This window comes from Nicotiana sylvestris, chromosome 1 (assembly GCF_000393655.2).
Source record: "Nicotiana sylvestris chromosome 1, ASM39365v2, whole genome shotgun sequence".
Classification (NCBI taxonomy): domain Eukaryota; kingdom Viridiplantae; phylum Streptophyta; class Magnoliopsida; order Solanales; family Solanaceae; genus Nicotiana; species Nicotiana sylvestris.
The window spans coordinates 2,994,849-3,066,937 of NC_091057.1; the positions used below are offsets into that span (position 1 = coordinate 2,994,849).

The 72,089-nt window shown below is 37.1% G+C and overlaps 4 protein-coding genes and 1 pseudogene across 4 annotated transcripts; 1 reads left to right on the plus strand and 4 right to left on the minus strand.

The window, feature by feature from the left end:
* Window positions 1-7,325: 7,325 nt before the first annotated feature.
* Window positions 7,326-11,650, minus strand: LOC104238862 (ras-related protein RABA5c-like). Its single transcript, XM_009793353.2, has 2 exons — window positions 11,162-11,650; window positions 7,326-7,846 (listed from the first exon to the last, which is right to left on the minus strand). The coding sequence occupies exons 1-2, from the start codon at window positions 11,496-11,498 to the stop codon at window positions 7,527-7,529; spliced, it is 657 nt and encodes a 218-aa protein (XP_009791655.1). The 5' UTR covers window positions 11,499-11,650; the 3' UTR covers window positions 7,326-7,526.
* A 3,021-nt stretch (window positions 11,651-14,671) lies between these two features.
* On the minus strand, window positions 14,672-17,497 carry LOC104238863 (pirin-like protein). The gene is made up of 6 exons (XM_009793354.2): window positions 17,263-17,497; window positions 16,574-16,623; window positions 16,408-16,475; window positions 16,262-16,324; window positions 15,964-16,067; window positions 14,672-15,470 (listed from the first exon to the last, which is right to left on the minus strand). Exons 1-6 carry the CDS (start codon window positions 17,367-17,369, stop codon window positions 14,987-14,989), a joined length of 876 nt encoding a protein of 291 aa, XP_009791656.1. The 5' UTR covers window positions 17,370-17,497; the 3' UTR covers window positions 14,672-14,986.
* An 8,026-nt stretch (window positions 17,498-25,523) lies between these two features.
* On the plus strand, window positions 25,524-28,561 carry LOC104238864 (metacaspase-4-like). Its single transcript, XM_009793355.2, has 2 exons — window positions 25,524-25,975; window positions 27,524-28,561. The coding sequence occupies exons 1-2, from the start codon at window positions 25,630-25,632 to the stop codon at window positions 28,429-28,431; spliced, it is 1,254 nt and encodes a 417-aa protein (XP_009791657.1). The 5' UTR covers window positions 25,524-25,629; the 3' UTR covers window positions 28,432-28,561.
* Window positions 28,562-29,298: 737 nt separating this feature from the next.
* On the minus strand, window positions 29,299-32,082 carry LOC104238865 (uncharacterized). The gene is made up of 2 exons (XM_009793357.2): window positions 31,774-32,082; window positions 29,299-29,728 (listed from the first exon to the last, which is right to left on the minus strand). The coding sequence occupies exons 1-2, from the start codon at window positions 31,972-31,974 to the stop codon at window positions 29,546-29,548; spliced, it is 384 nt and encodes a 127-aa protein (XP_009791659.1). The 5' UTR covers window positions 31,975-32,082; the 3' UTR covers window positions 29,299-29,545.
* An 8,402-nt stretch (window positions 32,083-40,484) lies between these two features.
* LOC104218230 (organic cation/carnitine transporter 3-like) lies at window positions 40,485-43,005 on the minus strand (annotated as a pseudogene).
* Between the last annotated feature and the right edge of the window lie 29,084 nt (window positions 43,006-72,089).

Consider the following 72,089-nt stretch of genomic DNA (forward strand, 5'->3'; position numbering starts at 1 on the left):
GAGAATATGGCTCTTAAATTTTGATTTTTGGCAAGTAATACGTCTTCCGATCTCGAGGTTTCCATATCAAGATACAAAATATTTGGTGAAGTCGCGCAAATCTGAAATTGTCGGTATATCAGAATTTAGTGTTGACTTCGAAATATTATCTAAATGTATCCGTAAGGCATTAAATCTTGAATTTTGGATATGTTATATATTTGGAAGTTAAGTTTCTAGTAGATAAAACGGTTCATGATTTCGATGTTCCTACTTCAAGATATAAAACTTTTTGCGAAGTCGCGCAAATCTGAAATTTTCAATGTGGTGGAACCTAAAGTTGATTTCAAAATATTATTTGGGATGATTCTGAAGTTATTTGATTGAGAATTTTGGATATGTTCTAGATTTTGAAGTCTAATTTTCAAGGAATCAAACGGTTCGTAATTTTAATGTTTCTACACGAAATATAATTTTTTTTGTGAGACTGCGCAAATCTGGAATTGATAGCGAAGTGCAATATAAAGTTGGTTTCAAAATATTATTTGGGATGATTATGAAGTTGTTTGATTTAGAATTTTGGATATGCTCTAGATCTTGAAGTCTAGTTTTCTTGAAATCAAACGGTTTGCAATTTCAATATTTTTACACCTAGATATGAATTTTTTTGGTAAGACTATGCAAATCTGAAATTTTCAACGTGATGGGATCTAAAGTTGGTAAGACTGCACATTGAGAGTAATCTCTCCAGTAATCGGGCCACTTTGAGAGTAATCTCTCCAAGAATTGGGCCACATTGAGAGTAATCTCTCCAAGAATCGGGCCATTTTGAGAGTCATCTCTCCAAGAATTGGGCCACATTGAGAGTAATCTCTCCAAGAATCGAGCCATTTTGAGAGTAATCTCTCCAAGAATTGGGCCACATTGAGAGTAAAAGAAAAGAGGGGTCATCAAAGTCCAAATCAAGAATATTAGAATGGGTACAAAGGTCTAAATGGATGAAATGCTCTCCAAGAATCGGGCCATTTTGAGAGTAATCTCTCCAAGAATTGGACCACATTGAGAGTAATCTCTCCGGTAGTCGGGCCACTTTGAGAGTAATCTCTCCAAGAATCGGGCCACATTGAGAGTAATCTCTCCAAGAATCGGGCCATTTTGAGAGTCATCTCTCCAAGAATTGGGCCACATTGAGAGTAATCTCTCCAAGAATCGGGTCATTTTGAGAGTAATCTCTCCAACAATTGGGCCACATTAAGAGTAATCTCTCCAAGAATTGGGCCATTTTGAGAGTAATCTCTCCGGTAGTCGGGCCATGAAAGTAATCCCTCCGATATTCGGGCAAGGATGAATACTCATCCCCTCACACCCCAAGATTGTTTTCTTCATGCGTGGATCATCTTATTGAAGAAGAACAAATCCTTCTCGTTTGACCTACAAAAGAAAAAGAACAACAAAACAAGAAAAACACAAAAAAGAAGAAGAAATTACCTTCGTATCAATACTTCCGAGTCCACAAAAATAGACTCAAGTGGCTTGCGAAAACTGCAAATTGATGCTCAACAAGTACGAGCACACGGGTTTATATAGATGGCAAAAGAGAACATTGGGAAGTCTGTTTCTCGATGTGGGAATGAGTACTAGGCAGACTTTGAAACGGATTCAAATAGGAATGATAAGCTTCAAAACAACAACAACAACAACAACCCAGTGTAATCCCACAAGTGGGGTCTGGGGAAGGTAATATGTACGCAGACCTTACCTCTACCCCGAGGGGCAGAGAGGCTGTTTTCAGGAGACCCTCGGCTCGAAAAGGCAACAAGGGACACTATATTAGTACTATCAATATACTCATAATAAAACAACATAAAATACCATAAAATCCATAACATAACATAAATACCATAAAAAATAAAGTAACAGCAATATAAGAGATATAGGAAATACGAGAAAGATGTAAGGTATTAATACACAGAAGATAAAGCCCATCATCAGTAGTTGATCAATGGCATTCTAAGACTAATTCCTAACTGGATAGTCTCACTCTAGTGCGCTGTAAAAAGACATCACAATTTCCCCTAACCTACAACCTTAATGCTCAATCTCCACAATTCCCTGTTTAGGGCCATGTCCCCAGTCGTTCACACCTTCTCACCGGTGCATCAGTGTTCCTCCTCTGAATGTGCCCGAACCATCTGAGTCTTGCTTCCCGCATCTTGTCCTCCATGGGGTCCACCCCCACCTTCTCTCGAATATCTTCATTTCTAATCTTATCCTTCCTTGTATGCCCGCACATCCACCTCAATATCCTCATCTCCGCAACTTTCATCCTCTGGATGTGTGAGATCTTCACTGGCCAACACTCAGTCCCATACAACATAGCAGGCCTAACCACTGCCCTATAAAATTTACCTTTCAGTAACAGTGGCACTTTCTTGTCACACAGGACTCCCATCGCTAACCTCCATTTCATCTACCCCACCCCTATACGGTGTGTGACATCCTTGTCGATCTCCCCGGACCCCTGAATAAATGACCCCAGGTACTTGAAACTACCCCTCTTAGGGATGACTTGAGAATCAAGCCTCACTTCCACTCCCGCTTCCGTCGGCTCTTCCCCAAATTTGCACTCAAGGTATTCCGTCTTCGTCCTGCTCAACCTGAAACCTTTGGACTCAAGGGTATGTCTCCAAACCTCTAACCTCTCGCCGACGTCGCGTCGTGTCTCGTCGATTAGGACTATGTCATCAGCAAATAGCATGCACCATGACACCTCCCCCTAAATATGATGCGTTATAGCATCCATCACCAGGGCAAATAGGAAAGGGCTGAATGCAGACCCTTGGTGCAACCCCATAATAACCGGAAAATAATCTGAATCGCCTCCTGCTATCCTAACCCGAGTCTTAGCTCCATCATACATGTCCTTAATCGCCCTAATGTAGGCAACCGGGACCCCTTTAGCCTCTAAGCATCTCCATAAGACCTCCCTAGGAACCCTGTCGTACGCTTTCTCTAGATCGATAAACACCATGTGGAGATCCTTCTTCTTATCCCTGTATTGTTCCACCATCCTCCTAATAAGGTGGATAGCTTCTGTGGTAGATCGCCCCGGCATGAACCCGAACTGGTTGTCTGAAATAGACACCGTCCTTCGCACTCTCATTTCTACCACTCTCTCCCAGACTTTCATGGTATGACTTAGTAATTTAATACCCCTATAGTTGTTACAGATCTGGATATCGCCTTTGTTCTTATACAACGGGACCATTGTACTCCACCTCCACTCTTCGGGCATCCTATTAATCTTGAATATAACATTAAGCAACTTAGTAAGCCATTCCAAGCCTGCTCTACCCACACACCTCCAAAGCTCTACCGGAATTTCATCTGGTCCGGTAGCTCTGCCCCTTCTCATCTTACGCATTGCCTCCATGACCTCATCGACCTCAATGATAAGCTTCAAATCTGTACAAAAAATATGGAATCTGTTTTTTTTTTTGAAAAGTGTCCAATTCCAGGGAATCTGTACGAGTTCAAGGGAAAGTGTCCAAGTCCTACATGTACTGTGATAAAGGAATTGAGTACTTTGATTTTTTGAAAAATACTAGGAAGTGCTATGAAGTCCAATTCCTACGTGTACTGCGATGAAGTGTCCAATAACAACTCTAAGACTATTTTGAATTCCAAGTGAAATATGTGTTACTGAATAGCCTTCTTCAACCTCTACAAATTATGCCTTCCTTGAAAGTGGCATATCGATTGCCATTGAAGTAATTTCTTACCATTACTTCAAATCTAGTCTTCAAAAGTTTAAAGACGTTGACAAGTCTTGAAGTAAGGGGCATTTGTAGGCATATAAAATTTATTAAAATTAAATCCGTAAAATAATCGGGATTATATTTTAAAATTCAAGATATATTAGTTCAAATAAATTTATTGGGCTAATATAATTGGATTAATTATAAGTCCAATATATATAGATTAAATAAATAAATCTTAATCCATTGGGCTATCCCATTTAATTGGACTAGAGCCCACTCCATTAAGCCCAAGATGTCATTTTCCTAGAGGCCCAGTTTGGTGCCACGTGTCAAATGTCGTGGCGCGCCAAGTCAAACGGAAGAGCCAATAGGATCATGCCACGTGTCAAAATGACAAGGCATACCAAGTCACACTACAAGGCCAATGAAATCGCACCACGTGTGCAAGTGACATGTTCTGGCCAATCAAATACGGCCATGTCACATTGCAATTTTATTGGTCGGAAAGAGTTTGTTCTTATCATAACTCCTCCCTTCCACAACTATAAATAGGGGTCTTCATAACTTAGAAAAGACACCAGAAGTTATAACAAGAAGTAAGAGAGAGCTCGTAGATCAAACGTCGCAAATTTCTCTACAAGTTTCAAGCTTCAAGCAATCAAGTTCAAGTTCAAGAAATCAAGTTCAAGCTCAAGAACGAAGAACAAATCAAGTTCAAGCTCAAGAACGAAGAACAATTCAAGTATTCAAGATCAAGAACGAAGTCAAATCAAATACAAGGCGTTCAAGATCAAGGCTACTTGTTTGTGATAAAATTTGTGGCAACAATCACAGTGTTCACGACGGATAAATCAAATTACAATTCAAGATCAAGCTCAAAGGCCCTTGAATTTATACTAGAAAAGTAGAATCAAATGAATCATACAGATTGTAACACTCAAATATTCGAAATAAAATACTACGATTGTTGCGATATTTTCAGTCTTGATTTTATTTTCTCGACCCAATTTATTGTCTATACTACGCATTACTCACTTTTTTTATACAAACAAAAGCTTCGCTCACTAAATAAAAAATTAAGCAAGAAAAAGAGATGAGAAAGGAAAAAGAAAAAGAGGAAAATAAGAAACTATTTAATATTCCTTTCTATTTCTTGTGAAATTAGACTTGTATGTGAAGCCTATTTTCTATGTCCTTACAAGAAAATTTAGCTCAACTGAAACTCCCCTCAAAATGCTAATTTTGAAACAGCTCTAACAATATCTTCAAAAATTAAACAATCCAAATCCAACAAAATTAACCTTCAAAGACAACCAAACCAAAAAGTCATAAACAATAAAATTACAATATATATATAACACCAGAGACTAATATGCTAAGCACAATAGATATTTTAATTTTCAACAATTCAAGGAGAAAAAGGCCTTAAACACAAAGCACAATACTTCCAAGTTCCAACTAACACCAATGAGAATAGGAAAACGAAAATGTAGAAAGCACAAAAAAAAAAAGAGTAGAAGGCAAAAAGCTGGTGGCAGCTATTAAAAAAATAATATTTGAGATGCGTCTTCACAGCCTTCGGCTTTTTCTCCGCTAAAGTTTTATTACCGGAAGGTTTCTCCGACATTGACTTTCTCATACTTTTGCTGCCTTAAGGGCTTTAGAATTTATAGAGAGATTGGAAAAAATAATTTTAAGAAAATGGAAACATAGAGGGATTTGTGGAAAGAAATAAATAGAGTAATAATGAAAAAAATGAAAACGGAAGAAAAGTAAGGAAGAAAGAGGTATTTGAGGAAAAGGAATAAATGTAGTAATATGAGGATGAAGAAAACGGAAGAAAGAGAGATTAAATGAGTTTTGATGAATAGAAATAAATGGAGTAATAATGAGGATAAAAATATATATTTTTGACAATTTGTTTGATAGAAAATAAGAAAAAAGTTCAAAATTATGAGAAAAAAGATAAATTGTCATACTGATTAAAGAGGCATGCCACATCATCTTTTCTATTTCCAACTTTATATAGATATATAGATTATATTCAGTATCCAATGGTGACTCAGGGGAGTATGTAAATTAATAAATGAGTTTAATTACAAATAGGATTTGTATTGCTCGATTGCTCTTTATAAATCACAATTACCTATTCCGCTTTATAAATCACAATTACCTATTCCGCTTTATAAATCGCAATTTTCCTTCGGGTAGGGGTAAGGTCTGCGTACACACTATCCTTCCTAGACCCCACTAGTGGAATTTTAACGGGTTGTTGTTGTTGTACCAATTGCGCTTTATAAGTCGCAACCAGTTGCACCTTATAAATCGCATTTGCGGTGCTTTATAAATCGCATTTCTAAGTTGCGCTTTATAAATGGCATTTAGTCGTTTCTGACAATCGCATGAAGCTCTATTTGGTTATCTCTATATACAAAGGTTTTTGGGGAACTTAATTTTCTACGCTGCTTGGAATATGTAACTTTTATGGTCATTTAACTAGTGATTAATTTAATTATATTCAAATTTATGAATACCTTTTGTCAGTAGGTTGTACAAGGGTGTTTAAAGTCTAATTTGTATCAATAACAAGTAATATTTTATCTAATACACAATATAATTTTTCGACGTGAACCACCTTTGACCTCATATAACTTCGCTCCCTATTGGCAAGCCAGGTTGTTGGTCCTAATTAATTTCATAATCAAGCAAGTAAAATAGATCCCATTGAAGTATGATCCTTTTACTAGTACAATTAGACTTGTTTGTGGAGAAGGAATACCTTAAAAAGTAACTTAGGGATTATAAGATTGACAAGATTAGAGGTTGTGGTAAACTCACTGCTAGAATTATGCATACATATGTTAAAAATTAACAAAATTATACATATAATAAGATCAAATTCGTCTTAAATCATTTGATTTTAAATTTTAAATTTTTGCGCGCCAGAACAAAGCAAGACGAGTGAAACCTTATTGCGTATATCACAATTAACTTGACGGAATACATATAACTTTTTATCAGTATAGGTAATGAATAATTCGATCCTCCAAAGCTTAGATGTATAAAAAGAAATATAAAATTGTTATTAGCGATCCATGATAATAGAGTTTTGTATCTTTCTTTATTTCCTGAATATATTCTTCTTCTATGAGATGCAGAATATTAGCCTTTAGATGTCGATATAAAGGAATGTCACTCGTGGGGCTTTATTTATTGGAAACAACCAAATAGATCTTATAAAAATGAAATAATTTCAAGCCTCTTGTCATGGAGTTTCAAATTCCACAAGTGAAACTCTATAACAATCTGCTGGAATTTTACTCGTGGGATTTGAAACTCCATAACAATGGCTATTTTACAATTATGGGGGGGGTGGGGGGTGGGGGGTGGGGTTGATATTTGTGAATTTTATGTCAATTAAAAATCAAAAAAGATGCCCAAAGTTCAAGAAATAATAATTTACTTAATAGCCTGAAAGAAAAAGGAAAAAAAATAAATAAAGCTGCTCAAGAAATGATTATACTACTGGCTAAAATAACAATCAAGAATGGTAAATGCATAAATCAAACACAAAATACAGATATATTGAGGAAAGAAACTTTTTTTCATTTTAGCTACTATTTAGAATAAAATATAAATATCAAGTTCCTGACCATTACAAAAGTATTCCATCAATAAGAAATCAATAAACAGTATAAAACCAACCAAATAATTTAATGAACAATTCTTATAAGCTTAATAGCCCTGATTTTCTGGTTTGATTACCATTCTTGTAACCATTATCAATCACCTAGAACAACAAGAATAGCCTTGATTTTGTTTTGATCCATCGGTACCATTATCGACGAGGCTAACTCTGTTGACAGATAATTCAGCTTTATAAGAATCAGAATTCAAAACCTTTCTGCTAACACTATTATAGATCTCTCGAATCACCATCTCGAAAGCCTTGTTTACGTTCGTTGCATCGAGGGCAGATGTCTCCATGAAGAACATCCCTTCTGATTCCGCCAAGCTTTTGCCTTCTTCTACGCTCACAGCTCTTATGTTATCCAAATCGCATTTATTTCCCACGAGCATCCTTGCAACCGTGGTATCAGAATGAGCTGCATGTAATTAGTCGTTTTAGTTAAACAAGGATTTGAGATAGGCATAGATTGAGAGTGATAAAGGGAAGTCCGGTGCACTAAGCTCCCACTATGCGCAGGGCCGCAGTCTATTGTACGCAGCCTACCCCGCATTTCTGCAAGAGGCTGTTTCCACCGCGCGAACAGGTGACCTCCTGGTCACATGGCAGCAACTTTATCAGTTACGCCAAGGCTCCCCTTCAGAGATTAAGCGTGATAAACATTGAAAATCTGAAAACTACATCGAACACTTCCGTTACATGTAATGTGCATATAAATAAACTGTCGGAACCAAAGAGAGGTAATCGTGGTAATCCCTACAGTAGAAAGTATCATTTCAAGCAAAAATGTGAAATAGACTCGTGAACGCAATATTTAAGCGTATATGCACATATAAATGGTCAGTGGAACTTAGTGTTACCACTACTTTCCATATTTCCTCAAAAGTATGTACCTGAAAATTCTTAAGTTGTTATTAGCTATGTCGTTGTCGCTTTCACATGAGGAAGAAAAATGTTACACCTCATTAACACAGAATCCCCTCTTTGCTTCATAGGCATTTTTTAGGCTAAAGATATGACTCTGACTGCTTGGAGAATGTTTAGTTGACCCGATTGTCACGGCTATTGTGACTACTGACTTTGATTTTTACGACATAATCCTCTGATCATTTCAGCCCATGATTAAATGAAGCTTGTAGAGCACAAACGCTATGCTGCAAACGCTAACATTCTATCTATCACATTGCCCTGGCACTGGATTCTATCTATCATTACTATACGACACATTCTCATAGTAATTCAGTATAATGGAAGTGAAATGATGCTTTGTGATGAGAGAGAGAGGGGGGAGGGGGGGGGGGTCATGTTTGGAAAAGGACTAAATTAGAAGAGTTGATGAAAGAAGGATCATACATAGTTTGTTGGATATCTGGTTATGCTTAGATGTTAACTGATCTCGAATATTTTAACTACATGCACACAAAAGAAAAGATGCAACTACATTCTGCACAATCCCACACCTTGCGCATTGTCATGCCAAGCTAAGCAATTTACTTAGTTTTCCCCTGAGTCAATACTCCTCTGCTTTATGGTCATTAAGTTCTAAACATTTCAATTTTGCGAACAGTGAGCACAAATTCATTCATTTTCAAGTTTCAAATGATATTTTGCAAGACAAGAACAGATTGCGCAAGTATCACATAGCAGCTTACGGCCCAAAATGACGTGTGTACACTCACGTCCAGCCAAAAGTTTATTAGCTAAGGGCTTAACGGATACCTAAGTCATAGATTTTTCATCATTTTACGTCAAAAGAATCTCTGAGGTTTCGATCAGTCCCGGAGATTCCTTAGTACCATGATGTCATACATCGATAAGCCAGACTGTTGTTCCTAATTAATTTCACAATCAAGCGAATGTTCCTAATTAATTTAACAATCAAGCGAATAAAATAGATTCCATAAAAGTATGATCTTTTTATTAGTTTACTTTAGATTTGTTTACGGAGAAAGCAAAGCATGACTTGAGTTCCCATTCCTAATATACATCCAATTGACAATCTGTCTATTTTGTTCTTATCCTAGGTTCCCAAACTGCATCTAGACAAAATTGATGATGACAGTTACATTGGCATATCTACCGCTTTCTTCGCCATTGCTTTACGTAACAATGACACATATTCAGGGCCTTACTAACTAACATCACCACTCATTTCTATGCCTGGTAAGTAATATTTCACTAAAAATTTTGAACTAGACTTACAAACTGTAAAATCTTTTTTTTCCCACTCAAAGAGAAAACAAATACGAAAAACACCAACAGAATAAGAAGAAAGGTAAAGGACAATTTACGATAAAAACATAGAGATTTAACACATCCATTATTCCATCATCCTAAACAGTGAAACAACAACAACAAAAAACCCAGTGGAATCCCACAAAGGGGGTCTGAAGGAAGGCTATTTCCAATAGACCCTCGGCATCCTAAACAGTGAAAGTAGCCAGGAATTTTCAGATCGACAAGAGATCTTACATATACTAATTATCAAGAAACAGGAAGGTAGAAGTCAAATCGAAGAATTACCAATCTATCATAACACACATCAAATCTCAAAGAACTAACTTTATAGCCAATCCACAAATAAACCTCAACATATCTCAAAAAGGTGCGAACTTTCTATGCACACAAAAATATAGGTATAACTTTGATGAAATTCAAACATATACCAAAATCAAGTTAAAAAAAGAAAAAAGAAATCTAACAACAGAGACATATGAAGTACACTAATCAGATCTCAATCCCACTTGTAAATTTATCCAATACCTAATTATCAAGAAACAGGAATGTAGAAGTCAAATCTAAAAATGACCATTCTATCAAAACAACCATTAATTCTCAAGAACTGAACTTTATAGCCAATCTACCAAAAAGATGAGAATTTTTTATGCTCAAACAAAAGATATGCACAAAACTTTGATGGGAATTCGATATAAAACAAAACAACAAGAACAACAAAAAGCCCAGTGAAATCCCACATGTGAGGTCTGGGGAGGGTAGTGTGTATGCAATCCTTACCCCTACCTTGAGAAAGGTGAGAGGCTATTTTCGGTAAGCCCTTTGCTCAGAAAGGATACAAAAGTACAAAAGTATAGCGGATAAAAAGGCTGAGGAAAGGTAAAAGCATGAAATAACAATACGCAGCAATACCAGCAAAGTAGTCAGAAAACCATAGCGCAAGAATCAACAGGTAATAACAGAAATATGAGAACAAGAAATGCAAGACTAGCACTAAACAACGCACTAAAACAAAACCAAGTTAAAAAAAATGGAAATTTCAGCAAAACAGACAGACTTTTGAATCTATCAAATTTAAATCCTGGATCCACCTATGGGCTATGGATCTCATTCCACTTTTATCCAAGGCCTAATTATCACACCATCAAATCTCAAAATCCAAACTTTATAGCCAATCCACCAAAAAGATGAAAACTTAGATTGTTACACAAATAGCCAGTCAGATTCAATGTTTACTTTTTCTAGCCGATATACATTGATTAAACATAGTTATACGTATATTATACATGAATATATATATATATATATATATATATATATATATATATATATATATTATACACACCGGCTATTTTTAGTTTAACAGATTATGTGGGCAGCTATTTGGGTTAATTCTTCAACTTTCTATGCACAAACACAAGAATGCATCAAACTTTAAAATTCAACACAAACAAAAACCAACTTAAAAGAATGGAAATTTCAGCAAAAAGATACATACTTTTGAGCTCATCAAGCCAACGAGGGATGCTATCAAAAGTGGTACGTCTAGTAATATCATAAACAACAAGAGCACCAAAAGCACCACGATAATAAGCAGAAGTAACAGCTCTAAATCTTTCTTGACCAGCAGTATCCCAAATCTGAGCTTTTACTTCTTTACCATCAATTTCAAGAGTTTGAGTCTGAAACTCAACACCAATTGTTGCTTTTGAATGCAAGTTGAATTCATTTCTTGCATAACGTGTCAACAAATTTGATTTTCCAACTGCTGAATCACCAATTATTACAATCTTGAAAAGATATTCCTCACCACTTTCATCATCTGATGAATCCATTTTGAAGTTTTGAAAAGTGTAAGAGTCTTTGGGGGAAGAGAGAGAAAGTGGAAATGGTGATCTAGAGAGAGAGAAGAGAGAGAGAGAGAGAGAGTTGGGGTTTTGTGTAAGAAGTAATGGGCAGAGCTGGCAAAGATTGGTACAGAGAATGTGTAAGAAAGTGGTCTTTGCTGGATTTTATTTTTAGTTTTTGGTTGTTTTTTCCTTTTTTTGAATGATTAATAAGTGGGGGTCCTTTTTGGGTAAATAAAGAGGTTTATTATAACTAAGATCTTTTTAAAAAAGAATAAGCCGTTGGAGTACAATAATTTAAGGGTAAAAATTTATCCGGGTATAGCATAATTATTAGCAACAAGTAGACAGATTATTTGGATATTATCACTTTTAGCCCGAGATTATTCTTCAGCTTCTTAATCCAAAAAAGTAAACTCAACATCAGAGAAAGTAAAATTGTCTCATGTTTACACAATTTGAAGAAATAGACTAATCAACAAATCACTATAATGATAAGCGATGTTAATTTTTATATTTATTCTTATAATTTTCACTTTTCTTATACATATTTAGTAAATAAATTTCGATGAAGCGGTGTCCTATGACATTGCATACAATACTCGATACTACAAATTCAAGGAATATATAACACATGTCTTCATATGTTATATAACACATGTCTTCATATCGAGTATTGTATGCAATGTCATAGGACACCGTTTCATCGAAATTTATTTACTAAATATGTATAAGAAAAGTGAAAACTATAAGAATAAATATAAAAATTAACATCGCTTATCATTATAGTGATTTGTTGATTAGTCTATTTCTTCAAATTGTGACACCGCATATGCCAATAATTTTACCATAGTTAAAACTCTGTCTATTTTTTGGTTTGGACAGTCAACTTTAAAAAAAGATACTTACACGTTTGATAATTAACATAAAGATATTATGAGTTACCATTTGTATTTTTTTCCAAATAGTAATGTAGACCGAGGCGGATGCTTACGGGTTCAATTGAACCCATAACTTTTGAAGCGGAGTAAAAATTTATGTGTAAAAATTTATTAAAATTGCAAAAATAATAAATTTGAACCCATAACTTTAAATATATAATTGGCTCAATATTAAAAATCTTAAAAAGTGAACCCATACAATTTAAATACTGGATCCACCTATTTGGTGAAAGAAGCTAAGCTGGCAAAGATAGGTACAGAGCATATGCAAAGAAGTGGTTTTGCTGGATCTTATTATTTTTCCTTTTCTTGAATGATATCATAAATGGGAGAATTTTTGGTAATGAAAGAGGTTTATTATAAATATCATTCTTCTTTGAAGAATAATGTGCTTTTATTATCTTAAACTGGATATAATTTTTGCTTGATTAATGATAAATTGAATTCAATTAGATACTTCCTTTGTCCCAAAGTATAAAATGACTGATCTGAATTAGGAAAAATAGTACGGTATAGCCAGTTTTTGGACTGGTCATTTAAAAATAGTCAGTATTTACGAAGTCAATGAAAAATAGCCACTATTTTGCTGCAACAAAGACCGATCCAGCATAATATACTGGAGTTCGGTGCACCTGTGTATGAACACCAACATATTATGATGGACCTGTATACTTTGTTGACTCCAATATAATATACTGGAGACTGGAGCACCGGTGCTCCAAACTCCAATATATTATACTAGACAATTATACTTGCTGGAACTACAGTATATTATGCTGGAGTTCTAGTGTACTTAGGCTGGAACTCCAGCATACTTATCCTAGAACTCCAACATAATATGCTGGAGTTCAAGCATACTTATGGTGGAACTCCAGTATAATATACTGGCGTATTTTCCAGGTTTTGAACAGTGTTTTCGCTCATATTTATCTTTACATGAAAAATGGTTAAATTTCAATTACTTTTGAAACTGGACTATTTTTGAACGACCAATTGTAAATCTGATTATTTTTTAATTTCTCCCCGATTAATGTGTCTAATTCTTATGCAAATTTGAATATAAATTCTTTTTTTAAAATTGAGGAAACTCTAAGCTAGTATGAATCGCACAAAATTAGTTCTTGAGTCAATTTTAAAAAAATACCCAAAAAAAAACTGTATATAGTTTGTAAAAGAATATTTTTCTTGGGATTTGTGCGACGTCATTTAAACTTTGCATCGGGTAAATTATAATTGGACTGTTAATTTTATGGTGATTTTGTCTCAATATGTCAAATGCTACTGAAACTAACCCAATCTCTTTTACTCCTCTAGCGCGAATAAGTAGTAATAAGGTGAAAAAAATTCTTTTCTTTTTTAAAAATCTTTCTCCTTGTATATGGAGATGAAAGGTGGATTAAAAGAGAAAACAAGAGTGGAATTTGAACCTTTCACTTATGTGATGGAAAGTGGATTACCAAGCTAATACCATATCCATTGTAAAAGAAATTAATTGCAATTATAATACCACATGTACTCAATAATTGAGAATGATTGTGAAAACTACATGCACTTTCATTGACATCCACTCACTATAAATACAATAATAATATAACGAGTGTATTTTCACGAGTGGAATTTGGTAAGAGTAGAGTGTACGTAGCTTTTGTTAAGTGTTTTGTTGATTTTCTTACCATATTTGGTTCTCCTATCTCTTAAAGGAAAGGGGAACATATTTATCATAATTGGATTTTTTTATTTGTAGAAGAAAATTATAAATCTCCCATATTTGGCTAGTCTTTTTTCTTGAAAGAAAAGGTTTTAGACTTCTATAAATTGAGGATTCTTCTTTCTCATTCAGCAACATCCACAATGTAGTCATAAGGATTTGAGAGTCTTGTTTAGGGGGAGAACTTTACGGGACTAGTGTTAGTGTGCCACTTATGTTTGCCTCTTTGTGAGGTTGTTCTCTCGATATTTTGTACTCTCTTTTATATAGTGGATTGCTCGTCTCCATCCATGGATATAGGTCAATTGACCAAACCACATTAAATGTTTGTGTGTTTTTTGGTATATTTCTCGTTTGTTATCTGATTTATTGTTGTTCAAGATTTGCTTTGCTAGGTTGCGCGTGACACCTGACTTTTTGATCCTAATATCTTTACCCCTACTTTGAAGCAAGTAACGAGTTTGTTTCTGGTAGACCCTCAGCTCATGGCACCATAATCAAAAGCAGTAAGAAAGGAAATATAGCAGTGAAATCACTCACTATAAATATGATAATAAATTGTCATTACATTTCCTATCCATGATCCAAACAAAAGGTAATTTATCATTCAAGAACTGAACATACTTTCCACTATGGCTACAAGAATTACTATCAATACAATCTTGAACAAATGAAGGAAATGAAAAATAAACTTCAATGAAAACACATCATATTTCAAAAGCAAAAAAAACTACAAAGAAGCTGAAATTCATAACATTTATCAGAAAATTATTGAATATTGCAGTTTGGAAGCTTATTTTTGAACTATAAGATGCAGCTCTGTATACTTATTTAGAATTCCAGTGCCTTGCCCTTTCAAAACCATTCTTCCCAAGTTGATAATCTTGATAAGCCTGCATTATCTCACTCTTAGTGTTCATAACAAAAGGACCATACTGCGCGACCGGCTCGTTAATTGGCTGTCCTCCTATCAAAACAAACCTCAATGGCTTAGAAGATTTGTTCCACACACTTAGACCTTCTCCAGGGCCTAAAACTAAGCAATGGTGAGCCGGTGTAGGCGTTGAATCCGAAGAGCCAAAGACGCCGTCTCCTTCCATTATGTAGACGAAGGAATTCCAGGACTCGGGTATTGGTTGATGATGTTCAGAAGCTGGTTTTAGGGTGAAATCAAGGTACATTGTTGGCGTTCGCGTGAACACTTGGGATTTTACACCCATTGCTTCCCCTGCTATGATTGTGACGAAAACGCCATCTTTTTCTGCCTTTGGTATGTTCTCATGTAGCAGTTCTTGATACCTTGGCTCAATCCTGCACATAGACAAAAGGGTCATTCTTTTCATTTCAGAAAAGTAGACATAATCATCAACCAAATGTACATTTCACTATGTATTTTGAGATTTCTTAAGTTACTATTCCATTATTTTTGTTTATAAGGATGAGTTGTTGTGTCTAGGACCACAGTATAACCAAAGTTCTGCAACAATTTTACGAATCTTGATCAAATTGCATAAAGGATAGCTCGATGCACTAAGCTCCCGCTATGCGCGGGATTCCGAGAAGGCCAGACCACACGGGTCTAATGTACGCAACCTTATCTTGCATTGCTGCAAGAAGCTATTCCACAGCCCGAACTCGTTATCTTCCGGTCATATGGCAGCAACTTTACCAGTTATGTCAAGGCTCCCCTTATTTTATCAAATTGCATGTTATAGGCATATGTTAAAATGAAAAAGATTATTCTGAAACTTAATATTGTTTAAGCCAAAGTCAAGATTGAACTAATGTAAGATTACTAACTTACATTTTGTCCTTGGATGCCAGATTTATCCATAGTTGCAATCCCTTATGAGTACCTGGACCTGCAGGCATTTCTGAGTGTACTATACCTCTACCTGCTGTCATCCACTGCATTGAACCAAAATGGAAAATTATTTAAAAAAAAAAATAATCTTTCTACCTTAACGCGATCACTTTTCCTTTTTTTTTTTTTTTTTTTTTTGAGTTTAGTTGGTTCTATGCACTGATAGTGTAAATTTTTTTTAAGCACAATCAGGTCATGTATAAGGTAATTATAGGTAAATCTCGAGAATAAACATTACCTGCACATCGCCCGTCCTGATTGTACCCTTGTGGCCAGCAAAATCTTGATGAGTAAAAGCTCCCTAATACAAAAAAAAAAACACAAAATTAGCACTGAAATATTACTATAAAATGTTTGGAATTGAGCAACAAAACTGAAGTTTACCTGTAACATGTAAGTCACAGTCTCAAAACCTCTATGTGGATGATCAGGAAATCCAGCAGGTGGTGAAACTGCATGAAATCAGAGTGTATGGTTTTCCTAATTAATAAAATCAAATTCATTTCATAAAGTAATAAAATAACTATAATAAACATCATTGGTGATTTACCATTAAACTCATCTAACATGAGGAAAGGATCAAGATTCTGCAATTCAGGCCTGAAATACAAAATTTTCAAACAATTATAAAAAAAACAGCATTCAAATAGATTAAGAACATCTCTAGTTCTATTGGTAATTAAATCTCGAACTTTCCAAAAATGTTGCCGCATCCATGTCGAATACGCTAAAACGGCACTACTTTTGGAGGATCCGACAGACACCCATTGAAGAGCCCGAGCAACATAGATTAAATCATATACCTGAATTTTAATATACTTCATACACTAACTCCTAATGGAAAACAAGTTATCAAGAGTTTAAAACAGCTTTAAATTTATTTTTTTAAAAGGAAAAACACACACACACAGAAAATATATGAATTTTGGGAAAGATGGAATATTCATTTTCACCCCTTTCCCCAAAAGCCCAAAAGGAAATTTTTTTTTTTTAGAAAAAAGAACCCCCCCCCCCCCCGCTCTTTTGTTTACAGACTACAGAGTGCACCACGTGATGTGTGAAGTACATAGGAGCGAACTCATTATTAGAAATGGCTCTCGGAAAGCTGCTTTCGTGTGATCAGGAGGTCACGGTTTGTAGAAACGCATAGACTCTTGTAGTCCGGCCCTTTCCGGACCCGACGTAATTTCTGAGTTATAAAAAAGAATTAAGAAAAAGGAAACAAATTTCCAAAAATACCTTCCAATACTTCTCCTAACAACAGCACCATCACCTTCGTTCTGAGCTCTGGCCAAGATTTTCTTGACAACCAATCTTGGTCTACTGAAAACAGAGGATTTAGACATGATTTTTGAGGATTTTGATGTTGTTTGAATTGAATAGATTTTGTGTAAATTTATGTTGTGTTATGTTTCTTTTGAATCTCCTCTGCTATTTATAGGTGACTTATTAAGGAATCGTGTGCATTGATGACGAATTATATACATCTGATTTGGTGTGTAAAATAGAAGTTTCAAGTGGGGTCATATTACTTATTTTTGGGATTTTTGTAATTTTGATGATTTCACGCTTACGTCATTATGACGATTGCTTCTCATTTTAATTTTTATTTGGTTAAAAAATAAAAACTGAATTAAAGTCTCTACAAAGTTCTTTGTTTACCGAGGGGTGCTTATCGAGCGAATAGTTACGCTTAACAGTTTAGCGTATCGGATTATAAATGTAATAATTCGCTAGTCATCCAATAAGATAACAGGCGAATTGGTATTGGATTAACAATTATCGGACGGTTATCGAACGATTTATCGGCTAAACCAAATAGAAAGTTTTTGAACAATCATTCAATCAAATACCAAACGGTTTCAGAACAATACAAAATTTTTAATACCATCTAAGATCTAACAGTATTTTTGAATTGAAGAGTCTTCTTCCAAGTTCCAATCTAGTTCATATTCAAGACTACTCATGCACGTATGAATCAATCAAACTTTTAGTAACATTCGTTCTACACAATAAATCCAGATTGAAAAACTAAAAATCCAGAAAATCAGAATTTAATTTGTTAGATGCATGCAAAAAAGGACATAAAATCAAACAATCCAGCTATTGCCGATAATCAATGGACAATTCAACAAATTACTTTCAATAGTACTTTATTACATAGGGATAAATATATAAATATAAAAATTCTTTACGGGTTAACAGTTTACCCGATAAGAAAATTGAGTAATCCGCTCCCAAACCGTTAAGCCGTTAATTATAAAATTTCAATCTGTTCACCATTCATTACCCCGATAATCCGATACCATAAGCCAATAAGTCATCGGTTCCGTTTGATTTGGTTAACGGTTTCGGTTAGATTTTGAACCGTCTTAGTTTACCACAAAAAAAAAAAAAAAAAAAACTTTAGACGTAAAACAATTTTTGATCTTCATTTTTTTGCTACACTATAATTTTTTTTGGTATCAAGAGAAACTTTTTATATACAACAAAAATATCGTGCAAAATAAGTTTTTGGCAAAAAATACTGTTAGAATAATTTGCCAACACCTAATTTTACTCTTAATCTCATGAACTAATTTTTGAAGCGAAATTAGTTACTGTATTTAATTATTAAATAGTAAAGATCTAGCAACTTCAAAAATCAACGAGAAAAAGCGTTTGGTAGTTGTCTGCATGTAAGTTTATTTATTTTGCCGCCTTGATATGTTGACCGTTCACACGGTCTTTGGATTGATCAAAATTTTCATTTAAATACTTTCTTTTTTGCTTAATATTTTTTTATTTCATTTTGTTTTATTTGTATGTTAGAAAAGACTTCCTAGAAAAATTTACTATTTTTAAAAAGACAATTTACTATTTGACAGAGTAACGTGGTTGATTTTGCAAAGTAAAAGGAAACATTTCATCCTTTTTCTTTGAAAAGAAAAAGGAAAATTAGAAGAGTTGACGATTTCTAGGCAATTGTAACCTCCCCCACCCTCCTTTTAACCCCCCCTCCTTTTTTTTGACAAACATTCAAAGCCCGTTTGGCCATAAAAGAAATTAACTTCACGAAAATTTTAAATTTCACTTGAAGTTAAATTTCAGAATTTTGAAAAACTCCATAGGAGTATTTTTCAAAATTTTCACTTCAAATCAATTACAAAAATTCAAAAAAGACTTCAAATTGTATTCATGTCCAAATACAACTTTAATTTTCAAATATCATTTTCACTTGAACTTTTTTTTTTTTTACTTTTTCCCGAAATTTTATTATTCTTATGTCCAAACGCCCACTAAAAGAAAATTATCAAAATTTCACAATAATAATAACATATCCAGTGCGGTCCTACAAGTAAAGTGTGACTGCACTTGTAGTACAGATAATGTATACGCAAACCTTAGAGAGACTATTTTCTATAGATCCTCCTCAAGAAAAATTATCAAAATTCACATATATAAAAAATTAAACCAATATCTTTCATCCTTAAATAGAAGGCGAAATGACATCGTGACCACTTAAACTTGCATCCATTTATAAAGCCGATAGACGAACTTGCAACTTTCCTATTTGAACACTCCTGCTTGATAAATTAGGTATTATTAACGCCTCCACCAACACGTGATCCTCAACTGCGCTGACAAAGATAACACATCACATTTTAAGCCTTTTATTATTTGACACGTGTAATGAGTATGTCTCGTTTTATAAGAATTAATTAATCAAAATGTAAAATTCTTCTTCTTCCAGAAACATCCATTCATCACTATGGGAATACAACCGGAAAACCTTCAAATTTTGCCGACAAAATCTCTAAAGCTATTGTGATTTCAATGCCTCTATGAAAATCCTCCTTCATTACTTCCCTCACTTAGACCATCATACAAAGATTCACAGAAAAATACCAGTGCTTAATTTTTTTGACGATGGCAATAAACTAGATCAGAGAACATGAACAACATACCCGAAAAAAGAAGTCACTAGAAAAATTCAGTCCCTACCCTCTCTGATCATCCTTTTTTTCCTCCTCAAAATTCTCACTCTGGAAACCATCCAAAGATCAGATATAAAAAGAAAGATGCTAGACGAAATGCTTTAGCCGATCGTCTTATCCGATGGTATTATCGAAAAAGATCCAAATCTCAATTTACACAACAGAGAAATTACCAAAAAGGAAGATTTTTTTTGAATTTTTTTTTCCGAATTCTTGATTTCAAGCCTTTTTACAGAGACTCATGTCACTAAATTCAGAAACCCAAATCACTTTGTGAATTACAAAGTTGAGAACCTTATTAATAAGAGGAGAAAAGAGAAGAAAGTGACAAAAAAAGAAATCTACTAAACAAGTATCTTTGAATCTAAATTTGATGAGTATCATTGAATTATTCTTATTCTGATGCTGAAACGGAGGTTGGGTAGATGATGGGATGAAAAAGAGAAGAGAGTGAAAGAGGTGTAGCTCGGACCTGAAGGAGGGGTGGCAGAAGAAACAACGGTTCTTTTACTTTTTTACTTTTTTCTTTATTGTCCTTTTTTTTATTTATAAAAATCAATCAAAAAAATTGTAAATTACGTGTCTTATAGCAGTGATATGCACACATTATTGCCATGTCATCTACACCTCTTTCACATAGGTATAATCAACGATCAAAGATATTTATAACACTAATTTTATTAAGTAAAAATGTTCAAATAAAAAAATTATAAGTTCGTTTATACCTCGTTTATCGGCTTTGCAAATAGGTATAAGTTTAAGCGGCCAATATGCCGCTTAAATAGGGAATCCTAAGTATTTTTCAAATGTTTTACCCTCATTCATGTGAAACATTTGGAGTATAGTAGTTCTTATATTTGGAGAGCAATTTTTGGAGAAAAATATTTTTGATTTATCAAAATTGATAGTTTGGCCTGAATGACTAGTAAAATTAGTAATCGTATTGACCATAGCTTGGCATGATTTATCAGTAATCTTTAATGTAAGAATAATATCATCAGCAAAAAATAAATGGTACAGTTGAGGCCCTTGGTGACCTAGTGAAACTGGTATCCAAGCATAATAATCAACTGATGTATTAGTCTTTCTTGAAAGCATTTCTAAGCATAGTATAAATAAATAAGGTGACAGTGGGTCTCCCTGTCTAATGCCATATGTGGGTGTAAAGTAATCTGTAAGATTACCATTGATCAAAATTGAAATAGTACTAGTTGTAATACATGACATTATCAGTTTTATGAAGGAGGGTGGGAAATTAAGAGAGCTGAGAGAGTAATGTATAAACGGCCACTCTAATTTATCAAAAGCTTTTTCCAAATCCAATTTAAGGAGCATGTTTACATTAGAGCCTTTCATTTTTTGGAATTTGTTAATAATTTCCTGTACTATAAATAGCATTATCTGCTGCTCTCCTGTTTTTCTAAAAGCTGGATTGAGTGGGGTCGATTATATATTGTAGGAGAGGTTTCAGTCATTTTTGTAATTATTTTATAAATCGTATTACAAAGACTAATTGGTCGATATTGATATATAGTGGATGCATTCCTATTTTTTGGGTAATAAGGAAAGGAAAATGTTATTAATAGAAGGGTCAATTTGATGTTCATTGAAAACCTTATGACAAAAGATTTTACAGAGTTACCAATAATATTCCAATATTTTTGATAGAATAAAGGATGAAGTCCATCCGGTCCTGGTGCTTTTATAGGTTTAAAAGAATTAATAGCCTGTATAATTTCCCAATCTTGCAAAGGGGTTGTTAAACTAGATTGGTCGTTTAAAGATAAAATATTGGAAGGCTTTAAACTATTAATTTTAGGGGAACTGATTTTTTGAGTTGTAAATAGATTTTGATAGTAGTGTGTAATATTATCGTTGATACAAATAGGGTCAATGATCCAATTGCCTCATTGATCATGAATTGCAGTAATATGGTTATGTCTTCTACGATTGAGAGTACTTAGGTGGAAGAATTTTGTATTTGCATCCCCATTATTTAACCAGTCAACACGTGACTTTAGTTTTCAAAAATCTTCTTCTAGTTTTAGGATGTTATTAAATTCCACTGTGAGTGTATGTTCTAGATTATGTAAGAAAATGCTGGTAGAATAATGTATAGAGGATTGAATACCACTTAGACGAGCCACTAATTTCTTTTTACGTTTAAAAATATTACCAAAGGTGGATTTATTCTATTCTTGCACTGTAGTAGTGAACTAAGTAATAGCACATATTAATTATAAATGTTCTAACCATATTTGGTTAATTAATGATGGAAAAGTGGGGTGGGAAACCCATCTAGTTTCAAATCTGAAATTTTTTTCCTAGGTAAAGGGCAGTTTTGTATTTCTAATTTTAGAGGACAATGATCTGAATGGGTACGGGGAAAATATTGTCACGACCCAAATCGATGGGCCGCGACGGGCATCCGGTATCTTACTCAACCGAGTACCAATGTAACGTATTTTTCTTATTATATTATCATATACACATGACATACGGGCCTAATAGGCCAACATGATTATTTATAAACTCAAGATATCGGCCGACAAGGCTGTACAATCTTTCACGTACACGACATATGTCTACAAGCCTCTAAGAATACATAAATGTCATAAAGGTCGGAAGAGAGTCCCGCCATACCAAACAATACACGTCTAAATCATACTAACTAAATGAGGTTCATCTTGAACCTGGTAGGTGCATATATACTCTCTGATTATGCCTCATCCGACCACATGTAACACATAGCAAATTTAATCTTTCATAAAGGATGTTTTGCTTATGATTGCCAATGTAAACATGGGTTCTTAAAGGTTGATCCATCAGTATTTCAACACATAGCCTAGCATATCGACCCCTTGTTTTTGAAGAGGTACAATTATCCACTGTTAGTAATTTTTCAATTTTATTACCCACTTTCTGAATGAAATGAAAATTATAAAATTCAGTAGGTAATTCTAGTAGTCGTAGCCATATAGCAGAATAATTTATTTTCATCTCCGATGCCATAAACTTTGGTTCCCATTGTCTAACTGAGAGAAAATGATTTAAAATGAACCAAGGGTCATTATGTAAGGCACGATTTTTATTTTCTTCCTTTTGAAACTTTAGAAGGAAGAAATCTAAACCCAAATCTATGAGAGGTAGATTTTCTATGGGTTGCCATAAGGTATAGATTTTTTGGTGAAGTAGTTGATGTTCTACCTTGCGACCATAGACCTTAACAATTACTGCATTTTGCCAAGGTTTATAAATTTTACTTTTTTCTTCCATTGAAAGTGGAATAAAATTAGAGGCATCTATTGCTGCCTCCAATTCATCATCAATCAGCAAGGAAAGGTTTGGAGGTTCATATGCAGTATGAGGTGAATAGTTGCCATTATTAGAGGTTAGAGTATGTAAATATAATTTATGAGTAGAAACAATAGTAGAGGTATTGAGGTTGGGTGTGTCAATAACATGTTTCTTGTTGGATTGTTATTGGAAGTTATGGTTGCGTCTGTGTTTATAGGGATATCTGGGGGTTTGGAAGGTTTAAGATTTGAAGAAGCAAGTTGTTGTTAGGAGTAAATGAGAGTACTTTTCATTTAATTAAGTGGGCTACCATCACACAACCTATCGAGAAAGGAGGGTTAGGGATACAAAATCTCACTTTAAAAAATCAGGCTTTGCATGCCAGTCTTGCATGGAGGCTATTTCAAAACCCTCATCATCTATGGGCACAAGTTTTATTACATACTTACTTAAGACCATCTACATTGCATACAACAAAAAGCTCAACAACTTGGCGTAATATAATACAAGGATAGTCCTACTGTAAATTAGGGTTCAAATGGAATACAGCCACAGGAACACATGTCAAATTCTGGACGGATCCCTGGATTAGCCAGAATTATTTAATTCGTAACTATATATATGGACTACTTCCAAAAAATGAGGAAAATAAAACAGTTTCAACCTACTATTACAGTCATAATTGGTATTTAAACCTACTACCATTCAATTTACCAACTCATTTACACACACTTATTAATAACATCTACATGCCGATTCAACCTTCAACATATGACCAAATATACTGGGGTCTCACACCAAATGGCATATTTTCAGTTAAATCAATATACAATTCTTTTACAACTAGCATAAATGCTACAACAAATACTCCACCGGATAGCTACAACTAGATTTGGAAACTACATATTCCACCAAAGATATCACATTTCATATGGTTAGTTTGCCATGCCAGGCTTCCAACAGCAGCATATCTCAACATGTTAGGTATCCTTAATTCTGCTATTTGTGCTCAGTGTCATATATCCCCTGAAACATTAAAACATATATTTTTTGAATGTACAACTGCTAGACATCTCTGGACTAAGCTCAAAATATCTACAGTAAATACAAACTCCCTGCAATGCCATGATACTACTCTCAACTGTTTTAAGGTTTTCATACATCAGCAATTACAACATACACGACATAATATTCCAAATACCACTCTTATCCCATTTGCTTTATAGGAACTATGGCTTACACGGAATAAAACTACTATGGATCATAAACAATATTGCTTAAATATTCCCTCCATCTTCACAAAGGCGGCATAATTTTATTATTTTACAAATCACAAAGGAAAGAATACTGCTTTAATACCATTATATGTAAAATGGCACCCCCAAATATTCATACTTATAAGCTTAACATAGATGGATCTTGCTCAATTAACCAATCCAAGTATGGTATCAGAGGTCTTTTTTCGTAATGCAAAAGGAAATTGGATCATAGGTTTTGCAGGAATATCAGTACCTGGGACAGCTATTCAAACTGAACTTCTAGCTTTGCTCAAGGGACTGACAATTGCTGTCCAAAAGAACCTCAAACCACTCGTCATTGAAACAGATGCACAAGCCATCCTAGGTATGTTCAACTCCAACACCATGCAATACACTAATATAATTAATGATTGCAGGTTATTACTCCTACAGCTGGATAGCCCATCTCTCCTAAGTATCTACAGAGAGAAAAATAGCGTTGCAGATAGTCTAGCCAACTATGGAGTCATGCATGCAAAGGAACCCTGTCTACTGTTTGGAAGTCCACCACTTTTTGTGACCTCAGTATATCAACAAGATCAACAAGGACTGCTACGAAGAAGGATGATCAAGACTACTTCTAGCTTATGTAATAGTAATAGTCGAACTACTACTGTACCTAGTACTTATGCTGATAGTTTGGATACTTATACTTTTGCTATAGTTAATGGTTCCTCTACAGGAGCCTCAAGGACTATTTCTAGTATTGTAAATCCGATGCCTTTAATGCATCTCCTTAACTGCTCTATAAGAGCTTGATATTATATATATATATATAATATCAACCAAAAAAAAGTCAAATTTCAACTTTATTCGACAAAGAATCACAATCTCAATTAAATCCCAACTAAATCATCCACATAATGGTTTCCTTATGGTGGGTCCCACTTCAACATGTCATGCCAACCCTTTCAGTTATGTGGGGCCCATCAACCTTTGACCTCAAATAACTCAATCGAACATTATTCAACAAAACCAAAACCTCAAAATTCCTCAAACCCAAGTTTTTTTTTTTTAGAACTTGCAAATTTCCAATGGCAAAAAAAGCAGTATTAATCGGAATTAACTACCCAGGAACAAAAGCAGAACTCAAAGGCTGCATAAACGATGTTAAGCGAATGTACAGTTGTTTAATCAACCGTTTCGGATTTTCTGAGGAAGATATTACTGTACTAATTGATACTGATGATTCTTACACACAACCAACTGGTCGGAATATACGTAAAGCTTTGTCGGATCTAGTAGGATCTGCTGAAGAAGGTGATTCCTTGTTTGTTCATTATAGTGGACATGGGACTAGACTTCCAGCTGAAACTGGTGAAGAAGATGATACTGGTTATGATGAGTGTATTGTTCCTTGTGATATGAATCTTATTACAGGTACTTTGCTTACTATTTTTTGGATTTGAATCATGGGTTTGCTCCGAATTTTGATTTTTTTGTGTTTGTATAATTTGTGGAAATTGAAAGCTTGATTGGGGTTTGAGATGTTGGGGGGGGGGGGGGAGGGAGGGGATGATGAGAGGGGGAGATTTGGTTTTGTTACTTTGTACTAAAATTTGCTGATGTGTGTCAGTGTGTGAGCAGAAGAGGATCAACCCTTAAAGTTCTTAGCAGTGTGTAGTTCTGAAATTATGGGTTCGTAATTTAATATTTGTTAAAATTTTGTGATTTTTCGCACACACACACACAGGAGTTTGAGATCTTGAAATGGGTGGATTTGATCTGTTTCTGATGACAATTCAGGTGGATCTGAGTTTCAGGGAAATTTGAGAAATTGGGAAATGGAACTTTATAAATGAGAAAAATTGGGGCTCAGGTGTTATTGAAATTGTTGAATGGGGATGAGAAAAAGTAGGCAAAAAAAGGGAATAAAGTTGGTGTTTAGAGGGATTAGTAGTTTAATAAATTTAGATTCAGTAGCTTTACCATTGACTTGAAGAGAAAAATAGTAACTTTTCCCCACAAATTTACTGAATATCCAGGGAACTTCCCCACTAGTTTGTCTGTTTATGATTTGTGGAGTAGGAATATTGGAATTAAGATATGCAAATGGTTCAATTGATCTGATATTGCCAACAATTCAGGTGGATCTGGATTTGAGGAAAAAATTCAAACTTGAGAAGGTGAATACTAGAAATAGAATTTTGGGTCCGGGAGAGGGACCCAAAACCATATGCTTCTCGGGAGGTGGAAGGTTGCGCCTAATATCACCCCAATCGCTGCTAATGTGGCTATTTAGCTACTTATTTCCTTGGAAAGCTCCTGCTAAGATGGGAAGTTGCTCGATAAAGCTACAAGTAGCGAAATAGAACGTAAAGAAAAGCTCCTGTGATGATTGGTTGAGATTAGCAAGGAAGATCAGCAAAAATTTTTAAGGCTCAAGTGGATGAGCTTTCTTTGTTTTAAAAATCTTTTTCTCCTTTCATTAGTGTGCTTAATTTTCTGTTCTTTTTTTCTCCCCCAACTAAGATCCCTAGCTATGTTACTTGCTGTTGTTGAAAAGAATGCCTTACTCCTTATTCCTTAACAAGTTGGAAAAAAGTTTCCGCTTTTAGGGATTATGAAGATAAGAAGGATTTGAGGTCTAATCTTATAGAAATTCGTTTAGAGTCCCATTCTTTGTTTTTTCCATCACATTACAGATTTCCATCCTTATTTTCCTTTTTAGGAATATTTGAAAAGCTATCCATGTTTTCTTTGCCAAGCCTAGTTCCTTACAGGATGTCTTATCGTTATTGCTTGATATCAATTTTGGTAGATTTTTTTTTACTTTCTACTTTAGAGCCTTCAGATATGGTGTTGGAAAATGTAGTTAGTTTCGTTGGCAGACACATAAGAAACAATAGACATTATTGTGGTTAATATTATTGGAAAAATAACACGCTATTGATCAACTGTTGGATTGGGTGTTTCATCCGTGATCAGATGATGATTTTAGAGAGCTTGTGGACAAAGTTCCTGAAGGTTGCCGGATCACAATTGTATCCGACTCATGCCACAGCGGCGGCCTCATTGACAAAGCTAAAGAGCAGATAGGGGAGAGCCATAAGCAAGGCGACGACGAAAATGAAGGCCATGGATCTGGTTTTGGATTCAAGAAGTTCTTACGTCGAAGTGTTGAAGACGCATTTGAATCCCGGGGTATCCACATTCCACGCCGCCATGACCGACGCGGGGAAGAAGAGGAGAGTTTTGCCGAGAGTAGCGTGATTGAGACGGAAGATGGGGATCAAGTCCATGTGAAGAACAAATCCTTGCCTCTTTCCACCCTCATCGAAATACTTAAGCAGAAAACAGGCAAAGATGACATTGATGTCGGGAAACTTAGGCCAACACTCTTTGATGTATTTGGAGAAGATGCAAGTCCTAAGGTGAAGAAATTCATGAAGGTCATTTTCAACAAACTACAGCACGGTAACGGGGAGGGTGAAAGTGGTGGTTTCTTGGGTATGGTTGGTAACTTGGCTCAAGAGTTTCTGAAACAAAAGCTTGATGAAAATGATGAGAGCTATGCAAAACCTGCGATGGAAACACACGTCGAAGGCAAGCAAGAGGTTTATGCTGGTTCAGGAAGTAGAGGTCTTCCGGACAGTGGCATTCTCGTCAGTGGGTGCCAAACGGACCAAACATCTGCCGATGCTACCCCTGCAGGCGGAGACTCTTATGGTGCTCTAAGCAACGCGATTCAGGAAATCCTGGCCGAATCAGATGGTCCAATCACCAATGAGGAAGTTGTTAGCAAGGCCAGAAAGAAGCTGCAGAAACAAGGCTACACACAACGCCCAGGCCTTTACTGCAGTGATCATCACGTTGACGCTCCTTTTGTGTGCTAATTCTGGTGTTAATCAGTGTTATAAAACAATATATCCCCTTTGTATCTGTGTGGTTTATTTGTGCTAATGCTGCAGTAACTCTTCAAGTTTGGTCTTATGAGGTATTATAGAACGGTCTCTATCATTTGGATGTGTGGTTATTTGGCTCTGTTTTTTTTTATTTTTTTTGGGGGGGGGGGGGGGAATAAGGTGCAAAAGATCCGCGGTTTGTCTGTATTGTTGGGTACTCTGGTGTAATTTAAGCATACCTGAATTGCTTATCCTGGAATGTTTGCCCCCCCCCCCCCACACACACACACACAAAGAAGAAGTTGATTCTGCAACTGCAACTGATAGAAGCAAACCCAGAAATTTGCTGAAAGTCTATGGTGCTCTTGATTTATAGCATCATTGTTGAATTAAGAATGAAAGGATCAGAAGATAACTCAAATTAAATCATCATTTGATTTTTGAAAAGCGCTTTATTTTTACCGTTCCTTAAAGTCGAGAGTTTATTGGAAACAACCTCTCTGCCTTTATAGGGTAGGGGTAAAACTACGTACACGTTACCAGCCGGGTTGGTTTTTTGTTGTTGTTGTTGTTTGATTTTCGAAAAGCCAGTAGCCACACTAATTTTTACAAGTATAAAATCATCAATTCACTATTAATCTTTCCCTTATGGTAGCATGGACCCCACTTTCGAAAATGTCCAAGTAGTTTCAAAAGCTACAAACTTTTGATTCAAATAAAAGATACATTTTTATAAATTGAAAAAATTAGATGAAGTTGAAGTTGAATTGCGTTTGGGTAGTTATAGATTGTTGGGGAAAAGTTCATTTTGATAGTGAAATTGAAGATGGAAAAATATACTCTTGAAATGCATTTCCATACCACAATCTGAAAAATTATTTCCAAATTCAAATTTTGTTCTCAATGTTATATGCTAGAACTAATATGATTCAAACACTTGTATTTTAATCACACGTTTAATTAATCGACAAAGGATATTCTTCAAATTCTTGTACAAGTTTCAAAAAGCTATAGCAATAACTCCAGCTGTGTCCAGTCTGAAGCTTTATCCACTGGGAAAGGTAGAACTACCAAAGTAAAGCAACAAAACCAGCTAAGCAGTGACCTACTTTTGTTCCTTCTTTGCTTCAGCATCACTTGGCTTTGGGACTGGTTGAATTCTCTGGTAAGGTTTCCTTGTCAATGTTTCGCCCCTTAAAGCTGCAACATATCTGTCATTTGTGTTCTCCTTTCTCTGCAGTTCACCAAGGTACTCTGCCAACCTCTCTTTATTAACTTGACCCATCATCTGTTAGAAAAATCAAACAATATATCAAGCAATTCTCCAGTCATAAGTAGAATTACTCAAAATTAAGTAAGCCAATGAGACCAAACGAAACCATGTGAATGGAAAGAGACAATTATCTTCTGTAAAGGTCAAGTCAAATAGTCTATTTCCTATGGACTATTGGAGCAAGGAAAAGACTGAGCAAGATAGAGAAGTAAACATTAAAGCTATTTGTAATTTCTAAACATCCTGCATTTGTAAGAATAATATTTAACAGTAACATCCTTTTCTCTTTGGTTCGCATAGATGCGCAGGTGGCCGATTTAACAGAAGGTGTAAACCAAAATAATGCACAACTGTTCGCAACTCGGGCTTTATTTTCAACAAAGACGAGACATATATGGGCATAAGAGTGCTGCAATTCATCTCAATGTCTACAGACTTTAACTAGAGCATATCATTCCAACAAATTAGGGAAAGAAAAAGGGTGCTGTAATATGGAAAATAATCAGCATTTGATAAGTTTTCGCGATAGCTGTCACCTAAAAGTCATCAAAGACAGAAAAGGTACAGTCAAATAAATAGAATAATTGGGTTTTAACAGTGTTGTTAAAGGCTCACTTCAGACACATTTACCGTCAAGTTAGGCTATCTAATTATTGAATGAGTTGATAGTAAATTTTCTTGCATCCGCCATATATATATTTTGTGAATTTTTCCTCATTTACTCCTTCATTTACTAAATCCATGCTTAATTCCACTTTTCATTCAAACCCCTAGTAGATCTTGACCCACTGAAGTTTTTGCTTTTGAAAATGATTGTGATAATATTTTTTATAGGTAAGATGAAGTTTTAGTTGTAACTGCACCAAGTAGGAGCAAAACATGTACACAGGAAGATTCAGATCATCCCTTAATCACAGGGAGTCTATGAAGTCCACCAAAGACTTTCATCACAAGCAAAAGCCACACATTACACCAAAGTCCAAACGTTTAAATTCTACAAACATCTACAATAAAGCAAATATTAGCTGCTTGCTTAAAGAACTTAGTTATTCCTTTCTTTCCAATTTCCAATATCGATAAAATACAAGATGGTATTGTTCTCCACATCTCCATTTTCCTTCTCAATTCTCTGCCCTTGCGAACATTCTGGTGCTGCCCTCTTACTGACCCTGGCATGGTCCATGGCAGTCCGAATATTTAGGGAACAGACAGCACACCTTCCAAATATAGATGCAGCCAAATAGTAGGTGGTAGGAGGATTCTAGATTCTCAAATGCAAAACACACCTATTGGGCAAAATAAATTTCCGTCTCTATAAGTTATCCCGTGTGAGGTAGGCCTCATGTATAGCCCAGTGAAAACATTTTGCCAACCCCTTTTGATCTACACAAGGTTTAGTAGTAGGATTTAACAGAAAACGCATATTTTTATTAAGAGTCCATCTTAAACAAGTTCCCTACATGTTTCAATTCCTCCATTTTGCGTATCAATCTAGCAACCCCGTAAAATTTCCAATCATTATAGGCTCTTAAACACCCCATTTCTCTACCACAACCCAATTTTTCTGCTGCACCAGCGGAGAATTTTGTTCACCTTATAAGTTGATCCAAGTTCTTCTTTAACCTTCTAAGTGCAACCCGATGGGTAAAATCTGATATTGTTAGGGCTCAATGAAATTTATGCTTTTCATGCCCAATTCTCAAACCTGATAAACTAAAACTCCCTTGCCCAATTCATTCAACATTATTTCGTTTGGAACATTTAAAAATGCTTTATAGCTAATAAGAATTTTTTGTATGACGGCGGTGTCCGGGCGAGCTTGGCGCACCTCAACTATTCCACCCGGTACCTTGCTACCTGCTAGTATCATAATGGCAGAAGGTACAAATACATATGAAGCACACATCAGATATTAACACTATCAATAGCCGAAGAGGAAGAATATTTCCGTACAAAAATAACTGTAGAAGGTACAACACATATGAAGCACAAAACTGATCTAGTATTATTCAACACTATTATTTTATTATTATTAATAGGCGAAAAAGAGGAAGACATACAAGGGTATCAGGGCGAGCGTTTTGACGGAGCTTAGCTTCAAGTTCAGGACTACGAGAATTAGTCGCCGACATAACGCAGAAACCAATAATCCCCGGAACGACGCCGCAAACGGTGGCGAATCCAATGAAAAACGGTTTCGAATCCCTCGTTTGCCTCACTAGCCACCTCCATGTCCCACTCTTCTCCCACAGAATCGACATCAATGATTTTCTGATTTCTCGCACCCGCTTTCGCTCTCTAAATTAAGCTGCTTTCTTCTATTTTCTAGAACATTGATTGGGAAAATGGGGAACTGAAACAAAGATTTTAAATTATGCTTTTCACCCCCAAAAGTTTGGTTTAAAGGCAATTACTAACTCTAAAGTCGTTCAAAATTACGAGCTAGAGATTCGAACTTTTGATAAAAAACAAAAAAGGTCCATATATTTGGAATTTCATTTAAAAAGATCCCTAATAAAGTATGGCGTAGAAGATATAATATGGTCTTTCAAGTTATTAAATGTGGTGCAATGTGATTAACTCAATGGAATCACTCACATACTGTTATTTGACCTGCGCCTATTAAGTCGAGATATTTCGAAATGATTGTTGATACGAATAAAGTGGGGCATTTACATCTATACCCGTTTTTTTATGTCACGTTTTAACTTGTGTCTGCTTTGCAAAAGCGTACCCGCTTTTTCGCATAACTTCAGCATACGGGGCTGAAGTAGCAAAGACAATCACGCAAAACTTCAGCATTCTAGTAGCCGCGACCTGAAGTTCAGCTCTAGAGCTGAAGTTTTTGTTTTGTAACTGTAGCTGGAGTTTTTGTTTGTAAGCTTCAGCTAGCTGGAGTTTTTATGTTGTAACTAGGAGAGCTGGAGTTTTTGTATTGTAAGTGGGAAAGTTCAGCTCTAGAGCTGAAGTCTGAGGCAATCACTACTGTTTTTGGTGTTTCGCGGTTGATCAACTAGAAAGAAAAGAGAACTAAATAACTTCAGCTCTAGAGCTGAAGTTTTTGTTTTGTAACTGTCGAACTTCAGCTCTAGAGCTGAAGTTATTTAGTGTAAGATAGTTTGTTATTGGCAAGTTGGAAGTGAGATTCTTCCCACAACGGAAGAAAGAAGTTCCGTGCCTGTCATGTGAAACACTCCCGGGACTGACCTTACTCGTACCGTGCCTGTTAGCCTCAGAACTGATCATTATGAAATAGCACATAACATGCACGAGATTGTCTCAACAGGCACGAGATTGTCTCAACGGGCACGAGATTGTCTCAACAGGCACGAGACTGACTCAACAGGCACAAGATTAACTCAACAGGCACTAGATCCTAGAGTTAATTATTTATTTGAATTTTAAATTCAAAATTCAAATAAATAGTCGTGTCTGTTTGTGAAACAAGACATCTTTTCTGAAAGGGTCTATTGGTTGCCTATAAATACACAAGAATTCCAACGAAGTGGAGATAGAAAATCACAAGTGTTATTGCAGGCTTTGTTGTATCCTGAAGAGAATCGTTTTGTATTTTCCCTAAATTAATATACAGGCGATAACTCTTTAAGGACAGTCGATTTTCACGCCTCAAAGCCAATTTTATTTATTATTTTCTAACAATCTTAAAGAGTTATTCTGCTATGGAGAAATTGATGTATGTTGTTGAGAATCCGAAGGAGTTCATCAAACTTGATCGCTTTGATGGAACGAACTTTACCCGTTGGAGAGACAAGATGATATTCTTGTTGTCCGCTCTCAATATCTACTATGTTCTTGATTCTGCCTTGCCTCCGGTGCCTGAGCCCACAACAGAAGATTCTGACGTAGTCAAGGAAGAAAGGAAGAGACGAGAACATGATGAACTGTTGTGTCGCGGCCATATTCTGAATACTTTGACAGATCGTCTCTATGATCTTTACTGCAATCTGAAGTCGCCAAGAGAGATTTGGACTGCTCTACAAACTGCATACCAGAATGAAAAACGAGGTATTGACAAATTTCTGGCTCTGCAGTACTTTGAATTTAAAATATTTGATACTAGGCCTATAATGGATCAAATTCATGAACTGCAAATCTTAGTATCAAAACTAAGTGATCTTGAAGTTAAAATTCCTGATGCACTTCAAATAGGTGCTATTCTTTCGAAATTGCCTTCCTCGTGGAATGACTATAGAAAGAAAATCGTACATTCTATGGATAAAATGACTGTGGAACAATTTCGTACTCACATTCAAATTGAAAGTGAGACTCGTGCACGTGATGCTATTAGTCAGCCTTCAAGTTCCGCAGTCAATTTTGTCAGTCAGAATGATTCAGGAAGTGGGAACAAACATCTGAAAGTTTCCAAAAAGTCTTCTTTTAAAAAGAGAAAGAACTTTAGTTGTCATCATTATGGAAAGAAAGGCCATATGATTCGGGACTGCAGATATAGAAAGGCAGGAATAAATTTCAATGCAGGCAAAACCGAAAAGTCTGGAAAGATTAAAAAATCTGGAAATTCTGAAAAGGCAAACGTAGTGGAAAATTCTGCCCAAGGACTGGTTGCCATGGTTTCCGCAATGCAAATTGGTATGGTCACAGAGTTGAATGTGGCTACCGCTGCTACAAATACTCAAGACTGGTGGCTAGATTCGGGTGCTACTATTCATGTCTGTTATGACAAGAAGATGTTCAAGACATATGCAGAAGTGCAGGATTCTGAACAAGTCTTGATGGGAAACCATGTTGCGGCAGATGTTGCTGGAAAAGGAAGTATTGAGATTAACTTCACATCTGGCCAGAAGTTGACATTACTGAATGTGTATCATGTTCCTGATATGAAGAAAAACTTAATGTCTGCTGCTTTGCTGTCAAAGAAAGGCTTCAAGATAGTTATTGAGTCTGATCATGTAATAGTGTCTAAGAATGTTGTTTTTGTTGGAAAAGGCTATAACTGTAACGGCATGTTCAAATTGAGTATTAATGAAATAAATTATGTTTCTGCTTACATCGTTGAGTCTGATTCTTGTTTATGGCATGTTAGACTAGGACATTTAAATTTTGGCTCCTTGAATTATATGTCCAAAAATGGTTATATCTCATGTAAAACTCAACATATAAAATGTGAAATTTTCATACAAGCAAAGATGACAAAGAAACCATTTCGTAAAGTTGAAAGATCCACAAAACTATTAGATTTAATACATTCAGACTTGTGTGAATTAAATGGAGAATTAACTAGAGGAGGCAAAAGATATTTTATTACTTTAATAGACGACTTCTCTAGATTTAAATATGTTTACCTACTTAGAACTAAGGACGAAGCTTTTCAAAAGTTTAAAGAATACAAGTCTGTTGTGGAAAATCAAAGGAGTAGGAAAATTAAAATTATTCGAAGTGATAGAGGCAGAGAATATTTTCCTAACGAATTTAATAAGTTCTGTGAAGAGCATGGCCTAATACATCAAATGAGTGCCCCTTATACTCCTCAACAAAATGGGTTAGCGGAAAGGAAAAATAGAACTTTGGTGGATATGGTTAATGCTATGTTACTTAATGCACATTTGCCACATAATTTATGGGGTGAAGCACTACTAACTGCATGTTATATTTTAAATAGAGTGCCTTCAAAAAGTATGCATATTTCGCCTTATGAGCTTTGGAATGGTAGAAAACCAAATTTAAATTATTTTAAAGTGTGGGGGTGTATATCCTATTATAGAGTACCTGACCATCAAAGAACAAAATTGGGTCCTAGAGGAATTAAAAGTGTTTTTGTAGGATATGCACAACACTCCAAAGCTTATAGACTGCTAGATCTAGAATCTAATGTCATTATAGAATCTATACATGTTGAATTTATTGAAAATAGATTTATAAATGACAATGTTGATGAAATGACTGAAATAAATGGAAAACGTATTGATGCTAATAAATTGTCGCTTTCTGAAATTATTAAAACTAAGGAAAGAAGTGATGATATGCAGATAGAACCAAGGAAAAGCCAAAGAATAAGAAAAGAAAAACATCTTGGTTCTGATTTTATTTCTTCACAATCTATAGTATTTCTTGTTGAAGGAGATAGGACAAACGTTTGTAATCAAATTCCAATTGTATTAAATGTTGAAGAAGACCCAAAGACGTTTCAAGAAGCAATGTCTTCTAGAGACGCTGCTTTTTGGAAAGAGGCCATTAATGATGAAATAGACTCAATTATATCCAACAACACTTGGGTTTTGGTTGATCTTCCTCTTGGATCAAAACCTATAGGTTGTAAGTGGGTCTTTAGGAGAAAGTACAATATAGATGGTTCTGTCCAAACCTTCAAAGCAAGATTCGTTGCAAAAGGTTTCACTCAAAAGGAAGGCATAGACTATTTTGATACATATGCTCCTGTTGCAAGAATAACATCCATTAGAGTCCTTTTATACTTGGCCTCTATCTATGATCTTTACGTACATCAAATGGATGTTAAAACAACCTTTTTAAATGGAAACCTGAGTGAAGAAATATATATGCAACAACCTGAAGGTTTTGTTCTTCCGGGAAACGAGAAGAAAGTTTATAAATTGATAAAGTCTCTTTATGGGCTTAAACAAGCGCCTAAACAGTGGCATGAAAGATTTGATAGTGTAATACTATCAACCGGATTCGTACATAATAATGCAGACAAGTGCATTTACTCTAAATTTACAAAAGAATATGGAGTAATAATTTGTTTATATGTCGATGACATGCTGATTTTTGGTACGAATCTACAAGGAATTACCGAGACCAAGAAGTATCTAACCTCAGTTTTTAAAATGAAGGATTTAAATGAAGTTGATACTATTTTGGGAATCAAGGTCAAAAGAGATAACAAGCAAGTGACTTTGTCACAAGCACATTATATAGATAAAATCCTTACTAAATTCAGTCATTTAGGAATAAAGGGGTATAATACTCCTTATGATTCTAGTGTTAAGCTAACTGCAAATACTGGAAGAGCAGTAGCACAGTTGGAGTATGCAAGTGCGATAGGTAGTATGATGTATGCAATGCATTGCACTAGACCCGACATTGCATTTGCTGTTTGTAAACTTTCAAGGTTTACCAGTAATCCAGGTAATGATCATTGGAAAGCAATAAGTAGAGTACTTGGATATTTAAAATATACAAAGCACTTAGGCATTTGCTATAATGGTTTTCCTAATGTATTAGAGGGATATTCTGATGCAAGTTGGATTACAAGTGTTAATGATAATAAATCCACATCAGGATGGATATTTACTCTAGGCGGTGGAGCCATTAGTTGGGCATCCAAGAAACAAACATGTATTTCCCATTCTACTATGGAATCTGAATTTATTGCATTAGCAGCTGCTGGAAAAGAAGCAGAATGGCTGAGGAATATGTTACTTGATATAAAGTTGTGGCCACAACCTATGCCAGCCATTTCCATATTCTGTGATAGTGAGACTACAATGTGTGTTGCTCACAATAAAATATATAATGGGAAATCGAGACATATAAGCTTGAGACATGCTTATATAAGAGAATTAATTACAAATGGAGCTATAGCTATAATATATGTGAGATCAAATAAGAATTTGGCTGATCCACTTACGAAGCCATTAGGTAGAGATGTAGTACAACAAACTTGTGGAGGGATGGGGCTGAGACCCTTAAATTAAATACAAGGAATAGGAACCCCACTTTGAGTTAGTATACACTCTAACAATATAAGTTCAATGGGTAATAACAAGTTACTTGTATTGTTTAAGCACTGATCTCCTCTTTAGGAGCCCTAATTCTATTGTACTACTTACTGTTATATGAGGAGTTAAGGAGTTGTTAAATGCTTGTTATAACAGGGGCATAAAGACAAACTCCAAAGTGCATACTGTTACATGAAGAGGTTGATTAATCTTAATGGAATTATTAATGTCTGGAGTAACAGGGACATATTAACTAATTCCACCTATATGAATATTGAAGTGGTGCCGTTTCTAGCAAGATTTAAATGGTTGATCTTGTAAATATTTATGAATTCAGGATGAGCACATGGCCGTAAACGTACTAAAGCGAATACTGGATTTTCTAAGCTACTAGATAATGCTGTGTGTGTGGTATTTTCGGTTTTGGTACAAGGAGTTGTGGTTCAAATCTTAAGATACCAATAACTTCGTCAAAACTTTAATATACTTACACTAATTGAAAGTTCAAATCTGTAAAAGATACTTTCAATTATTCACAAGTGTTATGAAGCGAAATAACAAACTAGTGGGGGATTGTAAGATAGTTTGTTATTGGCAAGTTGGAAGTGGGATTCTTCCCACAACGGAAGAAAGAAGTTCCGTGCCTGTCATGTGAAACACTCCCGGGACTGACCTTACTCGTACCGTGCCTGTTAGCCTCGGAACTGATCATTATGAAATAGCACATAACAGGCATGAGATTGTCTCAACATGCACGAGATTGTCTCAACATGCACGAGACTGACTCAACAGACACGAGATTGTCTCAACAGGCACGAGACTGACTCAACAGGCACGAGATTGTCTTAACAGGCACGAGACTGACTCAACAGGCACGAGATTAACTCAACAGGCACGAGATCCTAGAGTTAATTATTTATTTGAATTTTAAATTCAAAATTCAAATAAATAGTCGTGTCTGTTTGTGAAACAAGACATCTTTTCTGAAAGGGTCTATTGGTTGCCTATAAATACACAAGAATTCCAACGAAGTGGAGATAGAAAATCACAAGTGTTATTGCAGGCTTTGTTGTATCCTGAAGAGAATCGTTTTGTATTTTCCCTAAATTAATATACAGGCAATAACTCTTTAAGGATAGTCGATTTTCACGTCTCAAAGCCAATTTTGTTTATTATTTTCTAACATTTAGTTCTCTTTTCTTTCTAGTGCTTGTGTGTTCCAGTTCTTTTCTTTGTTCTTTAGTTTCTGCTTTTTTGTCTTTCGTTTTGTAATTTTAAACTCCAGTTATTTTTTGCTTACTAAATTATTAATACTCTTGAATTCAAATTTTATTTTAAACAAGTTCCCTTCTAAACCTACCTGATACAGATAATGAACTATCAATATACAAGCATATTCAGCATAAATTCTTATTATGAGTAGAACAACAACTTCAAAGGTATTATATTACAGAATACATATGTACATTTAAAGCAAACATAAACTGTTTCAATGTGTGCTGAGCACCAAAAATAAATACGTACTACATAAAAGGTAAAAGTTAGAAGGAGGAGGAGAAAAATGGCTAAGGTTATTTAAAAAGTGGGTACAAATTAAAAGTTTTTTAAAAAAATGAGTATATATTAAATGGGGGCGACCAAATAAGGCGCCCGTGCAATTTTTACGAATAAAGTCGGGATTTTATAAACCTGTGAAACTATTTTAATATTGAACCTTAAACATACTTCTATAAGCCTTTCGAATCTAATCAAATCTTTAGAAAAAAGATTTTTATTATCTCATACTAGCATACTTCAGCCCTTTCACGAAATTTTCAACCATGGAAGTAATGAAAAAAAAGGTTATGTAGTTAGGACCATCTGTTTTATTCATTCGAATTTTACTTCTATAGAGATGAGAGGTTAAAAATGAAAGTGTTCGCAACACATATCGAAAGGGTACTAATTAAGCCGACCATTAATGACTAGTTAAAATAAAAGTGATCTGATCCCCTATTTAATCAGACCGCTATGAGAAAGATAAAAAGCAAACACACACATATATATAAAATCAATTGATACAAGTCTTATATGGTGTTTTAATACTTTTATTCATGGAGTGCTCATAAGCATATATTGTCGTTGACTTCTTTTTCTTTACCCTTTTTGAAACTTTGAATACCTTCATTGTCATTGGCAAGAAATTATTTTTAAAAAGGTAATCTTTTTCTTAAACTAGGATCATATGAATATTCACTATTTTAGTGGTTCAACCTTAGCTGTTGTAATCAAGCCTGTCTTTATCTTGTCATAATTAAGTTTCTTATTAGAACTTCTCTATTTTTAGCACTTTAATTTATATCGTAATAATTTCGCCTTTAGAGGGGTGAGAAGGTTGTGGCAAGTAAGAGAAACTTATTGTCTTAAACAAACAATGTTAAGATACAAATAATTCGCAAATTTCTTTTTCTTTATTAATTGGTAATCATATGAAATAAATTCATATTTGCAAGAACTTGAAATTGTCACCTTCAATTATACAACACCCTATGCTACATATTGCATTTAGAATAGCAAATCCTCAAAGTGACATTTTCCTACTTAATTTTCCAATTAGAAAAAATGTAACCAAAGAAGCTGGCAAATCGGAAAACGCGTTTAATGTGTTGGTTAAGTAGATATTATCAAAAGCTAAATTTTTAACATCTTGATAGCTAACCGAGCATAAAGTTTAAGAAAGAAAGAGTTTCAGAACTTGTAGTCTTAGTTCTTAAATATGTCATGATATTTTTGTGACCATAAAATTATATCATTAATGATTAAATTAAATAAGAAGTTTAAGTTAGATTATTTCTAAGTATAAAAAGATCACATCATTCTTTTTAGAATAGACAAAAAGAAAAGTGTGTCATGGTGAAGACATAATAATCAAGTAATAAAAGCTTGGTCTCTCTAAAAGCTTTGAGCTTTAGATGAGATGGACGTTAGATAAAGCAAACATAGATCTTAAATTCGAGTGAGATCGCCCCCCATTATTAAAGAGAGTTTTCAAATGTTAATTTAGCAATAAAAAAGAATCAAGTTCGCACGTGAGGGAGACATAATGAGTGATTTTGCCACATATTCGAGATAGAATGAGCTTTTGCAGTCAGATATGAATACTTGTCAAAAAAATAAAAATAAAAGGAAAAACAGTTATTTAATAATGCTTAGGAAAAACGAGATAGTTCGCACGCGCTAAAATATGAAATCAATTCAACCCCTATTTGCACTTCTTTGAATTTTTCACGCTCAAATATAACACAACCTATGCTACAAATTCCACTTAACATAGCAAATCCTAGTAATGAACCTTTCCTACTAAGTTTCCCAATAAGGAAAAGAATCAAAATGGAAGATGGCAATTCAGATAATGCATTCAATGTAATGCTTAAGTAGAGATTGAAATTTAAACTTCCAACACCTAATGGCATACCATAGTAAGTCATACCAATACCAAATCCAACACATATCACTGTTACTAGTCGACGAAAAGACCAATTTCTTTCCACCAACATCCTGATAGCTGAATATAGATCGACTGTGTTGTTGTCGAGTACTTCTTGATTTTCAAATTCAATGAACGATCCGAAGAAACTCAAGGTTAAACTGCTTCTTGTTGTTGGAGGTGCAATGCTTTTCAAAGTTTGGACAAATCCCTCTTTGTTGCCTCTGATATAAAGCCATCTAGGAGATTCAGGCACTATAAAATAAACTAAAAATGAGTATAAAATTGTAGGCAAACAAGTCCAAAGGTAAAGAATTCTCCATGTAGAACCTCCGTTTATAAATGCCAAAGTTGGTAATGAAATAAATCCCATAGTGAAACAGAGAAAACCAATGATTCCAACTTGGCCTCGCCATTGTCTTCCCACGAGCTCTGTGGACAAGACAAGTGCGCAAGTGCCAATTGTAGCTCTTCCAAATCCAGAAAGAAACCTCAAGAATGAATACATCCAAATATTGGTGGAAAAAGCAGTGATTGATCCAGTAACGGACATGAGAAGACATGACAAAACCAACATGTTTTTTCGTCCAAGTGACGAGTCAGCTAAGGTGGGAAGTTCTTGGAGGGAAGGATGTCGGGGGTCTATTTGGAAACAGCCTCTCTACCTCAGAGTAGGGGTAAGATCTGCGTACACACTACCCTCCCCAGACCCCACTAAGTGGGATTATACTGGGTTGTTGTTGTTGTTGTTGACGAGTCAGCTAAGGTGGAGAGAAGGAAACCTCCTGTAAGCAAATACGACCTAAGAGTTAGGAACAGCAACGCGAAGTTAGAAAATTCAATGTGTTCAAATTTTGAATGAGCTATGCAAGGGTATTCAAAGTTTGTTTTTTTCATCAATAACAAGTAATATTTTACCCTATATATACTATAATTTTTCGTCGAAAAGTGTTCAGTCGACCACTCTTAGACATACATAGCTTCGCCCCTAGTTAGGAGTGAGTACACCATAATATATATGCAGAAATTCTTGAAGAGTAGTATACATATTACTCCATCTGTTTCATTTTATGTGAATATACTTGACTGAACATAGTATTTAAGAAAGAAAGTAGTTTGGAACTTATATTTTAAATATATCATAATATTTATGTGACTATAATATCATGTCACTAAGAGTAAATGTAAGCTCAAAGTTAAATTATTTCTAAACATAAAAATATAATCCCTTTCTCTTCCCAATTTATGCGGCAACATTACTAGTATTTGGAAGTTCAAAAAGTTCTTTTGACCATTTTTTTTATATATTTTGAATTATTAACTATTATGACTTATAAAACTCCATTTTTATGAAGTTTTAAAATATATCAAATATCATTTCCAATTTATTTTTTATAAAATTTATATTCAAATTCATACCAAAATTAAGTATTTTAATTCTTGTACTCCGTATCTTGCTACATAAAGTGAAACAGATGAAGTATTATTCTTCTTAGACAAAAATCTTGTATAATAAAATGGAATAGATGGAGTAAAGTTAAATTAAATTTCCGAAAAACTCAAAACTTCGAATCTATTAAATTTAAATAAAGGATCCATCTCATACCTAAAAAAGTAAAGTGGTCGAAAAAAGTGAGATAGATGGAGTATATTTTTGACTCATATATTGGAAGAACTCAGAATCTCGAATCTATTAAATTTAAATCATGAATTCGTCTTGTACCTATAAGACATTCCATGAAGAAGGAAGAAGCAGGAAGGCCGGCGATGACCGAGCCACGACATTGTAAAGATCACTCTGAAACAACTGAAATATGTGCTGGTAAATCCCATGCCCATGCATCCTTTTCAAGATTACAAAAATTGTTGTCAATGGAAGAAGAAGAAGAATTGCAAGAAATACAATGCCAAGATGGTTGTGCATCAGTAAAAACACTAATAAATGTTTGTTGAGCATCAAAAAACCAAGCAAGAGAGACAAATATGGCTTGCAAAAATTGAGTCCAACCAAATTCACCTATGCAATTTTCTATTGTTTCATCAAGAGATGATCCTGATTTTCTCTTCAATTTTTTGTCATTACTTAGGAATGGTTCTGTTTTTTCAGCCATTTGATGAATGTATAATACATAGAATGTCTATATGTAATTATATATACAATTTTTTTTATTTGCAGTCCTACTACGAACTGAGTAGGAAATGACTAGGAGCTGATGTAACTCCGACAAAGGAAGAGATCAAACATTGAAGCGAGTTGGACTGGTTTGTTTATGTTTTTTTTTTTTTTTTTTTGGGTTATGGCCAGTGTTTTAAAAGGCGTTTCTGGGGCGAGCCCTGGGGCGAGGCGTACCAAAAACGCCCCGGGGTGGGGTGGGGGTGGGGGAAGTTCCGTAAGGCGTACACCCAGAAGTTCGAGGCATACGCCCGGACGAGTTTTTTGGTTGAGGCGAGTTTTTTGAGACATCTTTCTAAAAAAGAATTAAAAACATTAAATTTAAAAGTAAACTTTTTAATATTGCTAAAAGCCCGAAATTAGAAGTCTTTCCCAATTCTTTCCGCTAGTCTACCTCTACCAAGAGCAAGGATTTATCATTTTTTTTTTTGCAACATAAAACTTTATTCTTCTCCGTAAGTCAAATTCAACAGGTTTGTTCCTTCCTCCATGTAAAAATTTTATTATTTTGAACTCATTACTTTCCTCTCTTTTTATATTTCACTGTTAGTTTGTAAATATGTATGCAATTAGTTTTTTAAGTTCAGTGCTTCTCTTGCTCTCTTTCAAAATGTTATATGGGATTATATGTATGCGTGCTTTTATATGTATTGATTATATTTATATATAATTTCACTTATTTATTCGGGATTTATAATTTCATTAGATAATATTGGATTTCCCTTATAAATAATTATTTGGGATTTATATGTAATTTCACTTATATAATTTCACTTTATTTGGGACTTCTATATAATTTTATTAGATAATATGGGATTTATATATATATTTAAAGATAATATGAGATTAATTATATATTTCACTTATTTATAATTTTTTTCAAAATTTTATGCAATTTTACCTATTTAATAATATTTTTTATAATTATATTATTTTATAAAATATTAAATACTCATGGGGCTTACGCCCCGTGCCTCGGGGCTTACGCCCCGCTGAGGCATATGCAAAACGCCTTGCCTTACGCCCGCGCCTTTTAAAACACTGGTTATGGCTACACAAAAATTACTTTTTTTTTTGGAATCAGTATTAAGCATGAAAATTTCAAATTTCACTTGTAATTGAATTTAAGAATTTTTCGAAAAATTTTAAAAAGTTTTTTTTTCTTCAAAATTTTCACTGCAAATCAATTATAAAAATTCAAAAACAGTTCCAAATTGTATTCATATTAAAACGCAACGTTAATTTTTAAAAACCATTTTCATTTGAAAGTTTTTTTTTTTTACCTTTTTCCGGAATTTCTCAATTCTTATGTACAAAACGCCACTTATATTTCTACACTCGTTGGTTAAAATTAATTATCGAATCGAATCCTAAAATTTTGGTTTTGGCTTTCCAATTTCAGTAATTTGGTTAAGTTTTGGATTTAAGAACATTGGTATATAATTCAGTTTTTGGTTCGACTGTTCAATTTTCACAAAATATTACCGAATAAATTAAACACAAATAACCAATATACACACACACACACACCCATATATATATATATATATATATATATATATATATATATGGTTCTATTTTATGATATTTTTTTTTCTTTTTAGTCGGTTAAAAAATAATAACTTTTTATATTTTAAAATAATTTAATTTGAAACTCTCAATTTAATGATGTAGGCATATGAATTTTATTAAAATTAAATTCATAAAATAATTTGGATTTTATTGGTCCAAATAAATATTATGGGCTAGTATAATGGATATATATATATATATATATATAAGTCTAATATATATGGGTTAAATAAAGGGAATTTTTCATAAAGCACCATCTTTTTGGTCTAATTAGCCATTTATAGATACTCTTTGCTATATTACGTGTTATAGATACCTTTTATATTTTTATACAATGTATTTCATGTATTTAAGTTGTTGTATTCATTAATACAACAAAAAATATAGGCGTAAAATCTAGAATTCTAGCTAAGTTTGACATGTATTTAGCTGTATTCAAGCGACATTAACATTAAATACAGTAATGTATCTGCGCTAAAAATGGAAGGAAATAAAATCACATGATATTCTCCTAATTTAACTCAACGAACTAAAACGATCCCTCATTAATCTGTATTTGAAAGATACATAATAAAGATTATAGCTGAATAAAGAGAAATGCATATGAATAATACATTTGAATACAACAAAATACACCTTAATTCATTTGAATAAAACACTTGAATACAACAAAAATACAACTGAATACAGCTGAATAAACTCTTGAATGCAACAAAATACAACTAACTTCTGCTGAATAAAATAGTTGAATATAACTAACTACAACTGAATACAGTTGTATAAAACGCTTGAATACAACTAACTACTGCTGAATAAAATAGTTAAATACAACTGATTAAACCTGAATACAAGTGAATACAGCTGAAGAATACATTCGAATACAACTGAATACAAATAGGCGATTTGGGCGATCTAGAGAGAGAAACAGGCATATGGCTTCGCCGGCCGGCGGCCAGTCATTAATTCTGGCTGGTCAGCCCTGTAACACATCTACAAAAACCCTTTGTTGGGTTTAGGTTTTCAAGGGATGCATAAAGCATTGGAAGGCTTTCTCAAAATGGAACCCGTCGGACAGTGGCCTATCCTCTTTTCCCTTTCTGCTTCTGCAGCTATGACATCTACAGTAAGTCGTAGATTTACAAACAAACTTCTTAAAAATCCTTCTTTTTTTCTTCTCCACTTTCATTCCTCAGCCTTGTTATGACTTATTTAAGGTTTTCTGATGATAACGTTGGTGACACGGAGCAGAAAATTGAGAATTTGGGTGAGAGAAGAGTTAAGAAACTAGGGTTTGTGGGAGAAGAGAGTCTGGTTGTATGCAAACAGAGAGAGAATGTATTGGGGTTTGCAGATACGCGATAATTATGTGAGAGAAAATACAAAAAGGGAGAGAGAAAAATAATATTTAGCATATATGGTGCCTTAATTGTAGGATGTAACTATATTTAGATTTTTTGCTATAAAGGATAAAAGGTATTTATAGGATGTAATATTTTAAAATGGTATTTATTTAAAATAAATAGGGTACTAAGGTTTTCTATAGGGTGTAAAAATTCCTTAAATAAATAAGTCTTAATCCATTAGGCTACCCATTTTATTGGGCTACGAGTGATGAGCCCACTTTGTTAAGCCCAAGATGCCATCTTCCTAGAGGCCCAGTTTGGTACCACGTGTCAAATGACGTGGCACACCAAGTCAAACTAAAGAGCCAATATGTTCGTGCCACGTGTCAAAATGACAAGGCATGCAAAGCCAAATTAAAGGCCAATGAAATCGCGCCACGTGTGCAAGTGACATGTTCTGGCCAATCAAATGCGGCCTTGTCACACTTCAATTTGATTGCTCGAAAAGAGTTTGTTCTTACCATAAATTTTCCCTCCCAAACTATAAATAGAGGTCTTCATAACCCAGAAAAGACACCAGAATTTATAACAAGAAGCAAGAAAGAGCTCGTGGATCAAACGCTGCGAATTCCTCCACAAATTTCAAGCTTCAAGGAATTAAGTTCAAGCTCAAGAACGAAGAACAAATCAAGTTCAAGCTCAAGAACGAAGAACAAATCAAGGTCAAGTTCAAGCAATCAAGCTCAAGCTCAAGAACAAGATCATCGTTCGTGGCAACAACTACATATCTAAGATCAAGCTCAAAGGCCTTTGAATTTATATTGAAAAAGTAGAATTAGAGGAATCATAGAGATTGTAACACTCATATTATTTGAAATCAAATACTCTGATTGTCACAATATTTTTCGGTATTGATTTTATTTTCTTGACTCAAATCTATTGTCTACATATGATATTGTTTGACCAAAAAGTGTTGAGCTTTTTTTTAAACCAATTAATGATGAAATGGAAGGCAAATCTTAACCAAAGATAATTAACTCTAGATCAAAGCATGTTGAATACAAGAATCGAATATAGCCGAGTTTATATATCTCTTCTTAAGATTATTGAAAGATATCAAACATAAATGGCAAGCTTATATCTTTGATATATTATTCTGCAATGTAAGAGCAAGGAAGGAAAGAAAGGAACGCCATTGATAACTATGAGATCTATCTTTATTGACTCAGCAATGATGATTACAAGGATTTGCAATCGAAATCTAGGCTTTTGCTTTGTTGTTGAAGGTCTCATCCTGTTGTTCTATCCCACTCTCTCCTCTGAGAGTCAGTCCCTTTTTTTTGTCTTCTTACCTTCTATATATATTATAAATGTTCCCCTTTGTCCAACGATCCTTAGCCAAAATACCCTCTCTTGAATATACTTTTCGTTGTTCCCCTCAAGCATTACGACATATGTTTTGTCGTACAACCTTTCTGATGGCTTGATCTCGACAGTGGCCGAGATACTCATCGTTATTATGCCTTGTGGATAAGACCACGACTCAGTCGACCCTTTACCATTCCTTTTAGCGCTAATCCACGTGTGGTCAGATTTTGACCCATACAATTAGTCCCTCCGCCCGTTGGGGTTGCCTCTTGGCAAGCTCGGTGGGCGGAATCTGTTGATTCAAATATTGGGAGAAATATGAACGCCTTATACTATGAGCGAGATCCTCATGGTGAGGTAGCAACGTGACACTTCAAGAGTTGCATCAGACCGTTACGTCAGTTTAGAATTGGATAATCACGTCAAATCGGGATGTCATAAATGCTTCCCATGCATCATTATGAAGCACGTTTCCCAGGCATCGTGTCGTTTCTCGTGCCCTTTCCATTTTCTAACTGGCGGCTCTTGGTTTTCCCGCTCAGGGCATTTATATCCTTATGAATAGAGGGGGAGCCTCTCATTTGAATGTGGTGCATTATTTAAGAAAGAGCTTTGCAAACTTTCTCCCCCTTCTCTAGTCTCTCATACTTCTGCTTCTGCTAGAATTCACTATGACTATTGTCTTTTTTCCTTTATCGTTTTCGTTTCTTTCGATCAAAGAAAACAAATGGATAATGCTTTCTCCTATTCTAATAAAGCTGTTGGTGCTCCGGTACCGGAAGATGACATATCCCTACTCGAAGAGGGAGTGGATGTAGTGGAAGATGAGGGGTTTCCCAGCGGTGGATGAGGTGGTTTCCCGCCCAGAAAAGACGAGGACTAATTTTAACAGCCCTGTCGGAGATGAAACACTACCGACCATCATCACCATCGTACCACCACCACCGGACCAATAACCGGCCTCCTAGTTGGAGGTTGCCTTACAAGGGCAGGGACTCTCCTACGATTTCACCCTGGCCAATCAGAGGGTGACACTGATAGTGCGAGGGTGACGGTGGAAGCACTGAACAAGGAACTGGCAGCCTTTGGACCTCTCCTATGGCAATCGATGGTCAACAACGATAGCAACTCCCCGTTAATGGACCCTCAAACCCTCAACAACCATATTCTATAGAGCTTCCAATCCTTACCATTCTTCCCAAATCTGATGAAAGAGGACCCAGCATCAGAGTCGGTCTTCATCACGATCGATCAGCCAATCCAAAACAACCCATTATCTTCTGCTCCAAAAGGGAAAAGCAACTCACCACCCCTTCAGAATATCCAGAAAGGAATCTCCAAAGTTTGGAGATACTTAAGAAGAAGAATGCCTCAGAAGAACCAGAAATGCCTTATGCCACACCAAGGACAAGCTCACTTCTCCTGGACTCAGTGAGATCGATAGAGTTCGGCATGGAAGCAAGTGAGATAGTAGTGGTGCTATGCCTCAAAACAATAAACAAGTGTGGAATGAGCCTAGTCTCAGGCCAAACACATGGTCTGTTGAAACCCCTTCTAAACCTAACTCCAATTTTGAGTCTAAAGAGGAACTCCCCCCACTCCAAATGTTGGGTCTACAAGGACCAAAGAGCCCTCACGAGGGAACTCACCAATCACCCACATCTCTAATGATGAACTACATCATATGCAATGTTAGGGGTGGAAACAACGCCGAGTTCAAACGTCACTGTTTAGAAATGGCGAAAATGCACAAGCCTGCCATGCTTGTATTGCTTGAAACAAAAATGGCAGACCACCAACCCTTAGCCCATAAACTCCAATTCGATATGATCATCCAGTCTCCAACAGTAGGCCCATCTGGGGGTATCGTGTTTTTGTGGAAAGAAGAGTTCATGACTGTTGAAGAAGCGGCAACTACCCCCAAGGTATCCATGCAATGGTAAAGGTAAGTCCAGACTACCCTCCATGGCTCTTTTCTGCTATTTATGCTAGCAATCTCTTAGTAAATAGGAAGCTCCTATGGGAGCAACTAATTACAATATCAAAAAGCATAAAAACAAATTGGTTTATAGGAGGAGATTTCAACGAAATCTTAAAGGCCAGGGGCAAATTTTGGGGTAACCCTATAAACATGAGCCGCATCAACCTATTTTGGAACTGCATAAATAAGTGTAACATAATAGACCTAGGCTATAAAGGAAGTAAATACACTTGGACTAATAAAAGGTACAGTAACAAAACCTCTCTAATTCTGGAAAGAATAGATAGGTGCTTCGCTAATGAAGGTTGGATTGAGTAGTACTCTGAAGCTACTGTACTTCACCTCCCTAGGACCCACTCAAACCACTGACCTTTGCAAATTAACCTGGTAGGGCCTCTAAACAATAAACCATCAAGGCCCTTCAAGTTTGAATCAATGTGGGCTAGCCACCCTTCCTTCCCCAACATCATCAATAGGGCCTTCTCTGACCAATCCACCCTTCTTCAATCTACTAAAAGTTTCAAGACTCTGGTAACCACGTGGAACCAGGAGGTCTTTGGAAACATCTTCCATCAAAAGAAGAGACTCTTGGCTAGAATCTCTGGAATCCAAAAGTCTCCTAGCTACCAATTCAGTAGTTACCTGTTAAACCTTGAAACAGAGCTAAATGTTGAACTCAACCTAATCCTCAAAAGTGAAGGAGACTTTTGGAAACTTAAGTCTAGGATCAACTGTCTAAATGAGGGTGATGCTAGCACTAGATTCTTTCATACATCCACCCTCAATAGAAGAAGGAGGAATAGAATCCTCTCCCTTAAAGAAGAGAATGAAAATTGGCTTCATGACCAAAAGGACATCCATTCAGCTATTGTGGGCTTCTTTACTGATCTATACACAACTTCACACACTGAATCCCCTTGAAAACCACTGATCACTCCACCATGGAACCCATTCTTTCCCAAAGCCAAAGAGTTTTTATGGACAAACCCCTTCAAGTGAGTGAGATTAAAAGGGCAGTCTTCTCTAATAAACCCTTCAAATCTCCTGGCCCAGATGGCCTTCACCCCTTCTTCTACCAAAAGTATTGGGATATAGTTGCATCTGATTAAGTGGGAGGTAGTCATTAAGACCAAGGCCGAGGGAGAGCTAGGGCTCCAAAAGGCTAATATCAAGAATAAAACTTCTCTCACAAATCTGGCATTAAGAGCTTATAAGAATACCAATAGTCTATGGGCTAGAGTACTCATTCACAAACATTGCAACATGTCTAGACTAGTTAATGCATTTAGACACCATAAACACCCAAAATCCCCAACCTGGAAGAGCATTCTAAAGGGCTGGGAGATATGCAACAAAGCAAGCAGATGGGTAGTCAACACAGGGAATAGGGTCAGTTTCTTGAATGACACTTGGATCCCTAATCAGCCAACAATCAGGAAAATGATAGAAGGCCCTTTAACACAAAATGACCTTCAAGCCAAGGTTAACTCAATTCATAACCTAGGCAATTGGGATACCTCAACCTTGTCCATTAACATCCTCTTAAGTATTCTGAACCTATTGAACTCTGTATTCATTCCCAATGCTACAACCAAGGATGATAATCTTTTATGGGATTTGACTCCTAATGGCCAGTTCTCAAATAGCTCTGCTTACTCATTCTTAAGCAGGACTACAACCAGTCTCCCTTCTAGGGAAGAAGCACCCTTCAAATGGATCTGGAAGCTTCAAGCCCCCAACAAAATCAAATACTTCATCTGGATCCTAATCCATAAAAGACTCCCAACTAGGAGCTTCCTCCACTCTATTGGAATCAACTGTGTCCCTCAATGCCACTACTGTAATAATGACCAAGAAGACATTGCCCATATTTTCTTTCAATGTCCCAATACTGTCCATTTTTGGAATGACATCCTATCCAAAGCCATAGGAAATAGTTCAAATCACCTAGTCTTCAATAGCCACCTGTGGCAATCAATATGGAGCTCTCTCAAAACTGTCCCTTACAACAACTGCATCTATTGGGACAACCTCATTCCCTTTTATCTGTGGCACATCTGGCTAACAAGAAACAATAATTTTTTTAATAATAAGAAAGAACATATTAATGCCAATAACATAATCTCAAAAGCAACAGAGTACCTTATGCTTACAAAGAATGACTCAACAAAGGTAACTCACCAGATCATGCTAAAATGGGAACCGCCATCCAGATGTTCCTACAAATTGAATACAGATGGAGCAGCAAAGGGGAACCCAGGAATAGGAGGTTCAAGGGGAATATTCAGAAACCACAATGGAGACTGGATATTGGGCTACATGGACAATATACCCCAAACAACAAATACAATGGCAGAAGTTCAGACCCTCATTCGGGGTCTACAACTAGCAGAGCAAAACAATCTAGTTCCACTGGGAATAATGTGTAACATAAGTTTGTTTCAGAAATTTCTTATGTTACAATGGCTGTTGAAGTCACTATTTATAGTTAAACCTAAGGAACAAGGTTCTAGGATCAAGCCTCTCGTAAATGACAATAATGGGGGTCATTGATGAATATGTAACGACAGATAATTAATGCTAAAATTCTCTATAACGGGCGTGTATTCAATACTAAGGAATATTCTTCATTGAATGTCATCTGGTGGCAAGTATTCATTTCCCTCGTTAACAATGTTCCCTTCGAGGTCTACCCGATGTCAACCGAAATTGTTGCTGTAACGACCTAACTGGTCGTTTTGCTTTCTAGAATCCCGTTCCCTTAAATAAGACTTTCCGTACTTGCTTTAATTGATTTATGACTCGCAGGGATTGTTGGTTTGGAATTAGGAAGAGTTTGGGTTGAAATCGGAACACTTGGTTCCTTAAGGTTGGCTTAAAAAGCTAAGTTTGACATCGGTCAATATTTTGAGGAAATGACCTCGGAATCGGGATTTGAAGGTTCCAACAGGTTCGTATGATGATTTCGAACTTGGGCGTATGTCCGGATCGGGTTTTGGATGAACCGGGAGCGTTTTGGCACATAATAGTGGAAGTTGATTCCTTAAGGATTTTTAAAGTTCTTTAAATTTGGTTTGGAGCGGGTTTATGTGATATCGAGGTCCGAACGAAATTCCGAGACCATGAATAGTTTCGTAATGTCATTTAAGATTTAAACGCAAAATTTGGTGTCAATCCGAGTATATAAGTGTATTTCGTCATTGGAAGTAAATTGAAGAACTTAAAGTTCATAAGTTTGAATCAATTGGTTTTAGGGTGTGATTCCTAGTTCTAATTTTGTTTTCGGCGTTCCGAGGGTTTGAGCGAGTACGTTTTATCATTTCAAAATTTGTCGGTATGTTCGGGCGGGGCCCCGGGGGCCCCAAGCGTCAATCGGACGAGGCTCGAGTTAAGTTGAAAAATTGGAGGAGGAGCTGAAGCTCCAGCTGCTGTCATAACTGTACCTACGGTTGGCCATCCGCAGATGCGAGCCCGCAGGTGCGGGAAACGACTCGTAGATGCGGCCAAGGGTGAAAAGCCCAGAAACCACAGATGCGGCCCCTCCTCCGCAGAAGCGCAACCGCAGATGCGGTGGGCTTTCCGCAGAGGCGACCCCAGTTGGCCCAGCCCCATTCTGCAGAAGCGGACACTTGCCCCCAGAAGCGAGATCGCATATGCGGTTCCCTCACCGCAGATGCGGACATCACTGAAGGTAGTGGCCTTTATTTAATATGGGAGTTGTGTTATTTTTGACACATTTTACTCCATACTTGGGCGATTTGGGAGCTTCAAAAGGGGAGATTTCAACGTAGCTTGTGAGGTAAGTTATTTTTACTTAATGTGAGTTTAATACATAATTTATGGGTAGATTACAAGATATAGTCAGGTGTTCTTATTTAGGGAGTTCAATTGAATTCCCTTCGCGAAAGAATTATCGTTCTTAATCCATTTCTTTGTTCATGAATCTTCCCGATTATTTTATATCTTAGGACAAAAAGAGGAATTTATCATTCTCTATTCAGTTATCAAGATGTTAGTTGAAAAAAATTGGACTTTTCGGCGATTAATTGCGTTAATGTTGGTTGATTTTAGTGTTGGTGTGATTTACAATACTTTCTACTTAATTAAGCAACACATAGAACGGCATTATCTGAATTGCTAGCTTCATTAATTAGTCAAGACATATATCCAAATTGGGAAACTAAGTAGGAAAGAATCACTCTTTGGATTTGCTATACAAAGAATTTTTAGCAAAGGATATACTGTCAGACCTCTCTATAATAACATCCTTATATAACAACACTTTACTATAAAAGCCAAGCATTTTCAGAACCAAATTTTATGTTATGTTATAATATATGTTCTCTAGAACAATACTTTACTATAATATTCAAAAATATTCGGAACAAACGAGGCTGTTATAAAGAGGTTTGACTGTATGGTATTATTTATTGAAGTGACAAGTTTAAGTTTTGCCAATAGGGCTTGAACTAATTCTCTCGAAATTATGAATTTCTATAATGATCTCAATTTAATACTACAAAAATAACCGATAGAGGAGGACGCACCTTGACTCAAGGGTATCATCTGACACAGCTTGGTCGGAAAATTTTACTGAAATGTATGTTTATCTGATATGCAAAGAATAATCTATATATTATATTAAAAGCACGAAGGCCCTTAGCGAAATGTCGTTCGCCTTTTTTACCCTTTAAAATAGAGTTCACACTAAATAAAATAGTCATTTAATTATTTTTCTAATATTTAGGACCTATAAAGGTTTATTGAAATTTGGTTATTAAATACTTCCTTATTTAAATTAGGTGTATCTAAAATTTAGAACTTTAAAATCAAATAATATTTTACCTTAAATAAACATTTAAAAGTTAATTATTTAGAACCTTGGTACGAAATTTGTAAACGTTCTTTTGAAATAGTTTCTATATGGCAATTGGAAAGTAACATATTAATGGTATTCCAATTGTATTCACGATGGAAAAAAATAATAATATTTTAACATGAATGAGTAATTTTTTTGAAGAACAATTTTATTCACTTAGTATTTGCGGTAATTAGTTTGTTCTAATTATCTATACTATATTAAAAGCACGAAGGCCTTAGCGAAATGTCATTCGCCTTTTTGACTATTTAAAAAAAGACTGCACACTAGACAATACAATCATTTTACTATTTTTCTAATATTTAGGACTTCAACAACACCTAAATTTTCTATATTATCTTTTTCCTTATTTAAACTATATAATACCATATTATAAAGTAAATATTAGCAAAATCAAAGTAGGAAACTAGCGTTTACTTATATAACGACCCGACCGGTTGTTTTGAGCTTTTGCACCTGGCTCGTCAGTTCTAGGGAATGATTTGCCCCGTATGATGTATTAAGACTTATGTAAATTGTTGGTTTTAATTTTCAGGGTAATCGGAATGAATTTGGAAGAACGGTTCTCAATTTGAAGCTTGAAATTTGAAAGGGTTGACCAAGTTTTGACTTGTTTGTATAGGATCTTAGATTGAAAATTTTATGATTTTGTTAGCTCCTTTAGGTGATTTGAGACTTAGGAGTGTGTTCGAAATATTTTTGTGATGTCCGGTGTAGAATTAAGCCTGAATTGGCGAAAGTTAGTTTTTGACGATTTTTGGTCGGCAGTGGAAAATAACTATCGGGGTCGCAATGGAATTCCAACAGTTAGAACAGGTTCGTAATGTCATTTTGAATATGTTTGCAAAATTTCAGGTCAATCGGAGTTGCTTTGGATAGTTTCGGCGTCGTTGGTGGAATTTAGGAGTTTAGAAGTTCTTAAGCTTGAATTCGAGGTTGATTTGGCGTTTTGGTGTTATTTTGGGTGTTCCGGAGGTTCGACTAAGTTTGGGTAGTGATATATGACTTGTTGGAATTATTGATTGAGGTCCTGAGGGCCTCGAGTGAGTTCGAATGGGTTTGGGTTATTTTGCGCTCGTTTTTCTTATGTTTCGACATCGTTTCTTCAAGCATAAAATGATATCATATTGAACAAATTAGCTCTGATTGCTTGTTTGATTGAAACATTAGATCCGTATAGTAATTACGGACTCGTAAAAAAAGAATCGTCTAATTTGGACATCGTGTGAAGATTTTATGGTCATTTTACTAAGAATTAGGTTGCTAGATTTTTTTTAGTTTAATTACGAAATTGCCACTAATGGCGTATTTAAAAAATTGCACTATTTGCAAATATTGAAACTTACATATCTCATTCATTATAAGGTCCAATTGAGTGATTCAAAAGCCTAACTTGACTAGAATTTCATAAGGAATCTATTGGAGGCATAAATATGAGATTCGGAATCGTTTAGTACGAGAAACGAGGCAGAATAAAACAACAACAACAACAACAACGACCCAGTATAATCCCACAAGTGGGTTCTGGGGAGGGTAATATGTACGCAGACCTTACCCCTACCCCGAAGGGTAAAGAGACTGGCAGAAAAATATATATTACTTAAAGTTTGTTCATTCAATCATATTTTGAGTTGGGGAGCTTGGATTTGAGTAATTTTGGAGGAGATTTTCACTATAGGGATTGGGATAAGTGTTCTTTACTCGGTTTTAATTATATTTCATGAATCCATCTTCATTTTTGGGATTTGATTGATTATTTCAAAGTGAAAAAGGTGGAGTTAGGGCTTGAGATTATGAGACTTTTTAGGGATGATTTGAGCGGTCAAACGAACTCCGATTTTTGAGTTCTTTATATGTACAGACTCGTGAGATGATGAAGAACATTTTGGTATAAAGTTTGTCTAGTTCTAGGATGCGGTCCCGGGGGTCAGATTTTGACTGATTTCGGGTTTTGTGCTTAAAATCGATATTTTCCAATTGGAATTCATTCATTTAGCATAATTTGATGATAAAAATATGAACTTGGTAGATTTGGAGCACTCGGAAGTTGGGTCGAGAGGCAAGCGTGTTGCAGAGTAGCTTTTCGGGCTAGTTCGAGGTGAGTAATGATTTTAAATGCTGTCTGAGGGTATGAAACCCCGGATTGCACAACATCGTGCTATATTGAGGTGAAACACACGCTAGATGACGAGCGTGGGTCGTGTACCATTGGAAATTGTGACTTAGTCCATCCCGAATGACTATTTTTCTGTGTAATGGGTAGCTAATTGTTTGATATTATTATACTTTGGGATAAATGCCATATTTGAGCTTCGTGCCAACTGTTTGAACCCTTAGGGGATTGTTAATGATATTTTCCTCACTGTTTGATTTCATACTTGTGCTCAGTCATGCTATATTTTCACTATTTTAAAAACTCAGCTATGTTATTCTGTTTTAAACACATTAATTGATATTTTCAAAGATATTTGAGCTGAGCTTCATATTTTACTGATGCCCGAGGGGCTTATGAGATGCTGACTGAGTAAGGCCGAGGGCCTGTATTGTGAGGATACTTTTGGGTCGGGCTGCACGCCGCAGCAGTGATATACTGATTATGATAATGAGGCCGAGGACCTGAGATTGTGCGCCACGAGGTGGCTTGATATTGATATGAGACCGAGAGCCTATTTATGATGCTACGAGATGGCTTTATATTGTGCTTGGGCCGTAAGGGGCCCCTCTAGGAGTCTGCACACTCCCAGTGAGCGCGGGGTACCCATTGTGATATGAGATATAGCCCGAGGGGCTGGTATTGTTCTGAGATATGCCCGAGGGACGGATTTGTTGACATTGTGCCCGAGGGGCGAACCTTTATGTACTTATCTTTCTTATTTACCTGTCATGTACCTGTTTAATTGTGTAATTGTGCCCGAAGGACAGATCTTCTATGTTTATATGTTCTAATTGCTTGCATTCAATTGCTTAACTGTTGAAAAGCCATTTTTGAAGAAGCTTAAACTGAGCTAAGGTGCTTAAGAGATTTCATAGCTTCATTGCTTTCTTACTGGTTTTGTACTGCTTCTATACAGCATGTTGATGTACTCTTTGTGATTTCCAATCACTCAGTCTTCATTTATTTTTATTACTCACTAAGTTGGAAGTACTCACTTTACTCCCTGCACCTTGTGTGCAGATTCAGGTATTTCTGAACCCGGTAGAGGGTATTGGTTTCTCAGAGGCAGAGTCATCGGAGTTTAGCAAGGTAGCTGCCCGACGTTCGCAGAAGCTGCTTTTCTCCCTCTCGATTTCATTAGACTGTATTTAGTACATTTTTGACTCTAGTTGTATACGGACCTTAGTAGATGTTCATGACTAGTGACACCCTGGTATCGGGCTATGTTGGGTTTGTTTTTTTGCAAATTATACTGTTAACTGCTTATTTTTGAGATTTTATCATGTTTACGATTTAATACTTATTATTTTATTGCTTAAGATTGGAATGAGAATGTGTCGGCTGACCTTATCTTTACGAGAGACGCCATCACGACCGAGTCCGGGTTTAGGGCGGTGACAACTTAGAACTCCTATAAGGTTTAGGAGTATTGTCTTTGTTATAGAATTAATGCCGGTTAATTCTTTAGAATTTTACTATTCTAGTAAAATAAAAAAAAATCAATTGAAAGAGAATAAATAGGAGGCAAATAAAGTCTCATGCAGTTATAACTCCTAATTCTTTTTTCTTCTTAAATATAAGATGTTATTCTTGTAGTGTGAATGTTTTAAAGGTTATCACTATCAACTTTACAACAAATAACTTAAAATAATTAAAGGGTAAACATGCATTAAAATTTATCAATTAAAAAAAGATTAATTTCAAATCCAAAACTACTAAAGCTTCCTATACATCATAAATCAAACCTATAAACCTAATAAAAAATATCTATAAATAAGTTTACATAAAAAAGAAAATACAATTTTTATAATAATTATAATTGCATTATAGTAATAATAAACTATTATGTATTTTAATATATATATACATTTTAAAACAAAATTCCAATTAGACAATTGAATCTTAAATAAGATACCGAAATTTATATATCCAAATTAAGAGTAATAAATTGAAAGTATTTCTTTATAAGAAATTTATGGATGAAAATAGCAGAAAATAAAATATATTATAATATGTTGTCATTTTTAATGTTTTCTTTTTTCTACATTCAATCCTACTAATGATAGCTTCTCTATATTTTTTTATATTAAACTATTTATCGTAAATATTAACCCAACCGTAATTATTTTTGAGACTTTGTAATTTCAAGTTCACAACCATTGAAATCTCCTACACATAGTAAACCAAACCAATAAACATTTTAGGACGAGTAATGTGACTGACCCAAAGGGTCATCACTTGCTTTCAGTTGATTTCTATGACTCCGAGACCTTGAAAACTTCATTAGAGTCACCTCGATTTGCGTGCGCAGTCCGGTCGCGTAGCCGGAAAGCTTAAATATGAACTCTGTGAAAAAATTGCTAAGTTTTGATGTTAAAATAAAAAAATTTGACTTCGATCAATATTTTGGGTAAACGGACCCGGATCCGTGATTCGACGGTCCCAGAGGGTCTGTAGGAAAATATGGGACTTGGGCGTATGCCCAGAATCGAATTCCGAGGTCCCAAGCCATAGAAATAAATTTTTAAGTGAAATTATTTTCAGAAATTGTTTAACGAAATTTGAAATGAAAACGGATTAGAAAGCAATGGTATCGGGCCCGTATTTTGGTTCCGGCGAGCAGTACAGGTCTTATATATGACTTGAGTCATTCCTGTGAAAATTTGGTTAAAAACGGACGTCGTTTGACGCGATCCGAACCTTAATTGAGAAATTTGATGTTTAAAAGAGTTTTGAGAAATTTCATTGATCTCGAGGTTTAATTCGATGCTCGTGATGTTATTTTGGTAATTTGATTACACGAATATATCCGTAAGATGTTTTTGAGGTTGTGTGTATACTTGGATTAGAGTTTCGAGGGCTCGGGTGAGTTTCGAGTAGGTTCCGGGATGTCTTAGGCTTAGAAAGTCAGATGTTGCAGGTTCAGGAAGTTGCTGTCTCTGATCCCTCTAGTGCGGTCCGCGAGAAGTCGTGTGCGACCGCGGAGGGGCCAGCGCAGCCGCGGTCGCCTTGTGCGGTCCGCGGTGGAGGATGTGAGGCCGCAGTCGGCCTTGTGCGGTCCGCACAAGGTACTGAACTGCAGGTCTTCAGGGAGGCCAGCGCGGCCGCGGTCGCCTTTGAGCGGTCCGCGATGGAAGCCTGTGTGGCCGTAGTCCATTTGATACGGTCCACACAGGGCGTCTGAGAGGGGTATAAATAAACGAAAATTTTAGTTATTTTTTCACTTTTCAAAACCCCAAAAACATAAGAGGTGAATTTTCAAACAACCTTTCTTCTCCAAAAATGTTGGTAAGTGATTTCTATTTCATTTTCTTCACTCTTTAACATCTTTTAACATGATTTCAACTTCAGATCAAAGATTTTCATGGGGGAAATTGGGTGTCTTGGGTAGAACCTAGGTTTTTCTAAAATTGGGGATTTGGACCTCAATTTGAGGTCTGATTTCAAAATAAATTATATATTTGGATTCGTGGAGGAATGAGTAATCGGGTTTTGGCCCGAACCTTGGGTTTCGACCACGTGGGCCCAGGGGTGATTGTTACTTTTTGGGTAAAACTTTGAAAAACTCATTTTTAGGTATTGGGGTTGATTAATTTAGCACTTATTGATGTAATTAAGTAACTTGTGACTAGATTCGAGCGGATTGGTGGTGGAATCGAGGGGTAAAGCTATAATTGAGACTTGAGTGGTGTTCAAGGCATCGAGGTAAGTGTTTGGTCTAACCCTAGCTTGAGGTATTAGGAGTTGAGTCATATTTGCTACTTGCTTCTTGTTGAGTACGACGTATAGGCATGGTGACGAGTATCTATACGTTGGTGTCAGGCATGACCGTGAGTCTTAAATTGAAAGTTGTTGTGTTCTTAAATGATACTTGGGTGCTTTACTTAATGATCTTCTATGATTGAGCATTTTCAACAATTGAACTGAGTACAAGCTAAGTTGAGATTGATTATAGCTGATTCTCCCTTGCCGGGATGACTATTTCAATGTTATTGTTCCTTTGCCGGGATTCCTTGAAATTGTAAGATATTATGAAATGGGAGCGGGTGGTATTCCTACCACAAGATATTATGAAATAGGAGCGGGTGGTACGCCTACCACAAGATATTATGAAATGGGAGCGGGTCGTACGCCCACCAGCAGATATTATGAAATGAGAGCGGGTGGTACGTCTACCACAAGATATTATGAAATGGGAGCGGGTGGTACGCCTACCACAAGATATTATGAAATGGGAGCGGGTGGTACGCCTACCACAAGATATGAGAAATGGGATCGGGTTGCACGCCTGCAACAAGATGGAAACTGAAAGTGAAAGTTGTCTTTACTTTTGTTTATCTGTGTTAGAACTTATATTGTCAGCTTCCTTATTTATTCCTTGCTATTTTGCTTTATCAGCTATCCCCGAGGCATGTTTCCCTTTCCCAGCTTTAATTGTTTGTTACTTGTTTACTTTTTTGCCATATATTATATAACTGCACAGGTTTATCTGAAGTGTGGTCCTAGCCTCGTTACTACTTCACCGTTGTCAGGCCAGACACTTACCAGCATATGGGGTCGGTTGTGCTGATACTACACTCTGCACTGTGTGCAGATCCCGGAGCAGCTTTTAGACAATAGTTGGAGGGCTTCCTTCAACCCATTCGGAGACCCAAGGTAGACTTGCAGACGTTCGAGGGCCCTGGCGTCTCCCTCTATCTCTATTTCCTATTTCTTTTATCTCTTGTTTAGGAACAGTACTATGTATTTTCTTCAGACTTTGTAAGTAGTGACTCTTAGACAGTCTGTGGTACTATGACACCAGATTTTGGGGTATTGAAGTTTAAAAGAAGTAATATGAAAAAAGTAGTAAATAGTTAAGGGTTGGCTTGCCTAGCTCACATTAGTAGGCGCCATCACGACTCCCGAGGGTGGGAATTTCGGGTCGTGACAAGTTGGTATCAGAGCACTAGGTTACATAGGTCTCACAGTTCACAGACAAACTTAGTAGAGTTTGAGGGATCAGTACAGAGACGTCTGTATTTATCCCTAGAGGCTACAGAGTTAGGAAAACTTCATATTTGTTCTTTCTTGTCATGCGGTTCTGTTTCCCAATACTGATTGAATTTCTACTCCGTTCTTTCGCAGATCGCGAGAACACGCGCTTCCTCATCTACCTCTCAACAGCCCGAGCCCCTAGCAGCAGTTTCCACTAGGGGTAGAGGACAAGGCTGAGTCCGTGTTAGAGGCCGAGGTAGGGGCAGAGTTCATCCCCGAGCAACAACACCAGTGGTGGAGCCTCAGGTTGATTTTGAGGAGGAGGTTCCAGCCCTAGCAGTTCCGGTGGGCCCAGCTCAGGTCCCAGAGCGGTTTATTGCTACCCCAGTTTTTCAGTATGCTCTGGTCCGACTAGTGGGCCTCATGGAGAGTGTCACTCGAGCAGGTTTGATTCCTGTAGCACCAGCCACTTCTCAGGCTGGAGGAGTGGCTTAGACTCCTGCTACACGCACTCTGGAGCAGGTAGCTCCCCAGATTCAGACTCTAGTAGTTCAACCAGTTGGAGCAGTTTAGCCGGGTGCCATATCTCAGACCGGCGATGGAGCGACTATGTCCGTCGATGCTTTTTGGAGGTTGGATAGGTTCACTAAGCTCTTCACTACTACTTTCAGCGGCGCTTCTTCTGAGGATCCCTAAGATTATCTAGACAGCTGCCACGAGGTTCTTAGGAACATGGGTATTGTTGAGACCAATGGGGTTGATTTTGCTATATTTCGCTTGTCGGGATCCGCCAAGACATGGTGGAGGGATTATTGCTTAGCTAGACCAGCCGGATCGCCATCTTTGACTTGGGAGCAGTTTACAGTGTTATTTCTGGAGAAGTTTCTCCCCATTACTCAGAGAGAGGCCTATCAGAGGCAGTTTGAGCACCTCCAGCAGGGTTCCATGACTATTACCCAGTACGAGACCAGGTTCATCGACTTAGCTCGCCATGCCCTTGTCATACTTCCTATCGAGAGAGAGAGGGTGAGGAGGTTTATTGATGGTCTAATTCATCCAATTCGTCTTTAGATGGCTAGGGAGACTGGGAGTGAGATCACCTTTCAGGAGGCGACCAATGTGGCCCGCAGAGTTGAGATGGTTTTGTTGCAGGGAGGTGGTCATGGGTCGGATAAGAGGCCTCATCATTTAGGCTGATTCAGTGGTACCTCGTTTGGAGGTAGAGATTCATATGGTAGAGGCCATCCTTCTAGGCCCTTTCAATCAGCTCTTCAGGTTTCTCACGGTGCTTCCGATAGTCGCGGTCCTTCGATGCAGTATTCTGACCAGCAGTCCTTCAGTGCACCACCAGCACCTATCAGTGCACCATCGCTTCAGAATTTTCAGGGTCGTTAGTCCCACCAGCCGAGAGCTTGTTTTACTTGTGGCGACCCTAGGCACATTGCTAGGTATTACCCTCGAGCTTCGAGTAGTTCCTCGCATCAGGGTTCTCGTACTATGGTTCAGGCACCAGATGTTCCATAGACCGCCCAGCCGGCTAGAGGTGGGGGTAGATGTGCTAGAGGTGGCGGTAAAGGTCTTAGAGGTGGAGCTCAAGCCGCCAGAGGTGGAGGCCAACCAGCAAGAGGCCATCCTAGAGAGGTAGTTCAGGGTGGTGGGGCCCAGCCCTGATGTTATGCCTTTCCAGCCAGGCCCGAGGTTGAGTCTTTAGATGTAGTGATCACAGGTACAGTTCTGGTTTGTGATAGAGATGCTTCAGTGTTATTTGATCCAGGGTCTACATACTCGTATGTGTCATCTTATTTTGCACCGTATCTGGTCATGCCTAGTGATTCGTTGAGTATTCTTGTTTATGTGTATACACCGGTGGATGATTCTATTGTGATAGATTGAGTCCATCGCTCTTGTGTAGTTATGATTGGGGGTCTTGAGACTCGTGTGGATTTGTTACTTTTAGACATGGTCAACTTCGATGTTATATTGGGGATGGACTGGTTATCACCTTACCACTCTATCTTGGACTGTCATGCCAAGACTATGACCTTAGCCTTACCGTAATTGCCCCGTTTAGAGTGGAGAAGGACTCCTAGTCATTCTACCTGCAATGTTATTTCGTATGTGAAGCCTCGGCGTATGGTCAAGAAAGGGTGTTTGGCCTATTTGTCTTATGTTCGTGATTATAGTGTTGAGGTTCCCTCTATTGATTCTATGCCTGTTGTTCGGGAGTTTCCTAAGGTATTCCCTTCGGACCTGCCAGGGATGCCACCCGATAGGGATATTGACTTTTGCATTGATTTGGCACCGGGAACTCAGCCTATTTCTATTCCGCTATATTGCATGGCCCCGCCATAGTTGAAAGAATTGAAGGAGCAGTTATAGGATTTGCTTGAGAAGGGTTTCATTAGACCTAGCATCTCGCCTTGGGGTGCGCCAGTATTGTTTGTTAAGAAAAAGGATGGTTCAATGAGAATGTGCATTGATTACCGGCAGTTGAAAAAGGCCACAATAAAAAATAAGTATCCACTCCCGAGGATTGACGATTTGTTCGATCAGCTTCAGGATGCCAAGGTATTTTCAAAGATCGACTTGAGATCTGGCTACCATTAGTTGAGAATTAGGGCATCCTATGTCCCTAAGACAGCTTTTTGCACTCGGTACGGGCATTATGAGTTCTTGGTTATGTCGTTCGGGTTGACAAATGCCCCAGCAGCTTTCATGGATTTGATGAACCGAGTGTTCAAGCCTTATTTGGATTCATTCGTGATAGTCTTCATTGATGGTATTCTGATATATTCCCTCAACCGGGAGGAGCACGGGCAGCATCTCAGAGTGGTTCTTCAGACTCTAAAGGATAGTCAGCTATATGCTAAGTTATCGAAGTGTGAGTTCTGGTTGCGTTCAGTTGCATTCCTAGGTCAAGTCGTATCAGAAGAGGGTATTCAGGTTGACCCGAAGAAGATTGAGGCAGTCAAGAACTGGCCTAGACCAGCATCAGCTACAGAGATTCAGAGTTTCTTGGGATTGGCAGGTTACTATTGTCGGTTCGTGGAGGGGTTCTCATCTATTGCAGCCCTGATAACCAGGTTGACCCAGAAAGGTGCCCAGTTCAGATGGTCGGATGAGTGTGAGGTGAGCTTTCAGAGGTTCAAGACAGCTCTAACTACGTCACGAGTATTGGTATTGCCCATAGGTTTAGGGCCTTACATGGTCTATTGTGATACTTCCCGTATTGGGCTTGGTATAGTGTTGATGCAGGATGGCAAGGTCATTGCCTATGCTTTGAGGCAGTTGAAGATTCATGAGAAGAACTATCCAGTCCATGACTTAGAGTTGGCAGCCATTGTTCACACATTGAAGATTTGGAGGCATTATCTGTATGGCGTGGCCTGTGAGGTGTTCACTAATCACAAGAGTCTTTAGTATTTGTTCAAGCAAAAGGAGTTGAATTTAAGGTAGAGGAGGTGGTTCGAGTTGTTGAAGGATTATGACATCACTATCTTATATCACCCGAGAAAGACCAATGTGGTGGCCGATGCTTTGAGTAGAAAGTCAGCCAATATGGGTAGTCTTACTTATATTCCAGTCGGTGAGAGGCCGCTTGCTTTGGATGTTCAGGCGTTGGCCAATCGATTAGTGAGGTTGGATATTTCTGAGCCTAGTCAAGTATTAGCTTGCACGGTCGCTCGTTCTTCATTATTGGAGCGTATCCGTGATCTACAGTTTGATGATCCCCATTTGTGCATCCTTAGAGACACGGTGCAGCGTGGTGGTGCCAAATAGGTTACCTTAGATGCTGATGGAGTTTTGAGATTGTAGGGTCGAGTTTGTGTGCATAATGTGAACGGGCTTCGGGAGTTGAATTTAGAGGAGGTCTATAGTTCCCGGTACTCTATTCATTCGGGCGTCACGAAGATGTATCAGGATTTGCGGCAGCATTATTGGTGGCGAGAATGAAGAAGTATATTGTGGCATATGTGGTACGGTATTTGAATTGTCAGCAGGTTAAGTACGAGCATCAGGGACATGGTGGTTTATTTTAGAGGATTGAGCTTCCCGAGTGGAAGTAGGAGCGGATCACTATAGACTTTGTTACTAGACTTCCGCTGACTCGGAAGAAGTTCGACGCAGTTTGGGTAATTGTTGATAGGCTGACCAAGTCAGCGCATTTCATTCCTGTGGTAGTCTACTATTCGTCCGAGAGGTTAGCAAAGATCTATATCCGAGAGATTGTTCGTCTTCATGGTGTGCCGGTCTCTATCATTTCGGACCGAGGTACACAGTTCAACTCGCATTTTTAGAAAGCAGTTCAGCGAGAGTTAGGCACCCAGGATGAGTTGAGTACAACATTTCATCCTTAGACGGACGGGCAGTCTGAGAAGACTATTCAGATATTGGAGGATATGCTCCGAGCCTGTGTTATTGACTTTGGAGGTTTGTGGGATCAGTTCTTGCCTTTAGCAGAGTTTGCCTACAATAACAGCTACCAGTCGAGTATCCAGATGACTCCTTATGAGGCTTTATATGGTAGGTGATGTCGATCTCTGGTTGGATGGTTTGAGCTGGGGGAGGCTCGGTTGTTGGGTACAAATCTGGTTCAGGAGTCCTTGAACAAGGTCAGGATCATTCAGGATAGGCTTCGTACAGCTCAGTCCAGGCAAAAGAGCTATACAAATTGTAAGGTTAGAGATGTGGCTTTTATAGTTGGTGAGCGGGTATTGTCCGAGTGTCGCCTATGAAGGGCGTGATGAGATTTGGGAAGAAGGGTGATCGCTGCCAACTCGACCCTACACTAAGGTAGGAAGAGCGGGTCGCAATATCTTTTACCCGATATGAGGGTCGGGATCAATTTCCTCAGGGAGCTAGTAGTGGAGTTGGATTGTCTGTCTAGCCTAGAGATATGTTTGTACTCCTAATGTCACTTCAAACATTTTTGGGTTTTCGAATTATAACTATTTTTATAAAACTATTGATTAACACTAAATTATGCTATGAGAATATTGCTAAGTTGTATCTAATGGGAAGAAGGACACTAGGGTCGTGACACTACCTAGGTGGCTAATTGACGGGTAAATGTTACTAAGGTTCGATTGACATAATTGGGGCTTATGCTATAACCGTTGCATAATTTTACCCACTCTCACACCTCTCGGTAGACAAAGTGATTTTGCCCAATTGACTCTCTCGAGACCAAATGGGTAGGCAAATTAGACCAAGTAACTAGGGTTCAAGTAGGGTAATTACTCTCTCAAGGTTTAACCCGTTAATTGTGACTATCATTTCTCATGAGTCCATCCCAATTCCTTGTTGGGTCAATTTTGGGGTCATAGACTCTCTTTCTCAAGAAGAGTTAAACCCACAAAGCTTGAATCAGTGTTTGCAACCACCGATTCTAGATTAAAACATAAAATCAACCCAAATAGCAAGCACCCATAGTCAATCTAACACTAGATGACAACACCCATCAATTACCCACACTAAGGTTGAGCCACAACCCTATCTAATGGGTTTAGCTACTCATGCTTGAAGAAGAAAATAAAGAAATAGATGAAGAACAAGGCATATTAATTAAATGCTAATGTAAATACAGAGAATCTATTGTTAATTCGAAGCTAAGATGCCAAAAATGGCTACAAAATGATGTTCCCACGAGCACAGCTCAACTCTGATATATCTGATAACCTAAAAAATGGTAAAATTCTATTTATGCTAGGCTGGAAAAACTGGACAAAAATACCCCTGCGGGGTCAGTGCGGGCCGCATTAAATGGACCGTGGCCGCACTGGGCTCTTTGACTTTGACTTTTGCTTCTCTGAACTTGGACTCTGCAGACCGCATAGAATGGACCGCGACCGCGGAGGGAGCTGGCGCAGTCCGCGCAATCACGACCGCGGACCGTATGACATTGGCTTTGCAAACTTTCATCTCTCTAAATCTCATGACCGCGTACCGCACAAAAGAGTAGTGCGGCCGTGGAGCCTTCACCGCGGACTGCGAGATGTGTACCACGACCACACTTTTTCTAGCCTGGTTTACCAACTCTCTAAACCACCTAGTGCGGCTGCATTCAACTTTGCGCGGTCCGTACTGGGCCTTCTTTCCTTAGATTTCTTGGTATTTGATACTTGAGTAGGTTTCACTCCTTTTTGAGCTAATCTTTGACATTTCATCACTTTGTCAATCAAACCTACAATCAAGCACAACTTGTGAGCCTTTTAGAACTATTTTGTAACAATATATGATCAAAGCATAGGCAAGTAGGGGCATAAAACATGTTAAAATCCTAACTTATCAACTCCACCAAACTTAAACCTTTTCTTGTCCTCAAGCAAACAAAATAAGACCCACCCCTTAAAGGAAAATTCAAGTAATTCCAGTTGTCCTAAAGTAACCTTAACAAGCATCAATTGGGACTAACAATTGCCCTCAATACGAATGGATCATTAACAAAATTTAAACTTTGAAAAACTATGGATCAAGTGTGACACAAGAGCATCAAGAATTGACTCATTACATCAAAGAACTCTCTCAATTACTTTGGTCGCTGTGGAACCCAAACTCACACATCCTCAACTCTCCATAAGCAAAACCTCACCTTTTATAGTATAAGCACACAAACCAAGGTTAATGGGAATTCACTCGTCTCTCTCAAGGAAAAGTCACAAGTCCGACTCTAAGTACCATATGCTTGACCCTCATGTAAGTATCCACTAATGCGGGCGTCATCCAACTCAAGATCATATAGGGCTTTTGTGGAGTCAATGTGAAGGCTTTTGGTTCAAGGTAGGAAAAGTTGTTGGTCTATATGGGTTCCATCTTCCCTTAAACACTTCTTTTGCACAATTCTCTTTGACTCTTTGAGTATTTCACTTCTTTTTAAGGGGTTAAAGAGACACATTGTCACTCTTTCTTATGCAATTCAAAGCATTTCTCCTTTTTCTACTTTTTCCACACCTTTTTTCACTTTTGTTTTTCTTGAATCCCGTTTTATTCTTTGCACATTGGGCTTTCTTTTTGTCTTTTTCTTTTCTTTCTTTTTCATCACCTTCCTTTCCTTTTGCTTTTGTACCTTTTACCACTTTTTTTCCTTTCTTGTCTCTCCCCCCAAACTTAGACTTTTGCCATTACTTAAGGGACAATTTGGGTGCCAAGAAAGGGTATAATTTAGAATGGGTATAGGCTTGTAGCATTGGTTCTTGAAAGAAAAAGGTTTAAGGCTCAAAAGGGTTAGCTAGGGATTATATCATTGGTAGGCTATGGAATTGTTCGACTATTGTTTGGATCAAAGAGAGTCTATAATCACTTCTCAAGTTGAATTTCACTCAAAATTTTGCCTCAACAAACATTCAGGGCAAGTTCTAGACCATTGGCTCGGGACTTGGACTCACAATTCGATTTCTCACCACACACACTCACGGATTGCTAAAGATATAGAGTCGGGGGGCCCACAACAACCTTAGACACGATTAATCACACAATAGTCCCAAAATACCACATGATGTTTGTTTGGTCAAAACAAGAGTCTCAAGGTTACTACCTTCACCATCCTAAACACAACCATTTGTCTTTGACCATAGGATCAAAGGAAAATGTGTTAGGCCCAAGTGAAGCTTTGCTTGAGGTACCCTTAACGATAAACTATTTAAAACAAGAGAAAAATAAAAAAAAGGACTCAAACCCTTAAGAAGGTTGTCATGCCATCCATCATTGGGAAGAGCCACCCGGTTCACACAGTACTCCACCCTTGGAAAGAACCGTGACATTAAGAAAACCAAGGGCTTATTGAAAGTGCCAAAAACGAAACAACAACGCTGCGAGCCTATCTACTAAGCTAAAAATGAAAAATTTGTATGAAAATAGAAAATAGAATGAATATTTACAATAGGGGATTAGAATATACAACGGGGGATGAATATATACAAAAATGTAACTTTATATACAGACCAAAGAGAAGATAAAAAAGTGCAATAAAAGTAACTAAATGTAAAGTTATATACAGACCAAATAGAAAATCAACAGAAACATAAAATAAGTCAACTAATATATACAATCATCCGGATAAAAAGTAGGGCGCACCCCCACAAATGAAAGATGGCATTGTCCCCAATGCCAACTAAACAAATAAGCATCAAAAATCAAGATGAAAAGATATAGGAGCTCCCTAAGCCTCGTCTGTATGCATGGGAACATGAGTGGTCCCCGGGTCCTCTGTATGTACGGGAACCTCAGATTTGTTCCTAGTCTCCTGCTGCTCAGCTGCTGGGACTGGGGCCTGAACCTACACGGGCTGAATATCTGGAGCAACCTGTGGCTAACTGGAGGAGATCTCCTGTGGGTCTGCCAACCGAATGACTGCATCGTCTGCACTAAGGAGCTTCCTCTTCTTCCTAGGAAGCCTCTGAGTCTGCTCTTGCTGTGGCTCTGCTACTGGTGCTGCTGCTAGGGCTGGATCCCCAAATAATAAGTCAAGAGGCATCTGGTCTTCAATCAGCTTGTCCACATCTGCTCTCAGCTCTTTCATCGACTCCTTGGAAGACCGTGTTTTGCGCAGCTTCTTGTGCTCCCTGGCAAGCTCCTTCAGGGCCTTGCCATGTAAATCCACTGCCTTAGCCAAGGGAGCCTGAGAATCGAGGATCTTTTGCTGGTTGGAAAGAATTTCCTTAAGTGAATCCTCGATAGACTGGGGTACCTGCACTGGCTATGGTGCCGATTGAGCCGCAATGGTAGAAGTCAAGGTGGACAACTTGGATGAAGCAGTCGCCATCCAGTTGTTCAAGCTATGAAGTGTCTGGCTCAGCTTGTGGGCGGTGATAGGATGGGCCTAGGAAGATGGAATCACCGGGCCAGCTGAAGTAGAGGGACCAACAGTAGTGGAAGGTCCGGGAGGCATGTCAGCAACTGTGGAGGTAGGCTCAGTGGAGGGCTCTACCGCAACCGGCTCTTCAGACTGGCCAGTTGGGGCAGAAGCAGGCGGCTTGTAATTTTTGTCCTTGGGGTTGTCTGACCCCTTCAAACTGTACCATGGAAGCGGAGCCACATGTTTGACCCTGATGTCAAAAGGTCTATTCTCCACCTCCAGGTCCCGGAAATACATAGTGAGGGTTCTAGGAAAATGGTAGTTCCGGTGATGCTCAACCCCCATTGTAGAAATGATGCGGGACATCACATTGCCCACATTGATAGGATATCCCGCCATAATAGAAGCTACAAGAACAGCCCGGGCAAGTGGAATAGTCTGATCATGGGTAGTGGGGTCGAGCCGACTGCACACAAAAGTCAACACCCTTTAGCCTCAAAGTTAAAGGTTCATCGAAGTATTTTGGCCCCTACTTGCAACCACTCTGGAACTGTACCCGGGATTGCCGGGTATGAAGCTAACCACAGACGAACCTCCTCGCCCATTGCCAACTTTTCATTGTAAAGGGACTCATCTTCATCATTGAACCCTAGGTATTCTTTTAGTGCCTTCCCGGTAAATACCACATTTTTGTTTCGCACTTTGGTCACCTTAGTGCCCTTCAAGATGTGGACCACATTGCTATAAAACTCCTTGACCATGTTCTCATTCGCCTTCACACAATTATCTTGAAAGAACTCCTAACCCACTCGAGCCTGAAACTGTCTATGTACATTGGGGTGTAGGGGTAGAAGGTCTCTGTCAATGAAGCTCCTCTCAAGAATCAACATTCTTGACGGCCATCATTCCCTAAACTTGTGGAATACCACCTAACTGACGAGTCTATCTTCTCAACAGCGGGATTCCTAGTCCAGTCAATACCCCAACCTGAGCCACACCACCCCCAGGTAACTCCCCATCTCCCTCATTACTTTTAACACCCTCTCCTGATAGTGACGCTATGGGAGAGGTAGAGTATTCATCCCCACTACCTGCCGTTGAGCCCTCAGATGACCCAGAAGAAATGTTGATTGAAGCTCGAGCATCGGGGGAAGATGGAGGAGTGTCTCTATGTATGTCGTTCTCCAAATACGGGATGTATAGAGGGACTGAATCTGAAGAGATCTCCCGGGAGGGCTCGTACTCACTCCCCGAGTAGTCAATGTCTCTATCAGCCTCTTTGATTGCTTTCCTCATTTCTTTTATGTTTTTTCTACCATGGGGAGTGAGTTTTATCATCCTTTGCTTCCCTTACCGGGAGGAATTACCTTGCCCGGGTTGTTTAGCACCTCTACCTCGCTGTTTGACCATTATCTGCAAGCATACACATCTAACATGGTTAGTATCAGTACAGGCAGTGAAACAAGTGTTGAAATTGAATTACAGACATTAGATTACATGTTGCAGAACAGAGCACCACGACCCACACAAATAGGAGTGCGGCCGCACTGGGGGCACCGCAGACCGTACAAAGGCGACCGCAATCCGCATTGGGACAAGGCCTTAAAAAACATCTCTTTGAATCTCCCCACCGCGGTGGGCCAGCGCGGACCGCATAAAGTGCAATGCGGCCGCGCTGGGTGCAAGTCAAGTTTCAAACACATGAGCACCGCGGTCCGCATAAAATGGTGCCGCGGACCGCGTTAGGGCACCGTGGACCGCACAAAGGTGACCGCGGGCCGCAGAGAGTACTTTGCATAGGCACTAAGTTAGGGTTTCATTTTTTTGCACAATTGTTCAAGTTAGTTCACCTACTTTGTCCCTACTCACTTGCCCAACCATTATGCATATCCAGCACACAAATCCAGCATTTAAAACTACCCTAAGCTAGCAACTAAATAAAGAAGAAGAAAC

Bases quoted from the DNA above. Each gene is read 5' to 3' on its own strand.
- LOC104238862 (XM_009793353.2), bottom strand. From the start codon at position 11,498: ATGGATTCATCAGATGATGAAAGTGGTGAGGAATATCTTTTCAAGATT. The intron at 7,847-11,161 runs GTATGTATCTTT...AATTACATGCAG, and splicing joins TTGGCTTGATGAGCTCAAAA to CTCATTCTGATACCACGGTT.
- LOC104238863 (XM_009793354.2), bottom strand. From the start codon at position 17,369: ATGTCTAAATCCTCTGTTTTCAGTAGACCAAGATTGGTTGTCAAGAAA. The intron at 16,624-17,262 runs GTATTTTTGGAA...TTTGTATTTCAG, and splicing joins GTTAGGAGAAGTATTGGAAG to GCCTGAATTGCAGAATCTTG. The intron at 15,471-15,963 runs GTAAGTTAGTAA...GTCTATGTGCAG, and splicing joins CTGGCATCCAAGGACAAAAT to GATTGAGCCAAGGTATCAAG.
- LOC104238864 (XM_009793355.2), top strand. From the start codon at position 25,630: ATGGCAAAAAAAGCAGTATTAATCGGAATTAACTACCCAGGAACAAAA. The intron at 25,976-27,523 runs GTACTTTGCTTA...ATCCGTGATCAG, and splicing joins TGATATGAATCTTATTACAG to ATGATGATTTTAGAGAGCTT.
- LOC104238865 (XM_009793357.2), bottom strand. From the start codon at position 31,974: ATGTCGATTCTGTGGGAGAAGAGTGGGACATGGAGGTGGCTAGTGAGG. The intron at 29,729-31,773 runs GTATGTCTTCCT...TTTTTCTAACAG, and splicing joins ACGCTCGCCCTGATACCCTT to ATGATGGGTCAAGTTAATAA.